We start from the raw sequence: 72,089 nt of genomic DNA, 5'->3' as shown, positions 1-72,089 counted from the left end.
CCATGCCCCCACTTCATTACTAGGCCTCCTTGCCCCTTTTGAAGCATTCGACTCCTTGCCAAGTGTCACAACTGTATGTATGCATACTGTATGTCTGATGCCGTCTTATAAAAATCTCCTTTGACCCAAAGTCTGTGACAATGTTTCAGAGCTGTTATAGACACACAGTTCCTGGTATTAATGGTAGATATGTGTCCTGTGTCAGGAAATTACTTCAGCCTATTGGCCAGGGCAAGTTGTGAACTCGTGTTGATCCCCGAATCGATCTCCCTCTGAAGCAATACTTCATTGGACATTTTCCATTTAGTTAGTCCGTTGTGTCCAAGACTCAAATTAAGAACTATGCATCGATGCAAGAAGCAACATGGTCACGCTCAGGATGCCCCTATTCCCCTGAGAGAGGGGCAGAAGATGAAAAAGGAGCCTTTGTTTAAAAGGAATCACACTGAAATCCTAGGCTTAATAGTACTCCATACAAAAATCTCAACTGTGCTACTGGGAGATCTCATTCCAGAATTAGTAAAAATAATCATTTTATTTATAAATCAGCTTCTCCCAAGCACATGATGAAAGACTGACTAAAGAGTTAACATGCAATAAAATAAAAAGGAAGAATAAAATATTAAGAAGCCAGAGGTATATCACTGAGCAAAGTTTGCTTCCTTATGAAACACATTAATGCAGGGAAAAATCCTCCACTGTTAAGATGATGAACTTGAATGAATAAGAGACCTTTCTATTTCTATGAATCTTACAAGAGAAAACAAAGCAAAAATCAAATGGGTATAATCAGAGAAACTTCCATTTATTTGTCAAGTGAAATGATGGGGTTTTATATACAAATAGCAATAAACAATTATACTTTTGAAGCCATCATTAACAAGGTCAGGGTAATCATAGTGTCATTTTTGCCTGTTACACATCTCTTATTCTCTCATTAGTTTGTTGTTCCACACTATAATACCAGCAAATATTGCCATATATTCTCAGGATGGGGCAGATAACCTCCTGTTTCTTTCACTTTCAATTCCCAAGAAAAATCATGCAGGTAAGCAAGGAAAAGTTCCTACCAAAATTTCCCTCTTAGCTGACACAACAAATTTCAAACACTTGCTTGTCCCCAGAAACCTGCCTTTTATCCTTCATGCCTTCTCATCTAAAAGCTGATTTCCAATTTACAACACATTTTCTAAATCCCAACCACCAGAGCCTCCTATGTTGAATCCCCTGTGCAAACTTAACCCAATAATTACAAATCAAGAAACACAACCTGTTCTCCTGTTGTTAAAAACATCAAGCATGTTTTTCAGCAAATAAATCTATAGCACTAGCTAACACAGAAAAAACAACACAAATCTTTCTATATAGGGTTAAAAGTCTTAATGGAAATGTAAGACTCTTCAGCATTTAGTGGCTTTCAGATGCTCTGATTATTGCAATAATCCACTGAAGGTTCAGACTTGACTTTAAAATTAGCAGTGCAAGCTGAGGGAAATGAAAAGGATTTCAAAGCAGAAATCACAGAGGAAACTGATAGAATACACAGCAGTGTTGAACAGCTACACTTATGTGGCATAAATTTTGATTTAAAATAATCAGCAATTTTTTCTCATGATGCTGCAGAAAGCATTTTAAAAACAGAATTCCTAGGATTGCATTTAAAGGGACTCTTTCAATCTACCTTGAAATCATATGTTGTAAACATAATATTTACTTTTGTACTAAAACCACCTTCAGTTATTAAAAGTCAAACAATTTTAAAAATCCAATTTGCCACTGTTTTGGCTTTTGGGTTTTTTTTGCTAGCCTGAACAATGGGAAACACTGTAGTCAGTTTCACTTTTCTTCAGTTTGGCCCTGATCCTCAATGGTGTTTAGGCACCTAAATAGCTTTGTGGATCTGGACCTTTCACTTTCAGGTTCTTAGTGCTGTAACCCTTAGGTTTCAAATGTTGTAAAGGAATGTTTATTTGTATAAAACAACTCCTTTCTCTGGAAGGTCTTTAAAAAAAATGAACCATTTTTACTGACGTTACGTTTTCCAATAGCTTGTTGTTTTTTTTCCAAAAATTAAATTAGGGGTGAAATTTAAGTATCCCTTAAAAATATTGTAGTTTTACTGAATATGGCTCTTTCATCAATAGAAATATAGTGGGCCAAATTCTGATATAACTTACACTACTGTAAATTAGGAGACACTCCATTGAAATCAAGTTACCCTTGTGTTAGTGAGAAGAGAATCAAGCCTAGTCAGGACCAGATTAGGCATGGACATGATAAAACCATGACTAGGACTCTAGTTCTTGGAGTCATGTGATAACTGCAGAATTTCAGCTTTATTTTTTCAACTCTTCTGGTTACAAAAAAACCTTGAAAATTAGACTTCAGTGTAACAGATACAGTGACAACTGCCTGAGTCTGCAGACAGCCTGAAACAATAGATCTGAAGGCGGGAACTGTCTTGTACATTAATTTCAAGACTAACCCCAACAAAGATCTCTGTGAGTAGGAGGAGAAGAGTGCAGCAGGCCTGCCCCATCTATGTAGCTTGTCATAAATATAAAGGGAAGGGTAACCACCTTTCTGTATACAGTGCTATAAAATCCCTCCTGGCCAGAGGCAAAACCCTTTCACCTGTAAAGGGTTAAGAAGCTAAGGTAACCTCGCTGGCACCTGACCAAAATGACCAATGAGGAGACAAGATACTTTCAAATCAGGATGGGCAGGGGGGGAACAAAGGGTCTGTCTGTCTGTGTGATGCTTTTGCCAGGAACAGATCAGGAATGCAGCCTTACAACTCTTGTTAAATTAGTAAGTAATCTAGCTAGAAATGCGTTAGATTTCCTTTTGTTTAATGGCTGGTAAAATAAGCTGTGCTGGAGGGAATGTATATTCCTGTTTTTGTGTCTTCGTAATTTAAGGTTTTGCCTAGAGGGATTCTCTATGTTTTGAATCTGATTACCCTGTAAGGTATTTATGATCCTGATTTTACAGAGGTGATTCTCTTACCTTTTCTTTTAGGGAAATTCTTCTTTTAAGAACCTGATTGATTTTTCATTGTTCTTAAGATCCAAGGGTTTGGGTCTGTATTCACCTGTACAAATTGGTGAGGATTTTTATCAAGCTTTCCCCAGGAAAGGAGGTGTAGGGCTTGGGGGGATATTTCTGGGGAAGACGTCTCCAAGTGGGCTCTTTCCCTGTTCTTTGTTTAACACGCTTGGTGGTGGCAGCATAGGGTTCAAGGACAAGGTAACGTTTGCACCTTGGGGAAGTTTATAACCTAAGCTGGTAAGAATAAGCTTAGGGGGTCTTTCCTGCAGGTCCCCACCTCTGTACCCTAGAGTTCAGAGTGGGGAAAGAACCTTGACATAGCTATATGACAGTTACTGGTGTGAGTGATAGGCTAATTCCTGGCTGCCATTCCTACCTCTCTGGGGAGCATAGGAGAACCCTGCTACTACTCTGGCATCTACAAGAAAGGATGATGTTGCCTTTCTTCAGGGGAATAAGAGGGCTTAATGCCACTATCCTTGACTCTCTGGGAGGGGAAATCCCTAACAGTGCTACTCAAGATGGGAGTGACAGAGTTGTATGTGTCCGGAGCCCCATATTCCCTTATTCTGGCCCTTCCCCCAGTGAGTTCATTTTCACCACTGTGTGATAAGCCAGTTGCTAAAGTAAATTCTGATTTAAAATATTTAGGCTGCCCCTCTGTTCTGTAGCCCAGTGGGCTAGTTTGCTTTATTATATTCACCGCTACTGTAGTGCAGTGGGCTAGCTTGCCTTCATCATATTTACTGCTTTGCGTTATATTCTGCTTTGCATTATATTCAGCGGTAATGCAAGAAACTTACAGGCCTGTATCCTGTAAGACATTAGCTTCAGCAAATTAGCATAAGGCTTGAGACCTGTGATCTTTGAACAGATAAACGGCCCAACAGAAAACCCCCAATTATTTGGGGGAGCTGAAAATAGTTTTTAAAGGGAAGTTCTGACCACAGGTAAATAATTCAACCAGAGAAGTGCCCGGGCAATGAACTGATGTACATAACATGTACAAATGAGATACATTTAAGGCTAGCCTGCTTGCTTGCCTATACATACATATATATAAGTTTCTTATAGGTTTGATTATTTCTTTTATTATAATAGGTTTATATTAGGGTATATTTTGGCTGTAATACAAGGGACCTGCAGGCCATACCTCCTGTATGGTGAGCTAAGGTAAAGTTAGCATACTTATGTCTGGGACCTTTCACCTAGATAAATAGAGCCAAAGCATAAGGTCCATGTATGACTGCATCCTTTAACATGGAGGATGTATTAAATCAGGTTGGCATAGGGCCTTTAAGTTCATACCCTTTCAAACTTAACAGGTACGCCACAACTTAGAACTTGGAAAGAACCAAAATAACCAGTTAGGACAGAAATAAGAAATGTGATAACTAACCACAAAAGGGCCATGGTAATGAATTGACGTATGTAATAAGTTGAGATAATTGATATACTAACCTATAGGAAAAAGACTCTCCAACATTAGTGAGGTGAGGAAATACAAATAAGAGAAAGGAAAAAATCCCCTACTGAATATGCATCGAACATAACGGTGTCAGCGTAACACATTATAAAAGTGGCATCCCAGCCTAGGGGCAGTAGGAGAGAAAGCTGTAGTCCTTGGGAGGTGCCAGAATGATGGTCACCAGTGATGATGGGGAAGGTGGTGGGGGTGGTGATGAGAAAGATGATAGCTAACATTTCAGGTTGTTCTATGAGGGATGGTGTGTGTAGCTGTACATTCTGTAGTATCTCTATCTTACAAAATTGGGGTGTTTGTGACTGTGCTAAATGTATGAATAAGCTATATTTGTAAATATAAAAGAGTTTCTATATTGTGAGTTTTGCAGCTGTGCACAACAGGGTCCCAACTAGTCACAGGCTGCAATAGTCACAGAGTACCCCCACACCATCCAGCTTCCTTCTCCCAGAGACTTGGCCAATGCCAGGAGGAGGTTGAAGAGGAGGTTCCACAACTTTGCTGACTAGGGATTGGGGTGACAGGTCCTGACACTTGGTGTCAGGGTGGGATATGAGGACAAGGAAGTGGATGGTATGACACACACGCATGTACAGATCAGACATGCCAAACCTGGGGGGGAAAAATGCAGATATTGGGCTTCTTTTTGGCTTAATTGGCTTGTTGGCTAGTTTTTGGCTTGTAGTGTGTTGCTTGTTTGGCTTGTAGCTTGTTGCTTCTCTTTTTGATCAGCTCCTGGCAAGCAGGGAGAAGGGGGGAGAGAGTCAGGGGTGCACAGTGGGCCCACCACAGTCCAAGACTGCACGTTGGAGGGATCTATTCAGAGAGTGTTGGGGTTCTTAGGGATTGGCTTGTTTTGGCCTTGTTTTGAAATGGGATTAGCTTGATTTTGGGCTTATTGTGAAAGTCGGGGTGCTTATTTACCATGTGAAAGTTGGCAACTGTGGTACAAATGTCCTTTAAGTGTGCTTCAGGTGCAGACCAGTTTGATGTCCTGGATGGTGACAGCCAAGGAGGCTCACAGAGCAGAAGTCCGATGACAAGTTCCAGAGGGCCAGTAGTGAGGGGTGGGCAAGGAGCATCATTCCACAGGGCCTGCTTGAGGAAAGTGGAAGAAGCAGGAGGCAAGGCTGCCTTCACCTCCTGGAGCACACAACAGGGGACACCTAGAGTGGGAAGCCACCTGTGCTGGCCAAATGTTGAGGGGTTCCCCAGTCCCTGAGATTAAAGTCCAGGAGGTCTCTAATTCTGGTGGCACCAGCCAGGACCATCCTCCAGTGTGCACAAAAAGATGAGATTGTGTAGCGGGGTTCTGTATGGAGGTTCTCTCCCTCGGCAGCCATTACAGACCTGGTCACTGAGTTTAACTTTCAGGTCCTGAAGAGGTCCTGATAAAAGACCAGCAGCTCAGAGTGTCAGGGAGACCTCTTGGGTGAAGATAAAATAGCTGTAGAGAATTTTGTGTGTGAATGGGAGCCACATTACAGATAACAAAATAGGAGCCCAGGTTTACTCTGTAATGAAGACAAGCCCTATGTCAAGATGGGAAGTTAGGGTCTTATCTAAAGCCTGTTAAAGTCAATGAACAGGTTTGTATTAACTTCAATGGTCTGTGAATGATATCTTTAAAACACTTCATGATGTTGAAAATGTGTTACATGTATGACAGAAAGATGCTTTTCATTCTCCAAATATTGTTGTACTGTAATTTAGTTTTCTCTGGTAATAATTGTCCCTTGATTCTTTGCATGTTTCTCTTCTGAAACATGGAATGACAGATTAAAATGACAGTTTGTTTTTCTTTTGTCCTATTTGAACTACTTTGCAGGTATTTTACAAAGAAAATATTGAGCCTAGTTTAGCCTAGCTACACTGTATAAATTCTATTTGTCTCCATTTTTACATTTCTAGTGTTGATTCTACTTTACAGAATTGTCAGTCATTTCCTGGGTATGTTTTCTCTGTATGACATTCTGATAGGACTGTCTCCTTTTCAAACATTTCCTGTGTACGTTATGAGGTCCTGGGGCTGAGATAAACCATCTGGAGGCTGGACCCATGGACAATGCTGCTGTTCAAAAAGAACCTTGTAGTTATGGGTCTCATCATTACCATCATTGTCAGTGCCTCTCTAGCTTCTAGCCATGCAGCATCTGTTTTTAGGCTTCTATGGGGTTCACCACTAATTAAGAAATATTCCCATTCTCTAGCTGACCTATCTTGTTTCCTTGCTAGCTGCTAGAGAAGTTGGTGGCTGAATTGCTTCAGGCTCATCTCAATCAAATTCATTTATTTAAGGAATTTAAGTGTCAGTATGGAAGCCACAATGATGAAGGTATCATATGGCTTTCCTTTGGCTACACACAATGACTCTACCTTGTTTTTCATTACATTGAATTTGGCAAATGACTTCTGCACTGTTGATTATTGGCTCCTGCCTCTTTATGATCTTAGGGTGCAGCCACATTATTAGCTAATTATAACCCAGCACAAATGATTTCCCCCTAAATACTATTCAGCGTTCATATTTCCTTTTTTTTGTTTTACAACCCTCAAAAATGTAATATTTGGTGGATTATGGCAAAGTCAATGGCTTAGCTGGCAGAGAAACTTGAGGCACCTGCTTACTTAAGAAAGGAGGTTATGGGTGAAGTTGCTGATACCCAAGAATTTTGATTTTTTTTAAAGTTTATTTTTTGTTGAGACATCTGATATCACTTTCGTTGCAATGTGTGTTATACCCATATGAAAAGGATCAAGACCTTGGCTTGCCTGAGGACATTTGTAAGCCCTGATTGTCCTTACTGTTCCAACCAATGATTTTTCTCTCTTGGGACTGTGGGAGTTTCTGAGAGTGAGGCTGTGTTTGGTATGTGCTACGTGCACTAGCTGTGTTTCTGATAGTCTGTGTTTGTTTTGTTTTACTTGCTAGTTCTGTGTTTTTGGGGTGTGTGATGGGGTGTACCAATCCCATACTAGTGACATGAGGGTTAAAGAGCTGCTCTGGGCCCAAAAGGCCACTCCTCCTCAACTCTGCTGGTCATGCTCTGAGTGGAGAGAGCATTTAAAAGGAAGTGACTCAGCTCAGTTTGGGCTGACAGAGGAGAGCAGTCAGGTGTAGCAGTCTCTTGCCACCAAGGTCTGCCAGGACCAAACCTCATATCCAAGTGCCGCTGGAAGCCTGTTGGCCATGTGAGTTAAGGGTGACAACTCTATGTGGCTAGCGAAAGAGACTCTGGAGACTGATCGGAGGGGAACACAGGAGGGACTCTTAGTCTAACCCATATCGACATTAGAGGGACTGGAACAAGCATAGGAAGTGACCCAGGGAGTGCACTTAGAGGCATCAGGCCTTGAGCCCTTTGCAAGGGCAACTGTTTTGAAGGGTCCTGGATTGGAACCTGCTGGAGTAAGGTGGGCCTGGTTTCTCCTATCCACACCCTTCATCAGTGGGCAACACTACCCTGAACTATAGTCACTAGGCAAAGCAACCGTTGGACTTTTACCAGTGGGTGACACTTCCTCAAACTATATCCGCTTGGCAAAATGACCTTTGGATTCTCACCCATAGAGGACATTACCCTGAACTATAGCCACGAGGCAAGGTGGCCTTTGGATTCTTGCCAGTTGGAGACACTACCCTAAACTATAACTGCCAGGTAAATTGACCTTTGGACTCTTGCCATTAGGTGTTGTGCCCTGGAGTATCACGATAAGGCGGTACTGCTGGCCTAGAGCCAACCCGTAACGCATGGTGGAGAATGTGGGCATTGACGAGGTCCTGTTAGAAGGGAAGACCAGGAAGCCCCAGTACTAAAGCCCTGAATTCCAGCAGAGGCTGGGTGAGGCAAGAAGAATGGGGACTGCTGATCTGACCAACCCCCTGGGAGGTATTTCCAACAAGAGGGAAGAACTTGGGTACTGAGGCATTATGAAAGAGAGACTGAGAACCCCAGGGACAGGAAGACACACTACCCAGGGGCCTTATCGTCCCAGAAAGGAGCACACCAATGGGGGCCCTGGAAGGCCAATGCTTCAAGTGCAGATAGGAAGGGTATTTCAGGCAGGAGTAACCCTTTAGGGACTGTATCTATGGTGTGGACCGCAGGCCCCTGAGCTCAGAAGAGGGGCTCACCCAAGCTACTGCTACCAGTGCAGGTCAACAGCACCCAGATAACAGTCCTTGTGGACACTGGGTGGAGCCAGACTATTGTTTGGATCAGTCTAGTGCAATCCCCATAGAGACGTTCAGCCCTACCTGGTGACGAAGTAGAAGGCCATGGGGAAATGTGCTTGCTCAGCCTAGTGACCAACCTCTCCTACCCTGTAATTCTGGCATGGGACTGGATGTGGTTTGGGGAGATCTGGAAGTGAAGGAACAGCAACCGCCCCACAGAAACTAATTCAGGCCTGAAAGTAGAAGGGTCATGGGCTGAGAGGAGATGGAGGACCTGGGCAAGGGGTCCCTCAGAACAGGCAGAGACACTGTTGTTGGGCCCCTAAGATAGGGAGGCATTAGATGAGATAGGCCAAGAATGGCTGACAGACAATGGGGACTTTGTGAGGGAGCAGCGATAAGACCAGACCTTAAGTAGTGCCTGGGTACAGATAGTTACCCGTGAGGGGAGGGGACCCTCAGACACCACAGGGACCCCACTTCAAAATCCACAATGACTGACTGTAGTGGGTGATGAAAAACCCCTAAACCCAGGAGATGCTGCGGCAGCTATTAGTTCCAAGGATGTTCTGGTGGGTGCTATTACATCTGGCCCAGACACTGAGGGACAGAGAAAACGCTGCAATGGGTAGCCCTCAGGTATTTCTGGCCAGGCATCCACAAAGAGGTACACAGTTTCTGTGCCTCATGCCCTGCATGCCAGTTGACAGAGCCCAAAGGGATGTGCAAGGCTCCCTGGTCCCACTTCCCCTGGGGGGATACTATTTGAGTGTGTAGAAACGGACCTGATGGGACCTCTGGAGAAGAGTGTGTCCAGGTTCTGGTATATACTGGTGAATGTAGACTATGTCACCCAGTATCCTGGGGCCACCCCATTGCAATGAAGGCGCCCACAATAGTGGGCGAGCTAATGAAGGTCTTCACCAGGGACAGAATCCTGAGGGAAATCTTGATGGACAGAGGGTCCAAATTCTTGTCTCAGTTGATGAAATAATTTGATCTCAAGGTGAGATACAGTGCTCATATTTGGCTGGTTAACTTTTTGCTGGGTCAGGCAAAACAAGCTATTTTGACATCTCATAGAACAGAATGGCCCAGGGTGGAGTGGTATGATGAACTTGGGCTGTTCTGCACACTGCTTTGTGGCCTAGGTGCAGATTGATTATGCTTTTTATATATTGACTTGAAACCTGGACACTTTTTGGATGACCTGGGGTGTTAACCACATTTTGAGTGAACTTGGTGATGACGATGCTTTAGTGATCCATGTTTGATGTTGTCTTAAGATGTGTGTTGGATCATATTAAAGAAGTTCTGTATTAAAATCACAAATGAGTTTGATTCCCCAGAGTTTAAATTCCAGGGTATTACTAATTAAGAGGTCTCTTGGTTTTTGGTACTGTTTCTCTCCCTCTATGTGTGAAACTTGCAAGCTGCTAATTGTGTTAGTACATTCTAAGACAGAGTCTGTTCTCAAAGCAATTCACAGAGAGAGAGACTCAAAGCAATACTCTAACAACAGAAACAGCACCCAGAGACTCCCCACCCTTTTGTTGTATTAACAATTGTGATTAAAATAGAGATAGAGGATGGATGTGGATGGATGCTTGGTGTGGATAATAACTGAATGATCAGGGAGGTGCCAGCCTAAGAATCCAGTGTCCATCGGCTGAAGAAGGCGTCAAGTGGAAATAACCAGAGGACCCCCCGGAGGGCAGACTGGAATCCACCCAACAGCCTCAAGAATGGGAGAACCAAAGAACAAGATAACATCTTGGAGCCGTCAGGAATGTGCTATCTGCTGATTGATTCAGCAACAGCATGATGAAGCAATTCCCATAGACTGGGATAGGAAGAAATTCCTATAAAAATAGACTCTAAAAAGTGAGAACTTTGGGGGTCTGATTCTGCAAACCAACTTCCAGGAGCATCAGATGAGCATCTGACAAGGCCCTGCTCCCTCCTCATGTCCAGGCCACCTGGCCAGTGGCTTGGCATGAGCAACTCTAAGGCTGGTAACTATGATAACAACCTTGCAGAACCTCTGTGTGTGTGTGTGTGTGTGTGTTTGTATGAATGAATGTGTGAATAAATATGAGATTGAATGGAATGTTATAACTATAACTAACTGCTTACTATGATTCTTTCTGTATTCACAATAAATGTGGTATTTTGCCTTTTTCCCTTTAATAAGATCCTGCTGGTTTTTATTTTATTGGTATAACATGTGTTTTGCTTTATTGTGTGTCTTGTGTATATATTGTAATTTTATAACTTTTGTAATAGTTTTAAATTATTTTTAGCGGTTTTATGTGAATAAAGGTGGTTTTCATGTTGTGTCTCTGGTTCTGATTTGCTCAGACAGATATATAGGCTAAATGATGTAATTATCCACTTAGATTTGCAAAATAACCAAAAGCATCTGATTCCTAAATCCTTGGCATCATACCATTACATAAAATCACAGACATTATACAGTAAGCCTAAATATCTAAAGCAACATGCATGATTTGAATATGTCTGGATAGCAAGCTACTCAGCCTGAGGAACACTGTAAAAACATTGGGCATGTAGGGAAAATGTTCATGTCTCTTCAGAGACTTGTGCATATCATTGCTGTTCTGCCTTCATCTCTCTCACTCAAACTGACTGATTTACTCAGGTGTAGAAACTGCTTACATGCTATACCTACACAAGCAAACAAAACATTACACAAAGCCAAAACACTACAGTGCATTACTGCTGGCACTATTAAATATTTAGGAATAAAACACAAACACACATTCTCTTCAACTACTGCACTTTCCCTTTCTTTGTTTCTGACAAATTTGCATGTTGCTGTCATTGTCCAAAAGGAAAATGAAAAGTTCAGCAAATGTTGGTGAATTTATGAAAATGGGTGACATTTAAAATGATATTTTAAGCACAAAAAGTCTGTTTTATTTTGACAATTAAATATAGTAAATCCCAAAACTTGTAACCTCCTTGAAGGGCTTAGTTAAACAAAAGCTACTGCCTTAACTGCTGATCTATGGGCCTCCTTTGCTCCAGGGCTAATCACAATTCTTCAAGGCATTCAGAAAGGAGTCCCTAATTCCACCCACCATACTCAGAGTGCAATTCAAGTATCTTAATATAAGGAAGGGTTATTCCCTTGCTGGCCTAAGTATTAGGTGTCAGTCATTTTGAAAAGATACCTGGAGGTTTGGGAAGTGGTCTGGAAGTCAGCCAAGAAAATCAGTGAACACTAACATTAACATATATATGTGCCTTTATTTTCTTCTCTACCTCTTTCCTACCTGCCATTTCTCTTGCTTGAGAAGGAAAGTATTTTTCTGTTTGCTTGTTTTTATGCCATTTGTCTCTGCTTCCATGCGAATAATAAAGTGTAGTAAATGCAAATGTTATCATATACTGTTTTTCTTCGCTCATGAACACATCCAAACTCCAGCCTATAGCACTTTAAAGACCTTCCTTAGCTCACTGATATCCACCACATGCTTTGTCAGCTAGAGAAGAGACTACTCTGCCAATAACATCAGTTTAGGGCTTTTCATACCCAGAGGTCCACAGTAATTTTTTTCTATTACAAGAAAGAAAATGACAGGGCCATTCAGTGATGGGTCGCCCGCATCCTACCTGTTTGCTCCCGCATTGTCAAGCTGGCAAATTACTCTAGCCTATGTCTGGAATAATGCTCATTAGCAGCATGGCATGGATACAGGTCATGATGTCAAGACCCTTTATGATCTCTCCATCTCTTAGTCGCTCAGCAACTTTGGGATAAGTAGTCAGTGCTTGAAAAATACCCTGAAAATGATATTTGTATAGTTCCCATGACAAATAGGCATAGGCAGAAAAACATTTACAAAAACAGACAACATTAATTGCTTCTGGGAGTGTCAGGGGACCGTTCCACCTGAAAATGCTTGCGATTTTTGCTGAAAACTCAGACAGTCTGGTGTACAGATGGAAGAATAAATATTTCCCTTGTTTCCTCACTAGATTCCAAAATTAAGCACAAGAGAAAAAAGAATCCTACATGTATTTCCAAAGAAACTTCACATCTGTGCACAAAAGCCCATTTTAAAAATCCCTGTCTAGCGTTTTATTTACTGCATTGGCTTCCACAGCTACACAGCCTTTCTAGTGAGTAAAGTGAGGCAGTATCTCTTGGATCCAGGTTCTATGTCTTCCATATCCAGGCCACTAGATTCTGAGAATAGCCTTGGCAACTCTGTCCAGATGTTCAAAAAATGAAATTGATGTAACTGATATTAAAATGGCACTTTCCAAATTTTTTAAAAAGTGTATTTAAAGTCAGGAATGTATTTATGGAAAAAGTCACCGTTTTACACAAGAGTACTTCTGGGGGCTAGATTTTAAAATAATTTCATGCTCACAATTGTACATGCCTAATTTAGGCAAATATTATGACTTTGTGCATAAATTGTATAACTGACCATCTTGTGAAAAAGCCATCTGGTTGGTGATCATGTTCACATACAAATACACAGAATGCACAAGGTACCATTAGATCTGTGCATAAATTAGGTGTGTAGCTGCACACATCCAGATTTGAAAAATCTAGTCCCATAACATCTTCAAGTCCTGATGCACATACAAAATTATTTGCTATTGTTTGAACTGCAGAGCTAATATGGCTATGAAAAATCAAACTAGATTCCGCACTGTGTTGTGCGTCATTATCAAAACTGTTAGCACTTCTGTGGCATTTTGAATTTTCAGAGCTCGTTACAAATGTCTGTCTTTCTAGCACTAATCCTGAAGTCCTTATTAAGAGCCCCAACACTCCTGGTGGGTTCTCCTCCAAGTTATTCCATCGAGGATGGAATTCTCCCCCTCCCCTCTCAAAAAAACCCAAACAAATAAAGAATTCAGACTGCTTATGTATTATTATAATTCCCAAAAGTCCACATTGGGATTGCAGCCTCATTGTCTCTTTTCTATGCACAATGCCTGCCCAGAAGGGCTTCAAACCTATAGACAAAGGATGGGGGATGGAGATGTGATATACAAGCAAATGAACCTGCTAAAGATTTGGTCTAGCTTTACAAGTTAGATGGATTGTATAATTTTTAATTGGGGGAAGAGGTAGGGAAGGGAATAGGAAAAGAAGAGAAGGGAAAAATCAATTGTTATATGATCATTAAGGATTCTGTAGGTGAGTGGTAAGGAGGGATTTGAAGGAAGATGTATCCTACCAAGAGCCTTGAGTGTCTCAAGGACTTGTTGACGGACAGGGCTCTGTGCCACTGATTCTGCACTCCCTGCCCTTCCTCATGGAATTGTACTGCCAGTTCTTCTCTCACCTGCAGATGCCCCATGGGGATCTGCTCAGGACTTAATACAGTTTGAGTCTGTATTTACTCATAAGTGGATTCTCCATGGGGTGAGAGATGTGCTTTGTGCAAACCCAAAGCGAGAAAACAACAAGTCAGTGCAACATTCAGGCTTCCTTCCCTCCTCCACATATACTGTGCTCCCTCATCAAGCACTTCCTAAATGTAGAGTTCTCAGTTCCAATATACAATCATACTATAGCACCACCTACTGGGGAACTATTTATCATAAATAGAGGGATTCTGTTCCAGCACTGGTTTCAGAGTAACTGTGTTAGTCTGTATTTGCAAAAAGAAAAAGGGATTACTTATGCTCAAATAAATTGGTTAGTCTCTAAGGTGCCACAAGCTTTCATGAGCTACAGCTCACTTCATCAGATGCATACTGTGGAAAGTACAGAAGACTTTTTATACACACAAACCATGAAAAAAAATGGGTGATCACTACAAAAGGTTCTCTCTCCCCCCACCCCACTCTCCTGCTGGTAATAGCTTATCTAAAGTGATCACTCTCCTCACAATGTGTATGATAATGATTGTGTATATATTGTGATATATTGTGATATAATGATTGTGATAATGTATGATAACAATGATTATCATACACATTGTGAGGAGAGTGATCACTTTAGATAAGCTATTACCAGCAGGAGAGTGGGGTGGGGGGAGAGAGAACCTTTTGTAGTGATCACCCATTTTTTTTCATGGTTTGTGTGTATAAAAACATCTTCTGTACATTCCACAGTATGCATCCGATGAAGTGAGCTGTAGCTCATGAAAGCTTATGCTCAAATAAATTGGTTAGTCGCTAAGGTGCCACAAGTACTCCTTTTCTTGTTCCAGCACTGTGGTCTGCCCACATATAGGTACAGACTTGTGGAGATCCCTTCACCTGTTCAGGAATAGGGTTAATGGGGAGTTGCACAATTGCACAGAGATGGTTGACCTTCTTCCTATCTTGGGGGCTTGGTAGGATCCATGAGTGGAGCGACTTCTCCATATACAGATCTCAGAGGGACCACTGGCTACATAATTTATACTCCATCCTATCTTACACAGTGAAATTTACTGTTGGTATAAGTAGGAATTTTACATGAGTCAGGGTGAATGAAAGCTGAGTAAGGGCTTTGGGAGTTTACCCCATGAGTGCAAAATTTGTACTGATGAGGCAGAATGAAAAATCAAGTGATTTTCCACACAATAGGTGTTGGATCATATTAAAGAAGTTCTGTATTAAAATCACAAATGAGTTTGATTCCCCATAGTTTAAATTCCAGGGTATTACTAATTAAGAGGTCTCTTGGTTTTTGGTACTGTTTCTCTCCCTCTATGTGTGAAACTTGCAAGCTGCTAATTGTGTTAGTACATCCAAAGACAGAGTCTATTCTCAAAGCAATTCACAGAGAGAGAGACTCAAAGCAATACTCTAACAACAGAAACAGCACCCAGAGACTCCCTGCCCTTTTGTTGTATTAACAATTGTGATTAAAATAGAGATACAGGATGTATGTGGGGATGCTTGGTGTGGATAATAACAATGATCAGGGAGGTGCCAGCCTAAGAATCCAGTGTCCATCGGCTGAAGAAGGCGTCAAGTGGAAATAACCAGAGGACTCCCTGGAGGGCAGACTGGAATCCACCCAACAGCCTCAAGAATGGGAGAACCAAAGAACAAGATAACATCTAGCAGCAGGGAGCCGTCAGGAATGTGCCATCTGCTGATTGATTCAGCAATAACATGATGAAGCAATTCCCATAGACTGGCCTAGGAAGAAATTCTTATAAAAGGAGACTTTAAAAAGTGAGAACTTTGGGGGTCTGATTCTGCAAACCAACTTCCAGGAGCATCAGATGAGCATCTGACAAGGCCCTGCTCCCTCCTCATGTCCAGGCCACCTGGCCAGTGGCTTGGCATGAGCAACTCTAAGGCTGGTAACTATGATAACAACCTTGCAGAACCTGTGTGAATAAATATGAGATTGAATGGAATGTTATAGCTGTAACTAACTGCTTACTATGATTCTTTCTGTATTCACATTAAATGTGGTATTTTGCCTTTTTCCCTTTAATAAGATCCTGCTGGTTTTTATTTTATTGGTACAACATTTGCTTGACTATGCTTCCATTAAAGTAAATGGAGAAACTCCCATTGACACAAGAGGGAGCAAAATCCGTGTTTAGTCCCAATGTCATTTTTCACAGTCACTTTTCATTTTCTGGAAAGGCCATCTATTTTGTCAATCTCTGAAACAAAGGCCACACATGCAAATGCCACTTTTGTATCGCTGAACTTTAATGCAGATTTAACTGGAGAAAGGCTTGAGGGCCAATGTTATCTGTGTTCCACTTGCAGAAAGAAATCCATTTGAAATACATGGCTTCACAAATTTACACAGGATATGAATCTAAAGAATCTACTTCATTATAAACTGGTAAGGATTTTTCATTGAGGTTCCAGAAGTAAATTGGAAATGAGGAGATGGAGCATTCATATAACAGACAGAGGTTCAAAATAACTATTTAGGATCTTTAATCTTTACATGATATAATGAATACTTCAGGCAGAAAGACAAGGGAATATGGTTACAGAGGAGACTCTAAAGAAATGTGTATTTACATGCACAGAATCCACATTTCTCTCTCTATGCTAGAATCTAATCTCTGCCTAATGCACAAATCTAATACCCATTAAACTTACTGGGAATTATATATATTTGTCTCCTGTGACAGGACCTCAGATGCTGTGGTGATGAGGGCCATGCAAATACCTAGATTGAATCCTGGAAGCTGCTGCGGGCCTCCCAAAAAGTGCCCATCACCCTCAATTCCTAGGTGTATGAATTATGGTGTGACACATGGTAGTGAGTAAGAAAAAGAGTGATCTTTATTGCCTGGTCCTAGTCACATGACAGGGAGCAGGACTGCACAGAGTTTCACTCTTGTCATATGATCATGGTTAAAGGCTGATCTATTCTGACATCAGTGGCTTCTGCAACAGAGTGTGGGAAGTATCTCCCCAGCGGCTTGCTGCACTTCACGGAGGTCAGGTCCTGGGGAAAGCGGCTATCCCATGAGAAAACACAAGAATAGAGTGAGTTTTAAAATATGTAGAATCCACAGTTGGGGGGGGGGATTTTTTGTTTTGTTTTGTTAACCGCATATGTAACCCACTGGCGAGTGTATGTGTTATGGGTCCCTCTCTCTGCCGCTCCACAGAGGACATGAGCTGGTACAGCCCCTCGCTACAGAGGTTTGGCTTTTTACCTCAAGCTGTAGCAGTTCATTCTTTTAGCCCTGGAGCACCTCACTTCAATCTCCAGTGTGTCTGCCAACAGGATGGCCATCGTACATGCATTAACAGCAAGGTCTAAGACCATGTCCAGCTGTTTCAAAGAACAATTATTCTCATATATAGATGAGAGACTCTGATTTTGGACAACATCAGATATTAGACCAAAGTTTGTGGAACCAAAGCATACATTAGCAGAGTAGCTGAATATACTGCAATATGTCCTGTGCATCCAAGATCACAATTATATCGCAAATTTCCCCCATTGCTGCTTTTGTTTCTCCACCTCATTATCTCAGCAAAGGTAATAAAATAAGACTTCTAATTATGTAGCAATAAGGTAATTGTTTGTTATATTTTGGTAATGGGGGATTGTGGCTAAGGCAGACAATACAGGCATAGCACTTCCACAGTACAAAATAGACTCACACAATAGCTTATGAAGGACTAATCTATTCAAATATATAGACATTCAGACATTTTAATCACACCCTCCCCTTTAAAGAGACACCTTTTCTTCTGAATAAATAATGATCGAGTGGGCATTTCTCAAGAAAGTACAAAATGTGTTTTCCATATTTGATTTACAATGATACTTTCCTCCTCCCAGGTTTTCAGTGCAATTATATGTTCAATACTTTAGAAGAGAGTCAGAAAACAAGCAAGCTGCAGCTTCTAATGGCGCTTTCATAGCAGTGAGAAAAACTATGAAAAAGCATTTAAAGCAGCTCATCTCCTCCTCTATTCAGGCTCTTTCATTTCCAGAGGCTGTTGTGATGAGAAATTGGATGCTATCCAGTTTGGATTTATATATGAAGCAGTAAAGGAGATAATGGTGAAAACACACACTTCCACCCAGTATAAAGTCAGATCACCTCTAACATTTGGTCATTTGTTTATTTAGAAAGACATGAGACCAAGAAAAAGCAGGCATTATCAGCCATATTTTCTAATATTCAGTGAAGCATTGCAGAGTCCCTTATATCCAGCTTAGCTATTTAAATTTTCCTTTTATTATTTGGTAAGTCGTAGAAGAAGGCCATTTTCCTTGTTCTGTTATCTGACTATAAAACCTTGACTCAGACCATCTAAATGTGATTCTTACTATACAAGAGCAGAAATACACCCCATTCTTTTTTACTGTCATGTTGCCACTCTAACAAGCTGAAAATATGTATGTGAGAGGAGAAGACATTTCAGGATCATAGGACTAGTTAGTTAACGATTTCTTACTGAGACCTACTTCTTTGACAGTTACAGTTGCCAAGCCTCCAGGATTGTCCTGGAGTCTCTGGGAATTAAGGATTAATCTTCATTTAAAGATTGTCATGTGGAATATGTCCAGCCAAAATTGGCAACCCTATTGACAATCAACAAAAGCTAAATGTGACCCAGTTGGGGATGTATTTACTAGGTAAAAGTAGTTTCCCTTCCCCTTTATGGCACTATCTTTACTGATACTACTATTGCCAATTGTCTAATTAGAGACAACAAACATTTTTTAGTTTGAAATTTGGGCAGGGGTGCTGGAACAATTTGTATAGCGGGGGTGATTAGAGCCATTGAACCAAATTGTAAACCCTGTATACAATGGAATCCAATTCAAGTCAGTTTCTAGTTCCCACACCTATGAATTCAGATGCACAAACACACACACTCACTCTATGAATTGCTTCTGAGCAGGGGTGCTAAAGCTGTGAGATAGAGTAGGGATCGCATTCCCTCCCTGGATTCCCATGCAGCAGACAGCCACAAGGGGCATCCACACACTTTTCTCTCTTAACCTTCTTCTCTTTATGTGCAAATACAAGGACACAGTGTTTATCAGAGACTAAGATCTAAGGAATGTAGCAATTTCTTTTTCTGATTAAACAAAACTGCTCTCTTCTCACCATAAGCAAGATAGTGCACAAGACAACTTGGCAAACAAACTTATATCAAGCTTCTCTTTCAGGAAATATTTACACTTTGTCACTGAAAAATATAAGGGCAAAACCTGATGTAAGTGAATTTTTCAAACTTGAGCATCTGAGTACTTATGTCCATGATTAGGTACCAAGCTAAGTTACCTGATTTTCAGAGGTGTTGTCAAAGGGAATTATCCTGGATAGCTCAGCACCTCCGAAAGTCTGGCCACTTTTATGTGAGTGCCTTAAAATTGATTAAGGGAGACAAGTTTTGAAAATGTTGACCAGGTGGTGGGGTTTTTAACAAGGGGCTCCCAGGAGTGCCCGAGAGCACCCTATAGCACAACCTTCAAACTACACTTGGACAAATCTGAATCTCCGGCTCTTCTCACATTCAAAAAAAGTTTCTTGTGTGAATACCTGCAGTAACTCTAATCGTGACTGTAATATATTGTGAACTCTGACTATAACAATAGATGCAAACTACTCAATCCCCCTAGTCAATACAGAGCCCAGCGAGATAATCTGTTTGAGATAGGTGTGGCTCTGCATTGCTCCTTATTTAAGGCTGCATTTTAAAGGCACAATCCAGCCCTAAATGTCAATTGCCTGGAAATGACTCCTGGTTTTTTTACTTTGAGTATGTATATTTCACAGCTCTGAAATCAATGAAGAGGTTTTATGGAGCTCTCGTAAAATGCAATCTCCAGTTACGACTTAGCTGTAAAATATACAGTAGGGTGTTTGTCGTTGTTTTCCTTACTTCCAGGCAGTGAGTTTTGGCCATATCAATTAAACCTAGCTCAAAAAAAAAAAAAGAACTATTTAGTGAATCCAAGGAGAGATATAAAGGTATACAACCCCAGGAGGATTTCAGACAGTTTTATACAGTCCATCTCAATTCATATTTATACCCTGTGTTTTGGTGACCTGAAATTGGCTTAGCCATGTGGAGAGTAGAGGAAAGAGGCATTATTGCTTTGTTGCATTTAGGGGATCAAGCTGGGACACAATAGAAGCCTGAAAGAGGGAGATGTTCCTATGGTGGCTTCATAGAGAATGAACCCTGCTGTGGTATATTCTTGTAAGCATTTTAAAATAAGAAATGATGGTGCTCGATTAATAAATACAGACAAGAAGAGGGAGACAAATAAGTGTTTAGTATGTGGAACATGCAACTTTTGTTAAAAACTAAGAACTTGCATTGGCTTAATTTAGATCATGTGTGGGATGTTTTGTTCTGGAATCTCCTTCTACACGCAGATACACATTTCCTAATATGGAATATGAAAACCTCCTGAGCTGAGAATGCATGTTACTATCCAGCTGTGGGAATAATTATTGATTGAAGTTGAATTATGTGCAAGAAATCAAGAACCTCCTCCCAGATCCACAATGCCAGAGCAATATTCTAAATACTATGAATTACAACGCTCTGCCGCTGATGTGCAGACAATGAGATAATTGACCTACAGATTTTCCTGATCAGATATTTCATCCTTACTGGGCAATTTACCTTCCCATACTCATAACATACTGTATTGCATTCCCATGTATAGGTAAAGCTGAACTGATTGACTTCAGGCCTCCCGTTGCTAAACTCAGCAAATAAGCTGCTCACAACTCAAGCAAATGTAGATACTTTCTCGAATACTTTGGGATTAATTGAACTGTGAAGGTTTGGCTGGAAATGAAAGAACATGTATCTAAGTTCCCAGAAGAGGAAAGGGGTATACAGCTGCTGTTTAAAAATGTAATTAGCTCAGTAGTGTAACAAAATATGAGACAGTCATTAGGTCTTCAAGATCCTGAGCTGCAGTTTTGTTGGTTCCTTTGCCAGAACAACACAGTTGCTGATATGACACAGTCATCATAAATGTAGGTTGAATACAAGGATAAGTTAGAACCTTGAATCTGAAACCTTTCAAGTTTTGCATGTCTTCATCTTTGAATCTCTACCACCACAATTTTGTTTCAGGGTTGGATCCAATTCTGAAAGGGTACAATTTTCCAGTTCCCATTTGCCTATGGCCAAGATCCCATGAGAGTAATAGTGAAAATCATGATGCTGGGAAAAATGGTGGAAATCTTGTGAAAACAGTTCACCGCATAAGATTTAAATCATATGGCACTTAAGAACAGATTTTGAATTTAAACTCACCCACAAAATCTTTGTCAAAGCTAATCCATTTCTGAACAATATAGGCCAAATACTCTGTTCATGTCTGACAGGGTCAAGACTCACCACCGCTGGCACCTCCCACTTGTTGCTCTGGGAATTAGTTCTGTCTAGTCATGGAGTACCTTTTGCATGTGTTGCCTTGCCCTTTGTCTGCTCTGTTGCTTCGGGGACCCATGTTGCTCCCCGCTCAGCAGCATCCTCTTCAGGACACTGCCCTCTGGCAGTGCCCACTACTGTGGTCTCACCCTCTTTCAGGGGTTTGGTGTTATCAGCAGTCTTCAATCTACACCAGCTCTAGCAGCCGACTGCAGCCTCAAAGTCTAGCCCCTTTGTCGCAGGGGCCAGCCACAGCCTGTATCAGGCCATGCTCCTCCTCAGCCAGGTGTAGTGCAAGTGGGAGGACCCAGGCCCACCCGCTACTCTGGGTCCCGACCCAGGGACCTTCTAGCGGCAACCTCACTGCCCTCCTTCTCTCCCCTTGTCAAACTATTCTCCCTATGCACCTGCTCAGCCCTTTGTAGCAAGGCCTGCAGCTTGGGGCTTTTCTTAGCCAGAGCTCCCCAGCACTGCTCTGTCCACAGTGCTACCTTTCCACTCAGGAGCCAGTCCTCCTCCGTTACCAGTCAGGGAGAGACTGCCCTACTCCCTAACTGGGCAGCCTTTATATAGGACCTTTCCCGGTCCTGATTGGCTCTCCCCAGGCCTTCACTGATTGGCTGCTGGTTTGTGCAGCCTCTCTGGCCTGGTTCAGCCCTTTTCTCAGAGGGTGGGGCTCCACCCCACCAAATCATGTAATTCCATTAAAGTCTGTAAAAGCTGGGACTTTAGGAAAAATACCGCACATTGCAAGATCTGCAAGAAAATCACTAATGTTGGCAACACTGGTATTGTTATTATTAGTTGTAATGAACTCAGTGGCTACTATCTATATGGATACTGTCTATATATCTTTTTATGCCACACCTATTAACATGGTGTCTGAGCATCTGATGGGCCAGAACAAAACACAGAGCAAAAAGAGCTTATAATCTTCTCTTTGGTCTTACTTGAAGTAGACTTCTTTGCCCAAAATGCCCGCTGTTGTCACCATAATTTTAGCCTCACTGGTGGTAACAACATTAGGGCACTAATGTGGTCAAGGCATTGGTAGCTGCCGGCATTTTAACCACTGTTTCATGTAGATCTGCTTTAGCAGCTTTAGATGATATGGTGTTTAAGATACTGGTGATTTCCTGGAACCCTCTCTACACTAACACTTCCTTCATTACTATCACTTGAGGAACTGGAAGAAGCAGCATTGGAAACATTTTTGGGGGGAAAAAATCTGAGGATAGAGTGGTCAAATATTCCATGTCAGTTTTGGCAAGAGAAAGGGTTTCTCCTGATGTTAAATCCATGTAGGAATTGATCCATGTTTGATATGAATGGATCAAACAAGCTCCTTCCTGCTCCTGCCTCTGCTGCTGGCTGCAAAGTGATTGACCAAATTTAGTGGTTGGTATGAACAGAGATAAACTGTATTGAATTCCTAATACAGTATGATCTAACAAGGTGCATTTGGTATTGAACCCTATGCACTAGGATGCTTCACATCAGGAGACAAAAAATGTTCAACAGTGGCTTAAGGTAAAATGAAGGTAGAAGGGCTTGGCTGAGTTTTAAAGCACATCTCAATTTCTAACATGGACAAGGCTTCTGATGTTCATGCAGAAGAAACAGGACCTCTGTTTCAATGTACTGTCTGAAAGATCTATCAGTCATATAAAATAGCTACATTTAAAGGTAATACAAAATGTCTTTTTGACACAGAGAGTTACGTTCATTCCTGATGAAGTTCCGCTGAAGTTATTGGCATTACACCAGAGGTAGATTGGCTACTAGGGTCTACTGAAGAGAAACACAGTCTTAAAGAGAGATTTAACACATTCCCCATTACACTTCACAATGAAAACAGGTTGTAAACTTTTCAGGACAGTAAACATGTCTTCCTAGGTGTTTTTATAACACCTATCTCAACAGAGTCCCAATCCTAATTGTAGCCTTTGGAGTGCTACTATCGTGCAAACAGTATATAATAATGATTACCATATGAACCGCTAGTAGATACCATTGACATTTTTAGGTCACAATTGTGGGAAGAAATATTTTATTGCTAAGATATTAGGTGTGAGTCACTTCACAACTGGACTATTATGCGGATTTTATAAAGGTGCTTTTTATATTAAAAAAATTCTTAAATTATTTGAAATGGAATCAGTTTGCTTACTAAATAGTTTGTGTTCACAGATCGACTTGTTATTGAACTGTTGGATGACAGAGAGGCAGCTGGCATGTTTTGGGGTAGAAGGGTTATTTATTTGTTTTGTTTTTTAACTTTTAAATAAAGAAAGCAGGTGTATCAAGTAAATTGTTGAAAACAAGTAAATGTCAAAAGAAATTACATTGAGGTAGCAATTGTGGGACATAGTCTACTCTGGGCCTGTATCTATATTTATACCTCTATATATAGTACAGGTCAGATTTTGACCCTACCAGTCTGGCAGTGTCCTTTTTAAGAAGTACACAAGGTAGCTAATGTGATACAATATTTGGGACCAATAAGTAATTTATTTGAGCTTTGGGATGTCTGATGTTTCTCTAAAACCAATTTTCTTCATACTTTTAATTATTTTCCCCACTCCATAATGACAGCACTTGCTTCTCTAAAACTGTATATGCAAACTTGTATATGCAGAACTGTGTATGCAAACCTGGAGGCAAAGAGGAAAGGAAGTAGGATATTTATATATTGCAGTTGTGGCTCACTCATCTGTATAGTGAAAACACACACATAGAATCTTTTAAAGAACCATATGGATTTAAAAAGTAAATTTTATAGCCTTCATATTCAGTTGTCCGATGAAAAGGCTTAAGGATCTTATTGGGCAGCATAGTGGATATTAGTATTGCATGGAAAACATCTTTGAGTTTGTCTACATGGGGACATCCAGGAAAATTAATCTGAATTAACTAATGATATGAATTTGAAGTAGATTAGTTAAACCACATTAAACCCCTGTGTGAATACCCTCATTCCAAACTCAGGTGGCAGTTTATCTTAATTCATTTCCAAAGTGGCATGACAGATTCTGTCTATAGTAGTAGTCTTGTGAAAACCATTCATGAGCCTATGAATAATGTATGAATTTTTACTTCAGTTTCACTATATCAGGTTCCATATATTAATTATATTTTTTTCTGAACTATGCTTTGCCTAAAAGGGTGGTTTTTTTTCCCTTACTCCTTAATTTATTACTTTTTGGCAAACATTACATCCAATAAACGTTTTTGTTCAAACATGTAACATTTATTTGGATCAATTTTCTTGTCCTGATGATCTTCAAGTAATCTTTTTAATCCAGTAAAAGTAACTATTTCTTTTGTCAATTAAGGTTTTGAGTCACATTATTTCTGGGGTCTCCCAATGTTCTAAGAAAAATTAATGCATGGTGATCAGCACTGGAATCATACCAGTGTTTTATGTAGCAGTAATGCTGTCTTCTTTGATTCATATTTCTTTTCTCTAACAATCATAATGTAGGTTGTTTATAGTTTCACATCTTTATTGCAATTCTGCATTAATTTAAAGGCTTCAGGGATTTCGACCGTAATAACTCTTTAATCTCTTTGGGCAACACTCTGATGACAGTGTAAGCCTGAGGTAATGTGACTGTAGTCATGGAGTTAGTGCACAGATATACCAGTATAGCTGAGATCAGAATTGGTAGTGACAGAGCACCTGCTCATTTGGATGCCATCTTGTTGAGATGAACTTGCTGGAGCTGGACTTCTGGTACATCTGCTAGTCAAGAATCTACTTAACTGAGACAAAAGACACAGTTTCCAGTTCAATCAATGAAACAGATACAGACAATTCTCCATGAGCAATTGTCACTTCACAACCGGAAAATAAACTTAGTTGTTAACATACAGGGCACCTAGGGCTTCAAGGCTGTCACTATGCTGTACACCATAGTCACTTGTAACTTAACAATACCACTGGGGATGGAACTGTAGATCTTCTTGCTCCAAAAGCACAGTTAAGCAGTTCTAATTCTATCCATTACAGAGAGCTGGTATACACAGCCATGAACAGACATTGAGGAATTTCACCCTCTGGCAGCCAAATCTTAGGCAAGGTTGGGTTAATGAGTGAAGAAATGTCCATAAGAAATTTACCTTCTGGTAGGAGAGGTTAGGGGAAGTCTCAGTTTTGGAGTCCATGCATCCTTCTAAACACAAAGATATTGGGCAACCATAGAGAAGGCTATCCTCTTCCATGTGCAAGGATAGCTCCTGGCTTTGTTGGCCCCTCTTTCCCAATGTGGATCCTGCCTATATATTTACCTTTCTTAACAGGCCTCTATTTTGCATTTGTTGTAATGCCCTGGAGATGTCTTACCAGGCCTTTGGAGTCAATTATCAGAGGGGTAGCCATGTTAGTCTGGGTCTGTAAAAGCGGCAAAGAGTCCTGTGGCACCTTATAGACTAACAGACCTATTGGAGCATAAGCTTTCGTGAGTGAATACCCTCTTCGATGAAGGTGCCACAGGACTCTTTGAAGGCCTTTGGAGCAACCAGAGAAGAGACTGACCTCAGGTAATTGATCCCAGATTTTACATTGAGTCTAGTGAATTCTGGGACAGGACTTTGACAATACAGGCAATGTTGTGTGAATGTTCTCATTTAATTATCAATAAGGCTCAAAGTTATGTATCCCGTTAGTGAGTTTCAGTGACTTGATTTAAGTTGCTCACTAGTAATATAGCCTACTGTATTTACTGAACCAATATGTCCAACTGGTATTATACCAAAAGTATCAATTCACTCTGATAATGACGAGGGTTAGGGAGACAAATGGGAGCTACCTTTAAGGCTTAAGACTCCAGTCCTACAAAAGCTTATTACTGAGCATAGTGCTTACCACCATGAATAGTCCCCTTGCTGCCAAGCCATGTGTACATTATTTTGAGGAAGGTCAGTCACCAAGTTTGGTTTGATGAAGAAAATCTGTTTAGAGTGAAGTGTATTAGGGATGCCAGACAATATTTATAGAAAAAAAAGCATGAGACAGATCATGGTAAAATCCATAAGGAGTAAAATATTACAACATGAATATGTGAAGAGATTTTTTTTTAAATGACTGCATTTACAGATTGAGACCTTTGGAATTTGCAAGTTGCATTTTGAATATTAACTTGCACCATAACTGTCTTTCATAATAAATATTTCTTGAATAAACTTTGCAGCACCTTTAATATTATGTAAAAAAATTCAGATGTAGAGGAAACATTTTCATATGAAGAGTCATTGTTATAGCTAAACAGGAAGCCTGACTTCAGAATGACTTTGGGTGGCTTAAAATGGAAGGGTTTGGAAAAACCTGCCAGTTGAGCTGAGCAAGCTCAGTTAAAAAAAAATAAAAAAATGGCTGCTAAGCTTGAAAGCCTAGGGAGAGCTTTAAAGGAAACTTCAGGGATTAGTTATAATACCTTATGTAACATCTTGGTGTTCATCACTCATGATTAGCAACATACTGTACAAACCACAATCCTCATTGCAACTCTCCGTGATTCCTCCCTAATATCCATAGCTCACGAGGATCTGCTTTTTAAACAGTTCATTGGAAATTAGCCATACCTCTCTTCTCAGGTCCCACGCAGCTTTTTCTTTCCTGCGCTTTTCTACCACTAATCCACACCAGGTACTCAAAATGTGGACAAGGCAAGACAAGAGAAGACAAGACAATTGACCATATAAAAATTTACTGTACAGATCTGATCCCTGATAGACATGCAGTGAGTGCTAGGAGCACTGGTCCACATATCTATGGTTAGTTGTACCTTCGCCAGCCTCACAGCTCTCAGAAGGCTGTTGAATTGCAACGTTTAGTGCAGGACATATATTTGACATAGCCTTTTGGAAATAAAAGGATTTCTTGGCATTTTGAGAAGCCGTTGGCCTTCACATGGGGGAAAGAGAGTAGGTCAAGCACCAGGGCATTTGTCCAGCTAGTATTCAGTAATGGGGGAGTGTATTGTCTTACCTTCTGAATGTGCCCTCAGAAAGAGCGTGCTTGGTGATGATGACCTTTTATGGGTATTTAGCTTTGTATGCTTGTGACACTGTTGGTGCTGCTGCTGTGCCTCACACATAGCTGGATTTGTCAGGCCGTGCTGCATACCTCTCAGAAAAAAACAAAACCAAAAAACCCCAAAAGTCTTCCTGCAGTTGAGCCAATCCGCCCTCTTTGTTCTAGAGAGTTTCAAAACCGCAGTGGATTTAATAAGGCACTGTTAATAAAAATTAGGTTACCCAACAGGGAAGAGAAACACTTCTGTGATACCAGGGTGACCAATCACACAACATGAACAGCAAATTACGAATGAGTAATAATCACATGAATTCTGCCGCAGACTGGCTCACAAGCAGCCCAAAAGCTGGAATAGCTCTGTTGAATAATGGCAAATAAAGAATATGTGCAAAAATCAAGACCTGTTTGCAGACAATTTGCAAACAGGGGAAAAAAAAAAAGATTAAATTCAACGAATTGTTCAACCAGCTCTACTCATGATCGCAAACCTGGGAAAACTGTAGAACTTTTGTTTCTTTAAAAGTAAAGTGAGTTTGGTCAGCTAGGTTATGGTGTTTTGTTTTGTTTTATGGTGTTTCTTTTTTCTTTTCCATTCAGTGGTTCTTCCTAGAGAAATGATGGTCATTATATCTTATAAAACTCAGGCACGAGGCATTGCTTTATTGATCATTATACCTTACTGTAAAGCTATAATTAAAAACAAGTATTAAAGCTCATTACAGTATAACCTAGCACTCCATGGCTGGCTGAGTACAATAAAAATCACATCATCATGTTCCTCTGGTCAGAAAAGCCATCACTGATCCAATTCTAAAGTTCTGCAGTGGTAATTGAAGGCTGCAGGAGGTTGTTCAGCAAAACTTCAGATTAGGATTTAGCTGAGAACATGTCAGCACGAAGCAATAACTCAACCACATCTTTTACAGACTATGAGCTGGAAGTTCTGCAGACTAGGACTTGATATCATTACTAGCTGACTAGTACTAGTCAGCTAGTAATGACTAGTCAACTCGATCCAGGGCGTATGCTAAAGAATCAGGAATTTCTAAATCATATTTCAGAATTGATCCAGTTTTAATTATTATTTTAAATTAATAAAGGATTAATGCTACACCTATATCAGGTTGCCAGCTTTCGTCTTCCAGATTCTAAGGAGTTGACTGAGTTATTGGATGGCACGAGGAGCTCTATCACCATGTGGCTTACACAAGCAGTTACTGTGCATGTGTACTGTATGAATGTATGCCATAAATAAGTTACAGAAGTAGGTCAGGATAATGCGTGCCTGAACATCTAAGGTCAGGTTGAAGCCACTAATGGTAATTTTTTCAATAAATTGATCCCAGAAGTCTTGCAATTGTTTATGGAAGATGCAAGCCTGATTCCTTACATTCCAGTGTATATTTCCCCCTTGGTATTTAGGTTATTCCAGCAACTTGAACTAAGTAATTTTTAAAGGCAAGCAACCCATACGGGGTTTGTGAGCCCTGCCAGTCTTTCCTACAGTGCATGAGGAGGGCCGATGTAAACACTTTATCACCTCACTTGCAACACTGACATAGGACAGAAACTGCCCTAAAGCCTACTACTGGACCTCTTGTTTTTGCTCTGATTGCCATAGCAACAAGAACACATCTGTATCAGCTGGAACTCCTAGGGGAATGGAGGACTCAGCCAGAGTTCTCAGCTTATCCTCAGCACTGTCATTGCTGGTGAGACAAGGGCCCTCAGTCCATGAGTATTTATTGACTGCCCCAAGCTTCAGGGTAAAGACTTCAGGGAAAACACCAGGCAAAAGAAAAAAAGATAGCAAAGATCCTTAGCAGGTACTGCCTGGTCCTGCCCTTCTCAGAAGCACCTTGGTTCCTGCCCCCCAGCTAGAAAGATGGAAACCTTGAGGAACCTTCTGAGGAACCTTCTGTCACAAATCTGAGAAAGTTCCACAACATCACTCCTACACAGAGACTGTGTTCCTGGGAGATCTCCATGCTCGTTCAGCCTCTCTCTTGCCTGATCACTGCTGTCCCTTACCCATAGCAACAGGCCCCTACCACCTAAAGCTGGGCAACTTCTGTGCATATTTTTTAAATAAGTGAGTGCTCAGTAGTCCCAGCTAAATGATAATGTATGCTGGATGTTAGTCTTATCTGCAAGGGATTAGCAGAGGGCATATCCAATGAACATATGAAGTGGGAGAGGTTGGCTTGTGAGATTTTTATTATTACTATATTTGCCATAGGGTTGTTTAACCAGATTTAAATTTTCTATTGCCAGTTTAATCTGCTCGTTAATTTAAATACAGCCATCCAAGCTGGGCTGTCATGGCTACTGTGCTTTTACTGTCCTTGTGTGTGTGTTCTATTGGCTCTTGGATTGCAAGCATCACTTCTATTAGTGTGGATGAGTCATTAAGGATAGCCCTGTAAAGTTGACCGGTCTCTTCTTGTGGGTACTGTTTCCCCAGATGGAGGCACCTTGTGCCTTTTAACCTGGTGCTGGATGTATCCTCCTTTTAATGATTGCTGTTACCATAGCACCTAGATGCCTCAACTGAAATTGCGTCTGTTTTGTCCTAGATGCTATATGAACACATAATAAGAATCACTCCGCGCCCATAAGAGTTCACAGTCTTAACAGACAAGACAGAAATGCATGGAAGAAAAGTATTACTAAAAGTAACCCCTTTATACAGATGGGGAACTGAGGCACAGAAATATTTTCCCAAGGTCACGCAAGAAGTCTGTGGTAGGGCCAGGAATTGAATCCAGATAGCTTGAATCCCAGTCCAGAGCTCTAACTACAAGACCATTCTCTCCTGCATCCCGCCCCTCCCGCCACACCAAATGCAGTAGTTCCATCACCCATGACCCTTGCTTAAAACCTGCAAATAGCTGTGCAGAAGATGGCCCACTTATCCAGAGGCAAATGTGTGGCATCCCCATGAGGGTATTGTTACTGATATATACTTGGAATCTTTTTCAATTCATCTTAATTTCTCCAAATCTAGAAAGCTGTTTTTTATTGATTTGTGATTTAAAAGCTGTCGGGTAAAGATGTAATATTTAAAATTTGGTGTGTTGTTTTTGTTATTTTTAGCATATTTAACCTGAAATCAATAATGATTTCACAACATGCTGGATCATTTCCATATCAGTTACTAGAAAGTTTCTTCCACATCTGCCTTTGTATCCATATTGGAGAAAGCATCCTAAATAAATAATTACAATAATAATAAAAAAATCAGCAGACTGTTAATTTTGCCACTCTCCAGAGAGAGTCACCTTCTCTGAGTACTTATAATATGTCACTTAAAAAAGGATGTTAGATATTTATTCATGAATTGATTTATTACTGTTATCAGTGGCATATATGCTTCTGTAGAAATTACAGTGTAGTTTTTTATATCAGCTATTGGACATTTTTACCCATTCCTAGGATCTGTCATTTGACTAGCCCCTTCATTTTTTCCCATGAGACATTTCATAGTATTCCAAACTCAAGGACCAAATCCTCTGCTGATATAAGCTGGATACCTCAGCTGAACTCAATGGAGCTCCATTGATTTACACCAGTGAGGATCTGGCCCCAAGTCTAACATGTGCTAGAACATGTGTACTATTTAGGTCAGTGACACCAAGACAGTTGCATTTACTTAAGCCACTTCACTGTAGATAAAGCATCATTTAACTTATTTTATTTGCTCTCCAGTTTCCAATACACTCTATTATTTAGGGTAATTTATATAATATAAAATCCATGGATAGAACTGATAGCTTAAATTTTTAAATATAATGATTAAATAAGCTTACTGTAACTGGTTTAATGTGGAGAAAACCGTGTACTGAATTTATGAGTAGAATTCTTAACCATATATCATGGTAGCTAAACTAAGCAACAATACTCTTCATTGTTTTTGAATAAGTTCTGTTATCACAATTTCTGTAAACTTTATGGGGAGACTTATCTGAATAATTAGCAAAGCTAAATCCCCAAGTGTTTTATTGATAAGGTCTTTCTCTGGATTTGACTTCCAGTCAATGGGACCTTTGCCTGAGAAAGAACTTCAGGATTGGACCCTAAATGACAAAAGAAAATAAATTAAGGCAATAGCTTTTCTAAATCTGCAGTATCATCTAGTCATCACATGCACAACCACTTCCTTGTTTCGGGAAGATTTGTACAGTAGGTTGCTCCTTAGACTATATGCCAGAACTCAAGAAATAACGCAGTATCCTCACTGAGAAATAACCGTAGATTTTCAAAACAAAGCAAAACTAATCTGGGTCTTGCTGGATTTATAGGAAAACAGTGCACTTAGCCCAAATACTGCATGACTTGGCAAGTGGGTTTAATAGTTGAGGCTGGCTCTTTCTTTTCCCTGATAAGCTCCAGGTCTAACAGCATCAGCAAGTCTTTTCTTTTATTGGAATTTAAGAACCATTTACCAGCTCTTGCAGAAGATTAGAACTAGACATTTAGAGCAACAGTCATAACGAAGGAAGTATGTTTACTTCTTAAAATACCTCATCATCCTGTTATTGGGTTTTGCATGTGAGGCTGCAGTTTATCCAAAAGGAGAGACGACTGGTAAAGTTATGCAACAGATTATGGCTAGTATCAACCACTGATTTGTTTGTTTGTTTTGCCCAGTTTAATGTATCATTCCTGGGGACTGCAGAATCCTTAGCCTGTCTTTCATTCTCAAACTCAGGGGCTCATCTGCTGAGTGAATGTGTTCTGCCAAATACCATTCTTTGTTTCCTTCAGCATGCTAAGCTGAAGCTCAAGACATTCCTTACCACCAGTAAAGAAATAACCACTGCCAGCTAGAGGAAAAGCAACATGGTCTAGTGGTGGAAGGAGCACAGCACTCACAGCCAAGAACTCCTGAGTTGAAATTCCAGCTTTGACTCTGGGATGCTTTCATTGGCCTTCTCAGAAGAAAATCATATTGCTTTTTACTATTGTGTAAGAGGGCTACAGAAAAAAATCACTTGTGGCCAAATTATGGCATTTACCCACTGGCCTGTGTTTATGCAGGTGCATCTCCATTAGGAAGCAACAGGAGCAATGAACCCTACTCTAGAGGGTTAATGTGTAGGAGGGCTGTCCAGGCTACATCACTTTTTATGGGTGCCCTGAAGATTCAAAAGTGGACAACTGGAAAAAGCAATTTTCCATAGGAAATCATTTTAATGGTTACTTTGGATAAAATATTTACTAGTAAAAATAATCAAGCATGAAACAAATGCTGAAGATGTAATTCTCCATGTGCACCATGTGTCTTTTTAATTTCTTTGCCTTAATGCATGGGTGGATGTATGTGTCGTACCCAGTTAAACTGACACAATGTAATAGAATGTGATGCATCATCTGGCCACTGATGTTCAAAAGGGATCAGTTTGCTGAGAAACTGTGAAAGAGGATCCTTTCACTTCACTTAAACTCAAAAATATTTCCAATGTTTGTTTATTTTTATTTATTTATTTTTGCTAAAGCTCAATAACCTAACATGCAAATGGAGGAAACCTTATTCCAAATTCCTCAGACTTCATACATCTGTATTTACATATAATTTGTGGCTAAGGTCACTCAGTACTTTATATTCTGTCATGAGCAAATAAGGGATTAAAAAAATCACCTTGAAACACAATTTGGATGGAAGGATCAGCTGTGATTCATTGCATCAAGTTCACCAGCCAAAACTATAATATTTTCTAATCATATTCTAACTGGTTCTGAAGTACAATAAGCCACTTGGTGCCTTCTAAGGTGGAGATGAATTTGTCCTTTTGCAGTTGCATAACAGATCATCTAGTGCACTTAGTTGACATTTTAAGACTCAATAACTCATTGTTAGTTGATATATAACGTGACTGGCTAACTACATTTTTCAGCTGTTGTTTAACTTTGCAGTCTGTGACCTTTACAGCAATGCCCACATATAACTGAAAGACATCACAAAAGTTTATAAAATGTCCTTATATCTACTACTTTAGCAACAATTCCTGGAATCATTATACACAATACTTATACACTTGCTAGTATAGCAGAAGCTATGATAATTTATGTCCATTTTTTGCTTTCCTTACTTATCACAAGTATCACATTACTCTTCAAGTCTGCATGTCTGAGTTGTAGCGTAAGGTGCTTCCTCAACATCAGTAAAGGTTGAAGAATTAAGCCATTAACACTTTATACATAATTAGATAATTGTAGTGTATGGGAAACCCAAGAAAAAGTTAATTCCTAAAAGCCAAGGGTGAAATCCAGGGCCCATTGAAGTCAATGGGAGTCTGCCCTTAACTTCAATGGGGCCAGAATTTTCCACAAAGAATGATACAGTGTCTTGACTCCTACATTTGTACAGCCAATGGGCATTTGTTCTAATAGTTACACACTTTTATCTTGTGTTTTACTATTTGAGTGTTTACTTGATATTTTCCCAGAGATTTAATATGGGTGAAATTTATTTAGCATTGTTTGGAAAGTGATTTGAAACTAGCACTTGTCATTGTGGTTTCAATTAAGAGAAGCTGGAAGTGAATATCTAGATCCCATGTTTATCAGCACCATATAGATACATATCAATAGATCTAATTCACATTTTTTAATAAACGCAATTGTTTTATTCTAATGTGCTTCTGGGCTCTCAATTACTATTATTCCAAGCGTAATGACAATGGATATATCTGTTAATGTACAATCTTCATTAAAAAAGTTGATTTTAAACTTACAAAATTTTGGCTTCAAGTGCTTCTCAGATTTTTATCATGGATGTGCTATGTATATATATTAGAGATGCTATGATCTAATATTCCTTGAGGATGTTCATTTGTTCATTAATCAACTTTATCATGGCTGCTCATGCCCAAAGCAAGTTGAAAATCACTAACATGAAAAAATAATGTGCTCTGAATAAAGTACAGAATCAATGCTTCCATTTAAAACAATCACACTTATAGCACATTTCATTGTAGTAAAGACCATTCAGTTAATGTCTCCTCACCAACTTGAGTCAGTCTTGCAGAAAACTATCCACAGCCGACACCAGTAAAGATTGAAGTCCACCGTTGATTTACCTCACTGAGGGGTTTGAATTCACAGATTACTTAGATTTAAGTGCCAGTGTTAATATGCAAGCCATACTGAGAAACAAATGTTCAAGTCGAGTTAAAAATTCCTTTTTGTCAACATTGTTTTCACAGTTGGAATGATATGAGCCAGAGCAACGTATAATGCATGATCTTGCAGTACTTTCGTATATAAGTCTCTCACTGACTTCAGTGGGATTTATGGCTTCCTGATCAGACAAGATGAAGGATTGGAATGATAGAAAGTGCCTTCTATGGAATATTTATACAATTTTTATAACTTAGCAAAAGAATTCAATGTATCTATCCCTTTCCTCCATAGTTTCCTTTTACTCCCACGGGTCTTACACCAGAGAGAAAAGAATGGGAGCAATATCCTAACTAGCAAGAAATTCAAGAAGTCATTTCTTGCTGTTGTAGCAGTCTCTATGTTTAGGCACAAGCACAGATTTTTAAAGGTAGTTAGGCATTGTGATGCTGAGCACAGCAGTGCCTAACTGATATAGGAGTCAAAATATAATTTTCAACAGGGATTTAGGCACTTAGGAGTTTATATTCCATGAACAGTTCATGGGATTTAGACTCCTAAGTACCTAAATCCCTTTTAAACATAAGATTTAATCTCCTAAATCAGTTGGGCATTGTGACACTGAGCACAGCAATGCCTAAATATCTCTCAAAATCTTGGCCAAAGGGTACAGTAGAATCCTTAGACAATGAACTATTTTTATGACAGATGTCCACAGTGCAGGTCATTACTTCAGCTAGCTCTTCAAATGGTTTCTTCTTGATTATTCCAGCATCATCCCTATTTTACCTGGATTGAGTTTACCTGCTTTTCATCCATGAGTTCATTTCATTTAGTCTCTGGGACCTCTGAGTGAAGATGCTGTCTGAGTCTGCTGAGAAGGTGCACAACTCTTTGCCTTTGGCATATTAACACTGGAGCTCATAGTGCCTCACATTGTCTTTTGAGAGTCTTGCATATATGTAGAAGAGTAGAGGGGATAGGGTTATACATGCGGGACTCTACAGGTAAAAGCTCTTGCAGAAGAAGACCAGGACTTTCTGGGATCTATCCAAGAGCCATGAATACATCTTAGTACTGTACCATCCACTTCTCCTAGGTCTTGCACTAGAGATAGCAGCATCTGTGATCAGTGTGGGAATCTGCTGAGAAATCATGAAGTATGAGCACGGATGAGTGGTGTGGCCACAGTGTCATCCTACTCCCTGGGGTTGTTGAGGAAGTGTGCAGATGCAGAAAGGAGAGCTGGCCCTGGAGAACTAGGAGAAAACCCACTGCAAACTTCCTGCTGCCAACCAGCCTCCCCATTGGAGGGGAGGGACATCACTTCAGATCAGGGACAGCGGATTGCCTGCAGGTCATCTCAATAGTCTTGGCCAATTGACTGGCTCTGGGGTAGGGTGAGAAAGAGGACATACATGCTGAGATAAGAGCATGTGTTGGTGCTGCTTGGGAGCAGGCTCAACATAGCTTGGATCCAGGGCAAGGTGATCAACCTAAGGAGCAGGCCAAAGCCACAGCCAGCTGAAGGAGCAGTTTAGAACCATCAGAGGAGTCCTACCATCACAATGACTACAGAGATAGGCTCCAAGCAATGCAGCAAAGAACAGAACTCAGTACTCTGAGTTTGCACTGTGCCTAAGCACCAGTGACCAGCACAAGGCAGATTCTCAAAGGTATTTAGTCTCCTGACTTCCATTGATTTACATGGAACTTAGGAACCTAAATACCTTTGAGGATTTGGGCATAAGAGACTGGGGATGGAGGGGCACTGGCACTAATAAAGGTGACTTACTGCTAAGGGTGATGATGTGCTATTAATAATGATGTTGGAAGATGTTACTAGAGCCTCCTTGGCATTGCATTGCATTCTCAATGACTTTGTCCAGGAGTGGGAGGTTGGAGCTGGGCCAGTAGTTGGCAAGATCATGGAATCAAGTGGTGGCCATCAATGATCTAGTGATGACTGGCCAGACTTTTGCCTTCTGTATAGGCAGTGCTAATGCTCTCATTCAGGTCCGGCTTAGGGGTCTTCCCTGGCTTTTGTCAGCTAAGAGAAGCAGGGGTATGATCCACATGTTAGGGCCTATATGTCTCTGAGAGGTATAGCTATCATGATCTCCACCTCTGTCATGATCCAACAAGCCTATCTTGAATTTGACTGATGATATTCTGTGCACAGAGACACACAAAATCCCCATTGACTTTGGTTTGGCCCAATATATTTATAGTTTAAAGGGCAGCTATTATTGAAAAGCTTAAGATGTTTAATTAAATTAAACCTAGACATGCAGGGAATATTTAAACTTTAGTGCAGAAGGGACAATTTGTAAATAGAAACAATCAAAGCAGACAATGTTTAGACAATAGCAGTGACAGCAACGGACAGCTTGTAAGATAATGTATTAGAATTATAAAGTATTCCTGTCATTGGTGATCCCTCCATGTCTATACAACTTTGGTATAAAAGGTCTAAACCTTTTTTGGAATGGATGTGCTGTTGTTGATAACCTGGGAGTAAAAAGAAATAAGAGTCACTCATTAATTTAAAAATAAATGCAAAAAAGGAAATTAGCTTTGCACTAAATTAAACGATTTAAAAAAATTCACAAAATCAGAACTGTGGGGCAAAATGGATTCACTCTATATGGACATTTGTTATTTCCACTACATTTTTCCTTGAGTGCTTTGAAGAGTGTAATAATTGTTTATAATCTGATATCTCTGAAAATAGCAGAACAAGCCCTCAGCTGTTGTAAATCAGTCTAGCTCCATTATTATCTATGGAGTAACATGCCTTATGCCAGCTTGAAATCTGTTCCAACAATTGATAAATTTCTATATGCTGGATCCATGACCCACCTACTGAAACATTTCCATGGGAACCTGTTGTGAAATGTAGTGGGAGTGGAGGTTCCTTTGGCTTCAGTGTTTCCCAGTAGCAACCCTTGAGAAGAGAGCTATAGGCAGACATTTGGCAATGTAGCTATTATTTGTTATCTGTATTGCATTAAAACCTAGAAGCCAAGGCATGGACCAGGAACCCATTGTGCAAGGTGCCATACAGACAGAACAAAATGATGGTCCCTATTTGTTGTTCATACCCTTCCATAAGCCTGAATTAGTTCTTGCTGAATCACCCACTTTTGCCAGTGATTGTTCTGCATCTCCATTTCTTTCCCTCTTTCTTCCCTAGTCCCTGGACCATTTTCCTCCTAACATCTCTCTTTTCTCCAAATTATTTCTCTCTTATCCCCCTATCTCCCTCTTTTCCTTTGCCCCTCTTTACACTTTCTACAGCATTTCTCATCCTTCCTCTGATTTTCTCTGATTAGTTTATTCTCTTCCCCCGTTCTCTTCCCCTTTCCCACTTGGGCTGCATTGCCCCTACGCATGCTCTGTTGTCTCTCTGCTCCCTTCTTCTCATGTCCCCCTTCCTGTGATGATGACATTAGGAGGAACTACATTTCACTGCCCAGCCAAAGTAGCATTTGCAGGGTGTTTTCACAAAGTCCCAGGCCAGGTTTGAGAGTCCTATTTGTGGCCATTTAAGGATATGATATTTAACAATTTTCCTACTTCTGTACATCTTACATCACATAACAGATTCCATTAACATTGCACATATCGGGCCATATTCTGCTTTCACTGACACTAGAGTAAAACGAAAGTAGCTCCAGAGGCAGCAATGTAATTAGTCCAGATTCTTGGTGGTGTAAGAGGTGCATCAAGCTATTAGTCTTTCAATCCATCGATCACTAACACTTCTCTTTTTGGCCCTAATGTTTATTATTAAATTGTTCTCAGTGCTATTTTTAATGTCTGTCATTCGACAAGTGAAACCCAATTTTAGTTTCACCAGAGCCTCATGAATCAAGGCATCAGTCATCACCCTCCTAATTATTCCTGACTGACTTGTACTTTTAATTTTTTTTTCACCTCATCCCTTTTCCATTTTCCAACTACATAATAATGGCATTTAACTCACAACCAAGATGTGAGCCACAACTAATATTTTCTGTCACTGCAGCTGCTTCATATTATGTCTTTAAATCAGTGGTGCACAAACTTTTCCAGTCGTCCCCTCCCCCCCATTACCATTAACCGGGGCTAAAATTCTTAGATTATTTCCCAGAGCCTCCCACGTGCCATTCAGGACCCTAGGCTTCAGCTGTGGGGCTGGGGCTCTCAGGGCTTTAGCCCCATGCAGGGGGAGGTGCTGGGGCTCCGTGCTTCAGCACCATGGTAGGTACTGGGGCTCAGGGTGTTAGCCCTATATCAGGCGCCGGGGCTCCCACAGGCTTGAAAATATTTTCCGGAACTCTGCTCTGGTGGGCTTTGGATGAATTTAAGCGCTGCCATTAATGGAATCTGTTCATGCCCCCACTCCATTACCACACAGCTCAGCAGCGGAGCTTGGGGTGAAGTGGGGCGGAACTGGGGATTGGAGAGGAGCTGGGCCTGGAGGCAGAGCTGGTCTGGGGGCAGAGAGGAAAGGAGGGCGGAGGTCCGGTGGGGGCAGAGTGGAGCTGGGGCTGGGGACGGAGTGGGACTGTACGTGGATCTGGCCTGGAGGTGGAGCAGGACTGGGAGCTAAATGGGGTTGGCATGGAGCTTGTCTGAGGGTGGATTGGGGCTGGAAAAGCATGGCACTCTCTCCCTGCCTCCTGTGGGGGCTGGTCTAGGCCCCACACATGCCCCCGAACATTCCTCCATGCCCCCATAGGGGGCACGTTACCATTTGGGGACCACCACTTTAAATGCATTATACCATTTCAAGGATCAACAAAATAAAATATCTCTAGCTTTCCAGTTTCTCAGACAATGGCTCTTAGGACGTCCCACAGAGCCATTGGGTTACTTGGAATAAAAGCTACACTAATTCATACTCTCAGTTTAAATCCTGCTCTGACCTAACATTACTATATCTATGTATTTTTTTCTCCATTACAAATAATGAGCCATTTCTTCCGCTGGTGTAAATTGGCATAACTCCACTGACCCCAAGGAAGGCAATGGAGATCATGCAGATATATACCAGCTGAGGATCTTTCCCTTTGTTTATTTTTTAGTTTTTGTAACACCTGTGGAGATTGTATCAGACTTGCATAACAAAGGTCACAATCAAAAATTTGCTTAGCCATTATAGTTGGCCCCAAACGCTTAGAATCTTAATAAAATATTTTGAAATGGCAAATAAATCATACAAAGCATCTCCCACCCATGGTTGGATTGACATCACTACAGAGTAAATGTCATGGTGTATGTATCGAAATAAGTCAAACTGTGGTTGACACCATGTTGTGGCTGCAGCTATTTCAGATGTGTTTGAAATACTCTGATTTATGCACCAGGGGAGACACTTTTACTGAAAACGTATTGTAAGATCAATGGAACAGATGCCACTAACACTGTAACCAGTTCTAAGAAATCACCGGGACATCAAACAGAAGCATATGACTTCCACTGCCATCATATGGAGCCACAAGTCCTTCAGGTGTAATATGACTTTGGAACCAGAAGATTTCTGTAATGTTTTATCAGTTTTACCATTTCTGCTACAGATGACAAGTAGCTATTGTACAGCAGCTCTTCAGAATAAACAACAGCTTCTTTTCATCTTCAAAGAAGCTAACAATTTTACACGTGGGATATAAAAATCCCAGCGAACAAATGCCACCAGTTCATGCTAAGGAGCAGTTTATCCTAAACATTTTTTTAAAGAGCGAATTTATAACCTCTGAAGCTCCTCTCCCTTATATGTATGTAAATCTACTCCAGTTCTTAGAAACACTGATCTCTTGGTAAGCCACTGGTTTAGAACTCAGAAGATCTTGGTTCAATTCCCAGCTTGGCCATAGACTTCCTGGATAACCTCGAGCAAGTCACTCACTGTCTTTGCTGCTCCAGCTCTGTAAAATGGGGAGAATACTTTCTTCATTCCACCCTTTATCTGTCTTGTCAGTTTAGGTTGCAAGTTCTGCAGGGTAGAGACCATCTCTAATTATGGTATGCGCAACACCACGCACAATAAGACCCTGATTTGGATCCCCTGGCCACACACTTATTGTAAGAATAACAATGATGATGAAGTCAGTAGATTTGCACCTATATAAGTGATCCCTTTTGTAACTAGGTTGACGTAGTTTATGCCGTGGTGAAGCTCAACGGTAATTAAAACAACTAAACTATAATTCCAGAAGAGAGTTTATCATAGAAATGTTAGTCTAACCCAGTGCAGAGTTGGGCTAGTGTGTGCTATTATTATTTGGCAGTAGATAAATATCAAATATTAATATTTTTATTAACTGACAGTTTGAAATATAAAAAATCTAATTAGAGCCTTAATAAAGAAAAATCTTTGCCAGAGAATTAATCACACCTTACTGCATTCCACTTCACTAGTTTTGAAGTCTTCATTTTAAAGGACAGCTTTAGCATCCATCTCTGACCATTATTTAATACAACTAATTGTATGGATATAGCTGCTGTAGTGCAGTTTACTGTAGCTGAGATGGAAATTTGGTTGCAAAGTCTTCCATTATAAATAATCCTGGAACAGATTCTGACAATTCTGGAAGTAACAAGGTTCTAACAAGACCACTTAGGGAAATACATTCCTCATTGGTACATCAACCAAGAGGGATTGCTCCACTTACAGTTATCTGCCAGCCTTAAACCGCCCCTTGAGCTTTTTATAGTTCATGGCTTGGTTTCTTCATAATGGCTTTAATTGGGTGTTATGGGATTTGAAAATAGTGGTTACAACAACAACAACAACAGGAAAGATGTTTTCCATGTCACATATCTAGGTTTGAATTGCACACAGGAGTTACTGGGTTCATGTTTCATAGAACCAGAGTCACGGAAACTAAAAAAAAGGGGAAAAGCTTTTATGGTTTTCTAATCCCTCCTTTTGCCAGTGCAGGATTTCCCCCTACAATACATGCACAAATGCATTGTCCAAATTAGCTTTAAAAATCCCAAATGATTAGGTTTCCCTGCAAGATTATTTTATTTTCAAGATTTTCGTTCCAGAATATTCACTCTTCTTTTTCTTTTTTACTTATTTTCATTCTGATACTCCAAGTTATGAAATTAAATATTTGTCAGATATGGATAGACAGTGTGGCCTAAAGGCTAGAGCACTGGGCTGGAACTCAGGGACCTGGATCCTATTCCTGGCTTTATCATTGACCTGCTGAGTGACATTGGGTAAGTCACTGCCATGCTCTGTGCTTCAGTTTCTCCATCTGTAAAATGGGGATAATCATACTTACCTCCCTTTGGTGTAAAGCACTTTGAGATCTACTGATGAAAAATGTTTTATAAAAATAAGCTATTATTATTATGAGTTATTACTTATTTGTTCTTTCTGCTTCACAGTCGAAAAAAAACCCAGTGTAATTAATGATAAGCGTACAGTAATGGAAGAGTGGATTGAAGCAAGCAATGCTGACCAATTAACTGTGTTTTATGAAAAAACTCATCCTCTGGTTATAAATTAAATGTCTTGCAGTCTGTAGATACCGGTAATAGTACTTGGCAATTATACACTGTATTCTATGTGAGAACTGTAACATTCTGGACACTCATTGGTTTGACTTTACAATGCCCTGTGTGTAGGTATCGTATTCCTTATTTTACAGTTGGGGAAACTGAGTCACAGAAACATTATGTGACTTGTCCAAGATCATGTTGGAAGCTAGTGGTAGAGTCAGGAAGAGAACACAAATCTTTTTAGGGTTAAGTGATATGACTGGGAAACAGATCATCTTTTCTCTTTGTTGCTGTATAAAGAGAAATAACTGATGTGTGTATATATATGCACACAGTATAATAAGGCTGCATTACTAGCAATGCCTTCTGGTGTCAACATAAACAAGAGTGAAAGCTGAACGTGTTTAAAGCACATAAAGAGCATGCAATATTTTATAAGAATTGGTTAACATAAAAACAAAATGATCATGAAAGATTAACAGAGAGGATCTGAGGAGTCATTTTTCTAGCCAGTCTATAAAATGAACTGCGAATAAGCAGCCACAAAACACTAAGTAGGAAATACAATATAAAATCTACACCAATTTATGAAGCTTTTAAGTTGCCTCTCTTCTGGATCCCTACACAACATGCACCCTATCAAAGATGGAACATTATTTAATCAACTGGTAAATTCCCAATCCTTTAAATCACATTTATGGGCTGCCAAAATATACATCTAACAATTACCCCATCTCCTCCTGTCTCCTGACTATTCTCAGGTTCTCTTTTGCTGCATACTCTTATGGATGTCCACTCCTGCAGGCTTGCTGCAGAAAAAAACTCCTTATTTACATGTGAATAAAGGCCACTTATTTAAAATTTCAGCCCAGGCAGACAAACAGACTCCACCTTTAAGGTGGAAACAGATGTGCAAGAGATGCTTTAGCTGCACAGATATTAAACAGATATGAAAACCTGTACTCTGAACATCTACATATAAATGTGCTAATGCCCCATCTCACAAAGCAAGCTAAGATTAGCAGTCTAAAACATGGTAGTGTTTTTTGACGCTCCCTGAAGATGCTTTTCCTAGTCACCACAACACAGACTGGAAATTGGGTCTCTCCCACCATCTCATCTGAAAGATTTTCTGGAGCTCAAACCAGAAAGGGGAGAACAGAAATACTATTATAAAGAATTCTCATAAAATCTACTATCCAAATGGTCAGATCAATATGTCACAGTTTCAAGGTAACTGCACCTTTGACTCTCACCCCATGCTTTCCATCGTCCACTCCAGGAGTGCCCCTCAGACTGAGGCCTCTAAGACTTCATCTCTCTTTGGGCATGTGTAGAGTGGGCAGAACAGCTTCCTGTCCCTATGATATGAATTGGAGGTACCTTAACTTATTGCTATAATTGAGCAAAGGGGCCGTAGGCAACAATGAATTGGGACCAAAGGGAGTAGGGGTTGCTCAGAAGCTCTCAGGAGGAGGTCCACAGAATCCATAGCTTTGAAGTGATTCCCACTGCTGGCAAGACCAAAAATCATGTAGTGGTAGGTTCCAAAATACTGATTATTTTCATCTCATGTGCACTTTCCTATACCAAGAACCTTAAATTCAAATTTTCAAAAAGGACCCAACCTAGCCAACAATTTTCTGGGTCCAAGTTGAGAAAGCAATTGCAGACACAAATGCTAACATTCAGATGTAGGAATATTGATTTATAAGCACAGCCAGATACTAAGTCATCAAAATGCAAGTATTGGATCTTGCAGTTAAGATCACCTCCAGTTTTGCATCTATAATTAATTGCAGGTGCACCTGCAAAATTACAGGCCTGGTAAAAAATATCAGGCCCACAAAATGAAAATTAGTGGCTTAGCATATTTTTGTCAGAATGGGATATTTTTTCCCACAGGGCTGAGAACACAATACAAAGACTAGAGAGTGTATTGTGTAAAGTATAAAAAGAGAAGAGGAGATAAAATGAACTGAGTCTTCAAAAATCACCTTAATTGTTTATATGCTGCTTTTGGGATTCTTTTCTCCCTCCTCTATTGGATACTTACATAAAGAACTTATGTCTGATTTCTGAAAGGAGTTCAAGGAACTAAAGTCCTACCTACATCATAGAAATGTGGAAGTGTGTTTGGCTACACCTAAAATGTAATTCAACCTAGCTACATTGCTCAGGAATGTGAAAAATTCACACCCCAAGGAACTGATTAAGCCAACTTAAGCCCCAGTGTAGACATGTCTATGCTGATGGAAGAATTCTTCTGTCAATTTATTTTCTACTTCTCAAGAGGGTGGATTTACTATAGCGACAGAAAAAACCCTTTGGTTGCTGTAGCAAGTGGCTAAAGTACAACTCTACAGTAGCACAACTGCAACGGTATACCGCATAGACTTAAAGGTCAGAAGGGACCATCGTGATCATCTAGTCTGAGTTCTGACACATTGCAGGTCACAGAACCTCACCCACCCATGCCTGTAATAGACCCCTAACCTCTGGCTGAGTTACTGCCTCAAATCATGGTTTAAAGACTTCAAGTTACAGAGGATCCACCACTTACACTAATTTAAACTTTTCCAGTCCTACACTTCTATGATTCCTCTCAGAAGGTAGGTTCCCCATTTGACCATCCTTCTCTGCACCAGTTCCAGTCTGAATTCATCTGAATTCATCTTTCTTAAACATAGGACACCAGAATTGCACACAGTATTTCAGATGAGGTCTCTTGCTTTGTATAACGGTAATAAGACTTCCCTATCTCTACTGGAAATATCTTACCTCTGATGCACCCTAAGACTACATTAGCCTTTTTTATGGCCACATCACATTGGTGGCTCATATTCATCCTGTGATCAACCAAACCACCCAAGTCTTTTTCCTCTTCTGTCACTTCCAACTGATATGTCCCCAGTTTACAGCAAAAAAAAAAAAAAAAGTTTGTTAATCCTTAAATGCATGACCTTGCATTTTGTGCTATTATATTTTCCCCATTTCTATTACTCCAGTTTTCAAGGTCATCCAAATCGTCTTGTATGATATTCTGGTCCTCCTCTGTATTGGCAATACCTCCCAACTTTTTGTCTTCCAGAATTTTTATTAGTATACTCCCACTTTTTGTGCCAAGCTCATTCATGAAAATGTTAAATAAGATTGGTCCCAAGAGAGACCCCTATGGAATTCCAGTAGGAATCTTGCTCCAGCCTGACAGTTTACTTTTCAGCATAACCTGTTGTAGTCTCCCTTTTAATGATTTTCTTACCCCCTTTCAATTCTCATTTTCATCCCAGTCTTCTCCAATTTAATTTATAATTTCCCATGTGAAATTGTGTCTAATGCCTTACTGACCTGTTTTTGTTTATCCTTCCATTTAGTTTAAGCCAAATTAGCTCATGATCACTTGAACCAGGGTTGTTTTCTATAATCAGTTCTTCTATGAGGTCCTTGCTACTTACCAATTATAAATCTAAAATGGCATCACCTCTTGTTGGTTTGGTGAGTATCTGAAGAAGAAAACTTTCAGTTGTCATGTCCAGAACAGAAGCGCACTACTATTATTAATAGCACTTGCCCTCCAATTTATATCTAGGAAATTAGAGCCTCCCATAATCACACAATTCCCAATAGTATTTATTTAATTAATAATATTAAAGATGTCTTTATCCATATCCAAATTGGATCCTTGGGGTCTGTGCATTGTCTCTGTGGAAGCCTCTGTTAGCTTTCTTCTCTAAATGACACTATGACACAAACAGATTTTGTTTTATCCATTCCATCACTTCTAATTTCTTTACAGTCTACCTAGTCATTAATATACAACACTACTCTATCACCTTTACTTTATTTCTCTCTTTCCTGATCAGTACATACCCTTCAGTGTCTATTCTTCAATCATGCCTACTATTCCACCATGTTTCTGTTATCTGGTTTCACTTCCTCCACCAGTAATTCTAGTTCCTACATTTTGTTACCCAGGCTCCTTGCACTGATGTACAGACATCTTAGTTGGTTCTGCTTGACTTTGCCCAGATTCCTCACCTGACTAGGTAGAGTCAATCTACTGCCAATATTGCCTGACTATTAGTGCCAATACTAATGCCAGTCTTTCCTTTTGATGTCCACTTGCCTATCCTTTGTTGTTCCTTTCTCCATTTATGTATCCTGTTACTTGATTTTTCTCCTGCTGAATATTAGAATCAGTGTGGAAATTTCATGAGCATCTCCCAATGATCTCCCCCTATATTCCTAGTTTAAAGTTCTTTTAATAAGTTGTGGTGACTTCCATCCCAGAAATCTGTTTCCCTCCCTACTCAAGATGAGTCCATCCCATGAAGACAGTCCTTGGTCTATGAATGCCTCCCAGTGGTCGAACATCCCAAAGACCTTATAGCACCATTGCATGAGCTATCTGTTCATCATCATAATCTTGTCTAGCCTTCATTATCCTCCTCTAGGGTCATATAGAATCTCACTGAAAGATCACCTGAGCCTCCATTTCTCTAAGTGTCTTCCCTAGCCTGCTATAGTCTCCCTAATGCATCCTAGGGAGAATCTAGCAGTATCATTTGTTCCCATGTGAAGGACAATCAATGGATTCTTTCTGGCTCCCATTAGGATCCTCTTCAGCCTCAGGACGTACATCCCATATCTTAGCTTCCTGTAGACAGAACATCCTTCTGTTCTCTGGATCTGCTCTGGTGACAGGCCTGTCTATTCTTAATAGGGAGTCCCTAAACCCATAGACCTGCCTCTTCCTGGTGTTGGTGCAATTTTCCAGCCTTCCTCCTGTTCTTTCTGTATGCAAATCTTCTTGTATTTTGTTCTCATTTGCAATCTTCTGAGAGTCATCCTCTATTCTCCTGAAGCTCCAAACTCTGGCAATCTACGTTGGTACATCCCCTCTTCTTTTAGGACTAGCCACTCCTCTCTTCTTCTGTGCCTTCCCACCTTCTATTACTGCCTGTCACATCTCTTCATTTTTCAACTCAGCAAACCTGTTCCTCAGCTCTGTTTCTTCTTTGCTAGCCAGTCTTTTCCTCTGGCTTGTTCTTAAAGTCACATGCTTCCATTGGCCACTTTCCTTGTCCAGCAATCGATCCTCACAGTTCTCTGGTACATCATGCATCTACAAATCTTGAGTTTTCTCTTCGGCCTCCTCTCTCCTTCCCTCATTCATCTGTTCAAATCCTCTCTGAATGTCAGCCATATTTTCTCCCTGCATCTCCAAACCTCAGCTCTTCTTTTTCATCAGATCTATCAGGTGGCATTTCATATAAATGAAGCACCTTTCAGGTACCCCCTCCAGGATAATGTACATCCCGCAGCTTTCACATCCAGTCATCTTCATTGTCTCTTTCATTCCTTGGGTCACTACCACTGTTACCTCTGTAGCTGTTGTAGCATTCCCTCCTAAGCAGCTCTCTCTCTCTCTCTCTCTCTCTCTCACACACACACCAGAACACCACAAATTCCCACTCAAATTCTCCAGATTTCAGCTCTGTTTGCTGGCTCCCATGCCTCTGCTTAGCTGCCTTTATAAACTTGCTCATTACAGAACCGTGCCCCCTAATCAGGGCTCCCCTGTGATCAACACAACACAAGGCCTCCTGCCAGCCTCTGCAAACAGAAGACAGAACAGCAAGCCAAACTAACACTCTCAAAGACTCACTCACTGCCCCCAAAGAACGTGGGACTGCCTCCCTTCTCCCCCAACAGCTCTCCACTCACACTCCCCTGTTTTCAGCTCTGTTTGCTGTGTCTCGTGCCACTGCTCCTGAACTCCTAAATAACGTTAAAGAATATGCATTTTTTTCTTTAGGTACGTTACACAAAAAAAAAGAAAAAAAAGAGACATCCAAGGGACTGGGAAAACCTCCAAAGTAGCACTGTAAAATACAGTTTCTGTCACCCAGATTCATCTGAGCGATAAAAGTTGGAGGAATCACGGTGTGAGGAATAAAATATTCACACACAAAAAATGTCAGAGGTACAATTAATTGAATATTTGATATTTTTACTCTTTCAAGCATTGTGATTCCCCAAAAGCATTTTAGGTGCTTGCACTTTTGAATGAACGAACGAATGAATGAAAGAAATTTGCTTTAATATATTTCCTTTCATCCACACAGGATCTCAAGGTTTTTTACCAACATGGCAGAGTGGAATCGCTCATAATTATCAAGTCAAATGAAAGGGAAGTTCCCAACCTTTGCTCTCTTTATGAATCTATCATTTTTCAATGTTCTCTCAGAAACACAGCAGTCCACAGGGGTATGGAAAGACTGTGGGCCTAATTCACTACTGCAGTACCGATACCAAGCTGCTTTGGAGGATAGGATTAAAATTCAAAATCTAGACAAACTGGAGAAATGGTCTTAAGTAAATGGTATGAAATTCAATAAGGAAAAATGCAAAGTACTCCATTTAGGAAGGAACAATCAGTTGCACACATACAAAATGGGAAATGACTGCCTAGGAAGGAGTACTGCAGAAAGGGATCTGGGGGTCATTGTGGACCAGAAGCTAAATATGAGCCAACAGTGTAACACTATTGCAAAAAAAGCAAACATCATTCTAGAATATATTAGCAGGAGTGTTGTAAGAAAAACATGAGAGGCAATTCTTCCCCTCTACTCTGTGCTGATTAGGCCTCAGCTGGAGTATTGTGTCCAGTTTTAGGTGCCATATTTCAGGGAAGAAGTGGATGAAATGGAGAAAGAGCAGAGAAGAGCAACAAAAATGATTAAAGGTCTAGAAAACCTGACCTATGAGGAAAGATTGAAAAAATTGGGCTTATTTAGTCTGGAGAAGAGAAGACGGAGAGGGGACATGATAACAGTTCTCAAGTACATAAAAGGCTGTTATAAGGAAAAGGGATAAAAATTGTTCTCCTTAACTTCTGAGAATAGGATAAGAAGCAATGGGCTTAAATTGCAGCAAGGATGGTTTAGGTTGGATATTAGGAAGTTTTTCCTAACTGTCAGGCTGGCTAAGCACTGGAATAAATTGCCAAGGGAGGTTGAGGAATCTCCATCATTGGAGATTTTTAAAAGCAAGTTAGACAAACAAGGATTTCAGGGGTAGTCCAGATAATACTTAGTCCTGCCATGAGTATAGGGAACAGAACTAGATGACCTCTCTAGGACCCTTCTAGTTCTATGATTCTATGATTACTTCCTTTCTATATGGGGTAACTCCACTGCTTTCTAAGTCCCTGACATTTAATAGAATGACAGCGTTATTCAGAACAATGAAAATCAGTATACTTTCCCCTTCCCCCAACCCAGCTCATGTTAGAATGAAAATAGCAGGCCTGGAATCCACAAGACAAAGAGCCAAGCCAAGGACTCCAGAGTGAAATTAATTCAGCTTGCTGCCTATACCAATGCACATGTAACATGGACTAAAATTATATGCAAAAGAAAGCAACCAGAGGCTACCAGAAAGTGCTGGGTTTTGAGTGAGGATACACAGTGCAAGCAGCAGTCATAAGTAGCACCAGCCAAATGCTGAAATTGTTGGTTGGCTATTTCTTTCTGTGCTGATCTCACTGCCACCAACCGAGGGTGTGTGTCTCTGATACCTAGGCCCTCATTCAGGACAGCATTGAAGCACACGTCTAGGTTCCATTGACTTCCCGTAACTATCCTTTGCTGCAATGCCTATGAAAAAGAAACAAACAAAACCTTGTTTAGGCTGCTGGTATGCTCTTGACACTGTCTGTCATGCTGACCAATATTGTCTCATTGTTTCCTTGCACTCCCCCATCTGTCTGTCTGCCTCCATCCGTTCACTCTTGTCTTATACTTAGATTGTAAGATCTTTGGGGGCAGGGATTATCTATTTGTTCTGTGTTTGTATAGTGCCTCGCACAGTGGGGTCCCAGTTCAGGACCTAGGAGTCCTAGTCATATGGTAATATGAATAAACAAAAATAGTATGCTGAATAGAGATGGTTTCTTGAATCAGGATCTCACAGAGGTGAGAGCTGGGGTGTGGAAGTTAGTCTGGGGCCATAGATCTATGAATCTATTAAGCTAGATTTTTAGTGCAAAGCAGCTCCAGAGCACAGGGGGTTGGATTTCTCCCCTCTTCCCCAAAGAATTCCCATCAAGTCAAGTTACTTGGGCTGTAGGATATTGGTCCCAATAAACAGAGTTTATTCTAGAACTGGTTAAAAAATGAGGAAACACAATGTCAGCAATCTCCTCCTTCATTTTCCTTGTTGAAATTTTGACTAGATCTGCTATCTTCCTTGCTTGGCCCTCAGACTTTGCTAATACTTAATCAATACTATGAGGTTACATAACAATAGCTTGTTTTCCATGCTTCAGTCCTAGGAGTGTTTGGGCCCACAAGTCTCCTGTGCTCTCAATAGTGCCCGGGCTGAGTCCAGGGAGTGTGAAGAGGAAGCTGCTTGATTAAAATACAGAGGAAACAGGAGCCAGACTCACAGGGTGGGGGGTGGGGGGAACATTGGTGAGCAGAAGGGGAGAGGGAAAATAGGACTGGGAGACAGATATGGGGAAACTGGAACTGGCTGGACAATGAGACTGAGACTGGAATCCAGAGACAGAAATGGGAGCCAGTGGGTGGGGGAAGACTGAGATCAGTTAAAGAATTGGGGTGAAGAGAGTGGGAACCAGTGGGGAGGACATCTTGCAAGGCTATTTTGAAAGGTTGTGAACTTCTTTATCAATCTCCTTTCCTTCACCCCAACCTTCTATAGTAATGTAGGTTATGTCTTCCAGTATCAAACATCTGACTTTACATTTGTGATGCATGAAGGAGGTCAGATTAAGAATAAAAATATCTTGTAAAAATTTAGACAGGAAAAGAGTTTCTGTGATCATTCATCTCTACTAAAACTCTCATCTTAGTACCTGGGATCAAAATCCCCTCTGATTTCTATATAACACATGTCAGCTCCAATATACTATGCTTGCCATATTCATTGAATTTCTGTTGGCATCATCTAAGAAATCCAACATACTGGAGTCATCAGCACTGTGCAGGCCTGAGAAGAAACTTTTCTTTTGTATTTCATAAGAATAATCAAGGATTATAGGGTCAGTGGAGAAGACTAAGTCTACTACCTGAAAAGGCAGGAAACAGTCCCTGGAGGACATATATTAAACATCTGTGCATGTGCTGTTCATTTTTACATGCTGCTGACTGCTCTTGCTGCAGTCTCTCTAGAGGTCCCAGCTTTCTCCCTGATCCCCTTCAATTTGACTACAGTTAGATCAGTCCAGATATTCTTAACCTAAATTGAATCTATCAACCCTTAAACTCCAGAGTTTGCAGCCTTCTTTTAGCTCCTTGTCAGTTTCTTTGAGGCATCCTGGCATAGGGCTGTTACCCCACTGCTATTCCAGGCCTTTCTGCCTCTCTTTCTCTGTTCTCCCTCTGTTATGACTGGGTTTGTTTCCTTTATTGGTTAGAGCTGTAGGTGCTTGCCTCCAGTTGTAGCAGCTGTCTGGGGGTGTGGTCAGCCTGATTGCCTGTAAGCAGGGAAGATTCTTCTATCTATTCTGCTATGGTCAGTATGAGGTTTGTAAACCCCATTTCACATGCTTTTCATGTTGCAAACCTTGGAAGCAAGAAATTCATTTTAATTTTTGCATTCTCTGAGATGCAATGACAGGCTTAAGCTGATTCAGCAGAGTAGAAATAATTTTGACATTTGCAGTAACCAGATCAGGTTTAATGCAGGGATACAGGATCACATGGGAAATTTGCAAGTGCTTGCAGATTCATAAGTTTATCCATAAATGTTTAAGAATTGCAAGTATTAGAGGCTCATTTGCAAAAAAAAAAAAAAAAGGATAATAAGGAAACTTGAAAAGATTTCCAAGCATTTCACAATTCATTACCATTAAACTGTTTCATTTTGGAAAAAGTTCATTTGACAAACAGAGTGTATATAAATGTTGTTCTGTGTCATTGTCAAAAATTATAGTTAGTGTGTCTCTGCAAAGCTAGCCATATATATGAATGGTTATGTGTGTGTACACATATTTATAATGATCAAAAAATTGTAGTTGTCAGTGGAGAAGACTATATGTATTCATATGGACATGGAAACAGCACGATTTGAGATCTGCTAAGAGATTACACACTTCCCGTGTGGTGTGGAGCCCACCTCTATTAGGGCACCTGTGCAATCTCACATTGTTGGGCTAGGGCACAATGTGAGCCCTGATAAGGATTTGCTAAGGACTGAGGCTGACAGAGTCACTGCTGTACAGTTCTACCAGCCTCCCACAACCCCCTTGCTTCCCATAGAATGGGGACTAAAGAAACACATGGGCTATCGTAGCTTCAGGGCTGCAGTAGCAGGGAAGGTGCAGCTTGCAGCTGTTCTGCGGCCTATGGGGAGGTTTCCTTCCCCACTTGGCTACCCTTTGGAGATCACCAGCACACAGCCTGGCTTCTGTGTCCAGCATTTGGTATAAAGCAACCAATAAATGAAAGGGAACAAATTAATACTAATATACAAGGAAGAGGAACTAGAAAAATACCCAATCACCAGGATGTGATTCCTAGTTAGAGCAGGTTTCAGAGTAACAGCCGTGTTAGTCTGTATTCGCAAAAAGAAAAGGAGGACTTGTGGCACCTTAGAGACTAACCAATTTATTAGAGCATAAGCTTTCGTGAGCTACAGCTCACTTCAGCTGTAGCTCACGAAAGCTTATGCTCTAATAAATTGGTTAGTCTCTAAGGTGCCACAAGTCCTCCTTTTCTTTCTAGTTAGAGCATTAACACTCTTCACCAATTTCTTGTCATTATGCAAAGGTCTGCAAATGTGAATCTATATAACCTTTAACATTCTCTTTCCTCCCTCTATTTTTATCCCTCTTTTAGCCATCTGGAAATTGTTGTTTTGACAATTCACTTCAGTTTGGATCCTTGGGAGTAGATGCCAACGCGCTGTAGCTCAGCAGGAAGGAATTCTCAGTGATCCACGTGGCTAGTAGCCCCTCTATTGGAAAGTAGCATCTCTCTGCTCCGATATGATTACCATCCGATAGTTCACGAGATGGAATTCAAATTCCCAGACTTGAACTCAAGGCTCCCAATTAGCAGCATAACGTTCTACTTATGTGCCATAGGGATGGCTCAGGTGACATTTTCCCTGACTTGATTCTAGCTGCAGTGTGGCATTTCTAATACTCTCGGCAGTAGGGGTATTATATTTATTTCCTGATTAGCCATTTTCTTGTTTTAATTATGTTCATTCGTGAGTCTAATTTTGGACTCCACGTAATGATCATTAAAAAGTATCAGACTACCAGGGAGTTAAACCTACAAACTTCTCAGTACCACACTTGCCAGTGCATTATAACCCTGTATGATGGGATAATCTTTAGGGGTGAGAGTGTAGCTTAATTGCTGTGTCCATTTAATCTTTGCTTCCTTGATGAGGCTGCCAGTTAGTGTCAATTATGTCAGTGATTTTGAAAAGCAGACAACAGTCCACTAGGATCAAGACTTAGATGTCTAACCTATTCTACAATGATGGATGCTCAGCAGAACAGCTTTCAAGAATCTGGAAGGATTCAAACCTATAGCCTAGAAAGGAAAAGCTCTGTAACAGAACCCCATCCTTGAGTAACATTTCCCTCCTGCCTTGGTTCCCAATCATGTCCTGAGCTCAGTAAATCCCTGTAAAGAGCTCATTGTAGAATCAACATCTTGGTTATGTTCTTGATGATGTCACAATGTCAGCTATACAAAATTACTTCAGATTCCAAAAACTATTCTGAAATAAAAGTAGAGTGTTTTCAAAATTAATAAATGTGGTCATGGTGTTTTAAGTGCATTGATGAAAAGTGCTGTGGACATACAAATGGTTTGCTCTTATTATATTTAAAGAGAAATTTCAATAATTTTGCTATGATTTATATTTTGATTGGCATGCTGCGGCTGACACCTGGTAACACTTTACCGTTCTCATGATTTATTACTGAATATAAGTTATTATTATTTATATTATAGGAGGCTCTGGTGGAATTTAGGTACAGTACAAACACATGAAGACAAACCCTGCCCCACTGAAAGTATTTTAATTCATATAATTTGCTTTAACAATACCTGTCCACAGTATTAATATGACATGAATTACATGTATTTCTTGTTTTGTGAATCACAGTTATACTAGAGCCACTAGTTAAGCCAATAATTTTTATAATAGTTTACTATTTGTGATAGAGCAGTGTTTAGAGGCCCCAGTTGAGATTGGAGCCCACTTGTGCTAGGGGTGGAAGTTTTGTATGAAGAGAACCATGGATGGAAGTTATTGCTTTGAGAACCTTTAATAATAATAATTTATTCTTTGCATGACAACAACAGCTAGAGGCCCCATTGTGCTGGGAATTGTACAAACACATAGTAAGAGACAGTGTCTTCCCCAAAGAGCTTACAATTGAAATAGACAAGAAAGACAAAGGAATCATTATCATCGCCCTTTTTTACAGATGTGGAATTTAGGCTAGAGACATGAGGTGACCTTTCTAAGGTTATACTGGAAGTCTGAACCCAGATCTCCTAGCATCTTCACTGCAAAGTCATTCTTGCTCATGTATAAATATTTGTAAGCAGAATTTTTCTGTTTAACTTGACTACCATCATTGTATGGTAAGAGATTACAATTCCTAGCTGTGATTTTTCACTAAGCTCTGGTCCCAGAGTATAGCATCTGACTATCAGAGTTGGTCAAGAATTTTTTGACTAAACATTTTTTCACCAGAAAATACCAACTAGTCAAAACCAAAACTTTTCTTGGCTATGTGTCACTTTTGAAATTTTTTTCTCAGGTCCAGAATAGAATATCTGCTCACAGACAGAAATTCATCTCAGACTAGCCAATAGCCTTGTGGTTAGACTAGGATGTGGGATATTCAAGTCTCTGATCTTTTTGTGTGAGTGAAAAAATGCAAGAAGTCTAGCTTTATTCCGCTGCAGAACAAAAATTAAATGTCAGAAATTCAAAATATTTCACAAAACAGAATTCTTGTTTTCCAGCCAGTCCTACTTACTGCAACCAAGAAGTAACAAGCAATAAGTCTGAAGCAATTGCTACTTTCAACTTCTGCAAGGTGTTCTCTAGAATGTAGAGGAATGATATCAGGAGGGCCAAATCGCACCTGGAGCTGCAGCTAGCCAGAGATGTCAAGGGTAACAAGAAGGGTTTCTTCAGGTATGTTGGCAACAAGAAGAAAGCCAAGGAATGTGTGGGCCCCTTACTGAATGAGGGAGGCAACCTAGTGACAGAGGATGTGGAAAAAGCTAATGTACTCAATGCTTTTTTTGCCTCTGTTTTCACTAACAAGGTCAGCTCCCAGACTGCTGCGCTGGGCATCACAAAATGGGGAAGAGATGGCCAGCCCTCTGTGGAGATAGAGGTGGTTAGGGACTATTTAGAAAAGCTGGATGTGCACAAGTCCATGGGGCCGGACGAGTTGCATCCGAGAGTGCTGAAGGAATTGGCGGCTGTGATTGCAGAGCCATTGGCCATTATCTTTGAAAACTCGTGGCGAACCGGGGAAGTCCCGGATGACTGGAAAAAGGCTAATGTAGTGCCAATCTTTAAAAAAGGGAAGAAGGAGGATCCTGGGAACTACAGGCCAGTCAGCCTCACCTCAGTCCCTGGAAAAATCATGGAGCAGGTCCTCAAAGAATCAATCCTGATGCACTTGCATGAGAGGAAAGTGATCAGGAACAGCCAGCATGGATTCACCAAGGGAAGGTCATGCCTGACTAATCTAATTGCCTTTTATGATGAGATTACTGGTTCTGTGGATGAAGGGAAAGCAGTGGATGTATTGTTTCTTGACTTTAGCAAAGCTTTTGACACAGTCTCCCACAGTATTCTTGTCAGCAAGTTAAGGAAGTATGGGCTGGATGAATGCACTATAAGGTGGGTAGAAAGCTGGCTAGATTGTCGGGCTCAACGGGTAGTGATCAATGGCTCCATGTCTAGTTGGCAGCCGGTATCAAGTGGAGTACCCCAAGGGTCGGTCCTGGGGCCGGTTTTGTTCAATATCTTCATAAATGATCTGGAGGATGGTGTGGATTGCACTCTCAGCAAATTTGCGGATGATACTAAACTGGGAGGAGTGGTAGATACACTGGAGGGGAGGGATAGGATACAGAAGGACCTAGACAAATTGGAGGATTGGGCCAAAAGAAATCTGATGAGGTTCAATAAGGATATGTGCAGGGTCCTGCACTTAGGACGGAAGAACCCAATGCACAGCTACAGACTAGGGACCGAATGGCTAGGCAGCAGTTCTGCGGAAAAGGACCTAGGGGTGACAGTGGACGAGAAGCTGGATATGAGTCAGCAGTGTGCCCTTGTTGCCAAGAAGGCCAATGGCATTTTGGGATGTATAAGTAGGGGCATAGCGAGCAGATCGAGGGACGTGATCGTTCCCCTCTATTCGACATTGGTGAGGCCTCATCTGGAGTACTGTGTCCAGTTTTGGGCCCCACACTTCAAGAAGGATGTGGATAAATTGGAGAGAGTCCAGCGAAGGGCAACAAAAATGATTAGGGGACTGGAACACATGAGTTATGAGGAGAGGCTGAGGGAGCTGGGATTGTTTAGCCTGCAGAAGAGAAGAATGAGGGGGGATTTGATAGCTGCTTTCAACTACCTGAAAGGGGGTTCCAAAGAGGATGGCTCTAGACTGTTCTCAATGGTAGCAGATGACAGAACGAGGAGTAATGGTCTCAAGTTGCAGTGGGGGAGGTTTAGATTGGATATTAGGAAAAACTTTTTCACTAAGAGGGTGGTGAAACACTGGAATGCGTTACCTAGGGAGGTGGTAGAATCTCCTTCCTTAGAGGTTTTTAAGGTCAGGCTTGACAAAGCCCTGGCTGGGATGATTTAACTGGGAATTGATCCTGCTTCGAGCAGGGGGTTGGACTAGATGACCTTCTGGGGTCCCTTCCAACCCTGATATTCTATGATTCTATGAATCTGTCATCCAGGCATCACTCTATTCCCCAGTGGGAGCAGGTGGCTGTTTCTTGCAAACATACAATACATGATATTAGGAAAAATACATAAATAAAAATAAACCCCACAAGAAATTTCATGACAACATAAAATTCACTGAGGCAGGGAGGAATTTTGGAGATAGAGAGAAGGGCCAATTACAGTTTTAAAATGCATAAATTAAAGGATTAATGCACACATACTGTAGCAAGAACTAAAATAGGTTATCTGCAATGAGAAGAAATAGGCTGCAATATTGTTGTATTTTTCCATAGTCAAAGAGAAAGCGTGTGCTTTTTAGTTCCTTTAAAAGTTTCCCACTCATAAGGCACCCCCATTCCATCCAATAAAATCTTGCTTCTTATTTATGTAACATTCGCAAAAAGAAAAGGAGTACTTGTGGCACCTTAGAGACTAACCAATTTATTTGAGCATAAGCTTTCGTGAGCTACAGCTCACTCCATGAACAAGAGGCTGCTTGGCAGCTCTCCAACACGAGTTTCTACAAGCCATTACCCTATGATCCCACTGAGAGTTACCAAAAGCAACTACAGCATTTGCTCAAGAAACTTCCTGAAAAAGCACAAGATCAAATCCGCACAGACACACCCCTGGAACTCCGACCTGGGATATTCTATCTACTACCCAAGATCCATAAACCTGGAAATCCTGGGTGCCCCATCATCTCAGGCATTGGCACCCTGACAGCAGGATTGTCTGGCTATGTAGACTCCCTCCTCAGGCCCTATGCTACCAGCACTCCCAGCTACCTTTGAGACACCACTGACTTCCTGAGGAAACTTCAATCCATCGGTGATCTTCCTGATAACACCATCCTGGCCACTATGGATGTAGAAGCCCTCTACACCAACATTCCACACAAAGATGGACTACAAGCCGTCAAGAACACTATCCCCGATAATGTCACGGCTAACCTGGTGGCCGAACTTTGTGACTTTGTCCTTACCCATAACTATTTCACATTTGGGGACAATGTATACCTTCAGATCAGCAGCACTGCTATGGGTACCCGCATGGCCCCACAGTATGCCTACATTTTTATGGCTGATTTAGAACAACGCTTCCTCAGCTCTCGTCCCCTAAAGCCCCTACTCTACTTGCGCTATATTGATGACATCTTCATCATCTGGACCCATGGAAAAGAAGCCCTTGAGGAATTCCACCATGATTTCAACAATTTCCATCCCACCACCAACCTCAGCCTGGTCCAGTCCACACAAGAGATCCACTTCCTGGACACTACAGTGCTAATAAACAATGGTCACATAAACACCACCCTATACCGGAAACCTACTGACCGCTATTCCTACCTACATGCCTCCAGCTTTCACCCTGACCACACCACACGATCCATCGTCTACAGCCAAGCTCTGCGATACAACCGCATTTGCTCCAACCCCTCAGACAGAGACAAACACCTACAAGATCTCTGTCAAGCTTTCTTACAACTACAATACCCACCTGCAGAAGTAAAGAAACAGATTGATAGAGCCAGAAGAGTTCCCAGAAGTTACCTACTACAGGACAGGCCTAACAAAGAAAATAACAGAACGCCACTAGCCGTCACCTTCAGCCCTCAACTAAAACCCCTCCAACGCATTATTAAGGATCTACAACCTATCCTAAAGGATGACCCAGCACTCTCACAAATCTTGGGAGACAGGCCAGTCCTTGCCTACAGACAGCCCCACAACCTGAAGCAAATACTCACCAACAACCACATACCACACAACAGAACCACTAACCCAGGAACTTATCCTTGCAACAAAGCCCGTTGCCAACTGTGTCCACATATCTATTCAGGGGACACCATCACAGGGCCTAATAACATCAGCCACACTATCAGAGGCTCGTATACCTGCACATCCACCAATGTGATATATGCCATCATGTGCCAGCAATGCCCCTCTGCCATGTACATTGGTCAAACTGGACAGTCTCTACGTAAAAGAATAAATGGACACAAATCAGATGTCAAGAATTATAACATTCATAAACCAGTCGGAGAACATTTCAATCTCTCTGGTCACGCAATCACAGACATGAAGGTCGCTATCTTAAAACAAAAAAACTTCAAATCCAGACTCCAGCGAGAAACTGCTGAATTGGAATTCATTTGCAAATTGGATACTATTAATTTAGGCTTAAATAGAGACTGGGAGTGGCTAAGTCATTATGCAAGGTAGCCTGTGTCCTCTTGTTTTTTCCTACCCCCCCCCCCCCCAGATGTTCTGGTTTAACTTGGATTTAAACTTGGAGAGTGGTCAGTTTGGATGAGCTATTACCAGCAGGAGAGTGAATTTGTGTGTGTATGGGGGTGGGGGGGATGTGAGAAAACCTGGATTTGTGCAGGAAATAGCCCAACTTGATTGTCATGCACATTGTGTAAAGAGTTGTCACTTTGGATGGGCTATCACCAGCAGGAGAGTGAATTTGTGTGGGGGGGTGGAGGGTGAGAAAACCTGGATTTGTGCTGGAAATGGCCCACCTGATGATCACTTTAGATAAGCTATTACCAGCAGGACAGTGGGGTGGGAGGAGGTATTGTTTCATATTCTCTGTGTATATATAAAGTCTGCTGCAGTTTCCACGGTATGCATCCGATGAAGTGAGCTGTAGCTCACGAAAGCTTATGCTCAAATAAATTGGTTAGTCTCTAAGGTGCCACAAGTACTCCTTTTCTTTTTGCGAATACAGACTAACACGGCTGTTACTCTGAAACTTATGTAACATTGTGACTGCTAACTGGTGACTGGACCCCACCCCCACCCTCACTACAAAAAATGGATTTAAACTACTAATCTTCTCGCTGTGTTTACAGAACATACACCTCTGCACCCTGGAACTAATACCTAGTGGCCCAGAAGCAGTACATAAAATCAGACAAATTAAAAGTTCGTCTTTCACCGCTGGTTGAACCAGAAGGATCTGCACTCCTCTTAGCTTGTTATCAGCTGGAAGTCACTTTTCCCTCCATACATCACAAAGATTATTGTTCTCATTGTAAACTGTGGTGAAATACTAACAAGCATAATCCCTCTCTACTACAATTTATCCACTAAAGTAACTGCAATATTGATGAATGAAACTTAAAGGTTCAGAGTTTTCATTTCAAAAAGCCTCTGAAATTCCAGAGTTTATCCTAATCTCTAGGCCCTGCAAAATTGGGAGGGGTATCTAACAAGAAAAGTTCCTGTCATAAGATTTCTGGACACGGCTTTGCCAGTCAGAGCTGGAATAGCCTTTCTTGATATATTTTATCCCTTCTGGTTCCAATTCTGGATAAACATTAGAAGTGGGGGGGTGGGGGGTTGGGGGAGGGAGAACAAAGGCATTTAAGAATCTTCTCAACCTATGGTTGAGTTTTGTTTCTAAAGAAGTGGATGAAAGTTTTCTCAGTGCAATGGTATTTTTCTGAACTGGTTAACCCATTCCTACTCTACAACTCTTTAAAACAAAGGTGATAATACTATAGTGCTGTGACAACAGCAGTAGAAAACCCAGCTGTCATGCTTCTCAAAGAGATATTTGATTTAAGGTTGTGTCACTAGTATTTCTCAAAGGAAACCTGCACAATGCTTTCAAAAGACAAGCCTGGGAGTTTAAATTTATTACTCCACTCCACACTAAAAATCATGGACTGAACAGAGACATTTATGGCTTATTACAACCATCTTTGTAAACTTCTAACCCCCACTTTGTATCTTATGACTTCAGAGGTGTTAACGGGCCACTCTATCTTGACTAAAAGAAAAGGAGTACTTGTGGCACCTTAGCGACTAACCAATTTATTTGAGCATGAGCTTTTGTGAGCTACAGCTCACTTCATCCGATGAAGTGAGCTGTAGCTCACGAAAGCTCATGCTCAAATAAATTGGTTAGTCTCTAAGGTGCCACAAGTACTCCTTTTCTTTTTGCGAATACAGACTAACACGGCTGCTACTCTGAAATCTATCTTGACTGGTCCCTTACAATATGTGCTAACTACTTGTGCTAAACAATCTGTTCCACCTTGCATTTTGCTGTGACATTGGGAGTTGCTTTCCCAGACCCGGTGAAGAGCTCTGTGTGGCTTCAAAGCTTGTCTCTCTCGCCAACAGAAGTTTGTCCAATAAAAGATACTACCTCAACCACCACAAAATATATTATCTCAACCACCTTGTCTCTCTAGTGTTTGTTTAGTAGTCTATATATCAGCTAATTCTTAGTTTGCATGTATACAGTATAGTATCTTGCACATATGAGCACAGAACATTTATGTTCTTTTTACCAAATATTCATATTCAACAAAAGCCATTGGACATAATTAAAATGTCACTGCACAGCCATATAGTCATACATGTTTTAATGCTCAAGGCTATTTTCTTAAATGACAACCTGGAGTTCTGTTTTCTTCTTTTCATCTCTTAGGCCAGTTTCAGTTCATGATGCCAAATTACTTTGGGGAACTTCAGGAAGAGCAATAAGATACATGAAAACACCCTGCCTCATCAGCCAAAAAAAAAAGGCAACCAGGGAAAGCTGATTAAAAAATGCCAAGAAGCAAATAACTGAAGTTTTGTCTTTCAATTTTAGTAAAACCAGTCTTTTGTGTCATTTGTAAAGTTTTGGGCCTGGTAAAATCTATTAAGCCTCATAGATTCAGAGATAAAATAGAACAGACAGTAAAGGTCAGATTTTCAAAAGAACTCAGCACCCAACAGCTCCCATTTAGGCACCTAAGTAAGCAGCTGGATTTTCAAAAGAGCATTGAGAGCAGTGGGGAGTGGCTGGGAAGTAGGGAAAACAAACAAAGAAACAAACTTTTGAATAATTCAGAACCTTAAATGTTTGGTTCAGTTGTATTAGGATTAACTGTATTATCATCATTTTTAAGTAGCAACAGTGTGTTCTGCACAATACAAAACATAGAAGAAAACATAATCCCTGTCCCTTAGGTGCTTACAATGGACAGTCTCAATCAAATCAGACAGCGAATGCACTTAGAGACCCAAAGGAATGTTTTATATTAGAGCATCTTTGCTTTGCTTTTTAATGAATGGGTTGGTAGAAATATTACTAGTGTTGGTTTGTGAATCTGGGATTTGTGAAAGGAAAGAGTGGGCACTGTGGGCCTAATACAATGTTAGTTGATTACAATGGATGCCTTCACATTGGTTTCAGTGGGCTCTGGATGAGGCTCTCAGGCCAAGTCCTCAAAGGCAATTAGGTTGGAAATTAGACGCTCGGCCTACGTGCGCAGATTTAGGAAGGTAGTTCCAGACACAGGGAAAATCATTTAAGAAAGCACAAAAAGGAGAGCAAGGGAAGGGGATCAAAGGAGAGGCAAAGCTATTTCTCTCTTTCCTAAAGCAGATTTTCCCTCTGAATACCAACCACCAATCTTGAACATACAGCTGCCAAAATGGACATACTTCTACACCAGAAACCAGATACGTTGAACTAGCCGTGCCATTCAGAATGTCAATCCCCAATAACTTATCAGTTCATAGATTTTAAGGTCAGACAGGACCATCATGATCATTTAGTGTGACTACCTGCATAACACAGGCAATAGAATTTGACCACATGATTCCTGCATCAAACCATAATATGTGGTTGAGTTAGATTGTAGCTTTTAGAAAAATATCCAACCTTGATTTAAAGCCTTCAAGTGATGGAGAACTCAACATGGCCCCTAGGTAAGTCATTCCAATGATTAATTACCCTAAAAAATGTGTACCTTATTTCTAGCGTGAATTTGTCTAGCTTCGGTTTCCGGCCATTGACTCTTCTTATGCCTTCTTCTGCTAGATTAAAGAGCCCTCTACTATCAGAAATTGTCTCCCCCTGATACTTACTAGTGAATCATATAAGATATCCACTTGGAATTAGAATACTACAATACTACATTTTGTGCAAGTATATGGGTGCCTATACAGAGTTGTAGGGTGTTCTTTGTGTTTGTATATCTGTTGCTTGTCTAGTATCTAATGCACAAGACATAAGTGTTGCTGTATTTTTGTGCTATTAAGGAAATTGATAGATTAAGTGAATATCAATGCTCCCATCTCCATTGTTCATAGAACAGCAGAAATAAAAGAGATAAAAGATGGACCACTTACATTAACATCTGTTAGAAGAATCAATCTGTTAAAATATAAATATTGAGTGCAATGAGGTCTTAAATCTGGCAGTTTTCTATTTCATAAGCAAAGAAGAACAATTCCATGAAAGGGTAGGTGAGACAGCAGAAAACAGTGAGATTTGTAAGTGCTGGAATTATGTAATACAACTAAAAATAAAACAAAAATGACATATGAGTGACTTGCTTCATGAAGGTATGTACTGATACTAAACTTTATGGTAAATTAAGAAAGTTGAATATGGAAAATGTGGCTGTTTCTTACTGAAAAATTTTAATGCTTCTTGGCAAAGATGTTGGGATAATTCTAGAAAATTCATTGAAGACTTTAAATGAAGAACATTAAACAACATTTCAATTGATCAAATTTGCACACTAAAAATTGGCAGCTTAGTGCTGCAGCTGAAAACTGCAGTTATCCAACTAAGACATTTTCTGTACTTTCCAGTGTATGATTTATGCATGCACCAGTTTTAAGCCTTTGTGTACATAAATGTCATTTGTATAATGGTTGGCTTGTTTGTCAAATTAAGTGTCTGATCCACTGATCAATGCTTGGCTATCGCAATGATAGACACTATGGATGGGATTTTCAAAAGTGTGCAGCATTTGCCTAACTTTGTCTCCATTGCAGTCAATGACTCATTGACTTCAATGGGAGCAGAATTAGGCTAATGGAGCTCTGCCAGTTTTAACCCACCTGAGGGTCTGCCCCTTTGCCTTAACCTGTTTAACCAGAAAACACAGTCTCAGGCACTGATGTGTCAGCTGAACATACGTGTGTGTGAGAGAGCTGCTGCTGACCCATTTTCAGAACACACTGAATGCCAGTTGCCTGAATGGGTTGGGATGGTGAAACCCCTGGAGACAAAGGGATCCACAGTCCACAGGACTGTCCACAGTCCACAGGACAAATCAACCATACATTTGAGAAAGAGTTGTTCTTTTCACTGGTTCTTCTCTTTTCTCTCTTCATATTACACTTTTTTTTTTTTACACTATGGCTCCAGTGCTAAATTCTGGTGCTAGGGTATTGCCCTAGTCTGTAATTTATTGATATTTTGTTTTGGTGCCAAGAACCTTATTTGTAGGAGTAAGGTAAATCAGATTAACTTTGAGAAGTTCTGTGGTACCAGCAATTAGCCAGGTATTTCAATATCCATCTAAGAACTGAGAATTCTACATAAAACCCGAGGATACATAAAACCTATTTGAAATGCCTAGTCCACCCTCAGTTTTTTACTCTTGCTAACCTTAGGGCATGCAGTATTAGCTAATGGATTTTAAACTAGACATAGCTCAGAGGAGGAGGCATTTCCATTTTATCTACAGCTGAAAACCTGAGTTTTTAAATAGTAATGATATTCCTTGTTGAATTGGTGCCCATTTGCTTTTGATCATCATGAAAAGTATAAATCTACTGTAACATTCCTTTGATTATTTACCCTTTTACATATAATCCTTCGGCAAAAGAAGTTTCATGTTTGCACTCAGTGAATTTGCTGTTGTGTATTATTTTTTAAAGTAGGGTGCTAGTAGCTGACATTTTTATGCAACCACATACCGGACAAGTTGCACCAACTCATCTTGTTAGTCTCAATTTTCAGATAAGACATGAGACTACAAGGTTTTAATCACATTAGTGGAGAGCAGGGCATAATAGTAATTTTGTGGAGGAAAAGCTATTTCACACTTTGACTGCAAAAACCTGACTAGTTAAAGTATAAACAGCTACTGCATATGCAGTTAGAGTGGGACTTTCTGTATATTGCATGCACATTATAGTCAGAATTATCTGATAGCAAGCAGTGCCCCTTTGTAAGCCTTTGGACATAAGCAAAAGAATCTTAAAATGCCTTCAGTTTTGGAGAGAGCATACTGGAGCAATTACGGTCTTGTTGATTTATATAAAAAAGACATTTTACCATTCCTGAGCTTAAAGGAAAATGTTTCCATATTAGAAACACACAATATAAGGATGAGAACAACACACATTCTTCAAGACATTATAAAACTAGTTCCACCCACTTTAAATCACAGGAAGATAAGGAATCAAAATGAAGAAGAATGGCAGGATGTTCTAACAATTAAGGTGCAGCAGTAGGAGTCAGGATGCCTGAGTTCTATTGCTCTGGCATAAATTTCATTGGTGACTTCAGGCAGGTCATTTAATTTCAGTGCCTCAGTTTGTTTATTTGTAAATGTATATTACATAATTTTTACAATACTTACGTCACAGCTATGTTGTGAGGTTATAATCTAGTGCTGAATAAATAACACAGTAAATAATGACAGGTTTCAGAGTAACAGCCGTGTTAGTCTGTATTTGCAAAAAGAAAAGGAGTACTTGTGGCACCTTAGAGACTAACCAATTTATTTGAGCATAAGCACCGATGAAGTGAGCTGTAGCTCACGAAATCTTATGCTCAAATAAATTGGTTAGTCTCTAAGGTGCCACAAGTACTCCTTTTCTTTTCACAGTAAATAATGTATTCATCAAAAGTAGACTATTTTTATGTGTGTGCAGATTGTCCATATAAGCAGCTTATAATTCTCTAGAATGTATTCACTATCTTAAATTATTGCTTTCTTTAAATAGTTCTTGGTTTGTAGATTGTTCCTTTCAATTTTTTCATATTCATATCTGAGATATACGAATTAATTCTGATTAGACCTGATCCAGGAAAGCACATAAGCATGTAAATAACTTTAAGCATGTGCATAATTGTACTAACTTCAATGAATGTAAATTTTAAAAAAATATACGCATGTGCTTAAGTGCTTTGGTGGGTCAGGACCATCATTCACAAGGCATTGTTTTTAGTTTCTGGCCGGATGATGCTTACACTCAGATTTCAGGGGTGATGACTCAGGCTTACAAATCCAAAATTGCTCCCTGCAAAAGTTCTCTAACATTTGCTTATAATGTACTGTTTCTCAGGCCATTCTTGAAATTTTTGTTTCTTAGAATGTATGCAACAAGCAAATACTGAACATGGCCCAAGAAAATTCAGTTTTTATCTTAATCAAGCCATCACTAAAACATTAACATTTTGATCCTGAAATTCCTAGTGTTCTGCACAGTGTTTTATACAATGGTGTTGTGCTCCAGCATGAGCACTAGTAGAGGCTACAAGTGACAAAATTACAGGCTTAGTGATGTGCATGGTAACAATGGGTCTGGGTGTAAACGAAGAATGGAAGCATCTAAGAAGACATAAGTTTCTGTGAACTATTTTGCTAGGGGTTCCCATTGTATGCCTCACTACTGCTATCTGCCTGGGGTAACGGGAGGCCATGCAGCACCACTTACTCTCTTGAATGCAGGGCCAGGTTCTCTTGCACAATCTGTGCTGTTCATCACTTTTCACCTTGCACTTACATATTCACCACTCCACTCTTGGGCTGTGCAGGCTCAAACCCGAAATGCTCATAATAAAGTTTAAAAGGCTCTATAAACGGACCTCACTAGGATCCAAAACTTGCTAGATTCAATACAAGTCTTTCCTCAAAGCCTTTTGTTGTCTTTGTTTAGTAAAAATGAAATAAAATATCATTAGTTTTTTCTTGATTTCTAGTAACAGGTAGAACATTTCTAGATTACTTCCTCTGCTATCTTTTCAATCTGAAATAGTCAACAGATGGTAAATGTGCTTCAGATGTGCTGACCACCCTTGCTGAAATACTTGGCAATAGTTGGGACTTTTATATCTCTTTGCCTTTGGCTGAAGAAGAAATAGAGTTGATGGATGGATAGACAGACAGATGTACGGTTTATTTTATTACCACTTTCACTCTGTGAATTTTTTCCACTGAACAGTTTTATATCAGGTTAGCCCATCCGTGCAGTTGGACAAAAAGGAATGAATTCAGAAATGGTTTTCTGCCTTGGAACTTATTTTACAAACTATTTATCCAATAAGGCACTAAGAATATCAGTTCAGATCCTTATGTAGTGGCTCTGTACCTAAGCCCATTTACCCTAACTAGGGGCTTGTCTACATGGGGAGTTATCCTACACTAATTTATGTTATTGCGGACAGCACTGCACTGGCCAAACAGCCTGCACTGGCCAAAAATTCAATATGCAGGATATACATATTCAAAAGCTTTTTATCAAACGAATCTCAAACACAAAAGGCTAACTAGTTTAATTACTGCTCTGGGTATGGAATGGATATTGGTTAAATAAAGATATGCTTTTCTACTAAACATTTCCTAAAACAAAAGAAAAAAGATCCACCACAAATTCCAGTTAAAATATTCCATTTACACATAAGTTTACAGTAGTATATGTGAAATCAATAGCCATACAATCATATATATAAAGTCTGCAAATGGGTTTTTTGCTAGCTATCTGCAAACCTCAAAAATGATGGGCTCTAGAATGGTTTAATCTGGACAAGCATCCAAACATTTGGAGACAGGATTTACTAAACCACTCAGCATGTGCCTAGCTATGCTCTCATTGAAGTCAATGGTAAAAATCTCATTGACTTCAGAAGGAGTGGTGTAGGACTAACAAAAATCATTTTTGAAAATCTTATCCTAAGTGTTTATCCACAGCTTTTTTGAACTACCAGAAACTGTTGGTTTGCAGGATTAGGCTGCAATTTATCATCAGATTCTTTGCATTTTTTTATTTTTATTGGGAAGGAAATACCTCAGAAACAGCCTTTCTTGCAATATTCTACAGCGATGCTTCTGATTCTTTCCTTTCTTTCCAAGGACAATGATAAAGTTTTTACCAGCATTTACAAGTTACCACACAGCCCTTCCAAAGCAAGCACATTTATTCTTAGGGTAAAAGCATCAGAGAAAACATATAAAAAACAACAATAAACAAATTTAAATGCACATTAAATGTACCAGGAATCACCCATCTCCCACACGCAGAGTCTGGTAGGCCAAAGTCTTTCCAACTCTCCTGAAAAGGTTGGGGCCACCCTAGGCCAAAAGTCCTGTTTGCTGAATCAAAAGGAAGATTCTGAGTCTGTTTAAACTCCGCTTTTAGATATCCCAAGTTCTTTCTTTGTCTCTTGGTCTTTAGAAAACCCAGTTTGAACCTGTATATGCAAAGCACTCCGAGGAGTGATACCACTCTGGAATTGTTTACAGTCTCAGAGACTCACCATAATTACTCCCCCCAAAAGAGTAGGAGCTGTAGTAACTGTCCCCCCATGGTATAGAACACAATCAGACATAACATTCATACATTAATACAACGGTCCCCAAAGATACTGTATGTGGCTGCAATATCTGTCAAACCTGGGAACTCTTGTTCTTAAAGCATGAGGTCTACTGAATGAGCTAAAAAACCGAGCTCTGTTAGCCATGGCTGTAGCGTGCTCATCAATTTCTACATGTGGGCCAGACACCAGTAGAAGAGGGACAGACTGGAAAATAATGTGAACAAACAACCTTAATTTTTTTCAGAGCACCAAAATGTTTCATTTACTTTGTGAAATCCTTAATTTCAACTTCTCCTAACCATTTCCCCAACAGCTGCATAGGATTGTTCTCTTTCAATTCACAACAAAGTTTCAAAAACACCTCAAAGCTTGGTGAGATATATGGCTCTGAATACAAACAGGACATCAATGTACAGGTGGGTTCAATTAAAATAGCAGTGCCTAGAAGCCCCAACCAAAATCAGGGCCCCATTGCACTAGGCACTGTAGAAACACAAAGCGAGATATAGTACAGGAAAAGTTTATAAACTAGAGACAAGACAAAGGGTAGGAGAAGAAACTGAGATCAGTAAAGTGGCTTCTACAAGATCACAGAGTAGGGGAACTGGGAATTGAATCCAGGGGTAGGGATCCGAGGGTGCTGGTCCTTGGTTTTGGCAAATCTAGAACCTGGGGTTTGGGGAACCCTCAGTCTCCAGGACTCCCTTGTTGCCACCAAGGGAGACAGATAAAGCACCACATTACTAATCTTGGAAGGTCATACCACAAACAAAGTGCCATTGTGACACCTATTGCCTAGGGCACCTGTTTGGCTCACACACGTTACTTAAGCCAGGAATTGGCTTAGGTGGCTGGTCTGAGCAACTATGCAGACTCCCTGTTGCTACTTCAGCATCAGACTCTGCTCTTCACCTGTCTCCTGTTATCTACATCCAACCCTATTCCCGGTTCAACTCTGCTCCTGTCCTGTTCATCATCCTGCCTTGCTGCTACCACTGCTCCCAGACCCTGGGTTCTCCTTCTCCATACTTGATCATGGCCTCCTCTCTGGTTTCTGTTTCTGTGCCTTGCTCCTGACAATCAACTTTGACTCTGGCTTTGACCCTTTGCTCGACTCCTGGCTCCAACTCCTGCTATAATGATTAGGCTAGACTGCTTACATCCCAGTTCCTTAAGAGTTGCTTGGAGCCTCTTAATCCCCACTCCTCACAGTGCTGGAACGGAGAAGGTGGGCTCGCTGTTACCTCATGGTCCCCTTTGGCATTAGACTTGCATGAACAAGTTAACCAACTCCAGACTGAGAATCTAGTATTGGACCCAAATGCCTCAGCTTGCAATGTAGTTGTGAACAATTTGTTTCTTCCCATGAACAACTTGTTTGCTCCTAGGGAGAAGTGGCTTCACTCCAGACTCAGACTGGGACCTGAACAGGGTCCTGTAGTCCCCCTACTTGATCATTTTGACTGCAATTGCTGGAAGTTTAGAGGATTTTGAACCATTGCCATTTGCTTTTCTTACTCTGTCCATGCACACACCCCAGGTACCAGGTGAAGATGGCACTTGTGGTAAGCTTACTTACAAGGGAAGCACTGTAGTGGGCTTTGCCCCTCTTGGAGCAAGGCAGCCCAGCTTTGACATTTGGGAGACTCTTTTGCAAGCATTCTCTACTATATTCGATGACCTGCATTGAGCTCATTTCATTGAAACAGCACTGAGGAAGCTTCAGCAAAGGCAGGGACCCACCATTATTTATACTGCTCACTTTCAATGACTGACAGGAGATGTGGAATGTAATGAGGCAGCCCAATTGCACCAGTTCTGGTGGGGGTTGAGTGAAGTGATGAAGAACAAGCTGGCTCGCATCAAGAGCTCCTCCCAACTGAATGCTTTCATTGGCCTAGCTCTCCACATTGATTCCCAACTTTGAGAAAGAAAAGAGAAGAAATGCACAGGTCCACCCCTATGACTGCACATTAAACCAAAGCCCCATACACTAGCTCCGAGCCAATGAAGACTGACCTGAGTTGGGAGAAAAGGAGCAACAATGTTGTGAAAATTTGTTTTTCTTTTGCAGGGCATCCAAATACACCCTCACCTCTTGCTCAATCAGAAAACTGCTGGGTAACAACTGGCACAAGCTCAAGTAGTAAGGAGAGCTGGCTTGGGTACCATTAATTTCCCCCACTCAAGTACTGCCTCCCAGCTGACCACCCAGACAGGTACTGAGGGCTGAGGGGCTTCCACGCATCTCCCAGTTCCCATGCAGATGCATATTCTGGTTCTGGCCATGCCTATCCCCTTCCAATGGGCCCTGATTGATGCTGGGACTGCTGAAAAATTCATTGATGTTGAGGTAGCCCATGCCTTGCACCTCCCCCCCTTCAGCCGATGGGCACACCAGATCTTATGGAAATTATTAGTGGATCTTTCTTGTCTTCAGGTCTGGTGACCCATGATCCTGTATCCTTAGAGATTGACCTCCAGGGACACAGAATTCATGAGACTAAGTACAATCTGTTCACTGCACTTTCCTCTGATCCTTGGAATTACTTGGCTGGTGCAGCATGACACCATTATTTCTTGCCAGGAGACAATAATCAATTTTTCTTCCAAATATTGTCAAAGGGTCTTCTGTAACCGACCCTGTCCCATTCCCTAGACCCATGTTTGGAACTCCAGCCCAGGAGTGTGACCGTAGGCGCCTACTGCATGGGTGCTTCAGGGCTGGAACACCCTCAGGGAAAAAATGGTGGGTGCTGATCACCCACCGGCCGCCCCCCCTTATCAGCTCCCTCTATCCTCCCCAGTGCCTCCTGCCCGCTGGTGGGCCCCGCAGATCAGCACCTCCCTCTCCCTCCCCGCACCTCCTGCCTGCCACAAACAGCTGTTTCGTGGCATGCAGGAGGCTGGGGGTGGGGGAGGAGGAGTGAGGACATGGCGCACTTGGGGGAGGGGGTGGAAATGCTGTTAAGCACTATGCTGCAGATATAGAGTTTTATCACTACTACATCTTCCATCACTACAATCTGCTGTTATTTCCTGTAAAACAGAAATAGAATTTGTGTAGAAGGTGTTTCAATATCAGTGAATTTTGTTCCTCTACCAATATTTACATAAATAAAATAATCCATAACAATCCAATTTAGAGCTTACATGATTGCATTCATTTCCCACCTCCTTTGATCCCAGAATATTTGAAATGTGATTCCTTTTCTCAATACAGATACTGTCAAATGAAAACATCTCTGAGCCATATTTTTAAGTTGTTAGTGAATGTAACAAGCCTATCACTTTTAATAACCTTCACATTAAAAAAATAATAATTAATATCCTTGTTCCTAGTAAAATGATGAGTGGAACATTTGTGTGTCTTAAATTATTGATTGCCCTTAAGCAACTCATTTCAGGCATTTTCAAAGGAGAGGAAAATAAAAATGCATTTTCCAAATAAATATCAGTTTAATGAAAAATACCATAAAACAAATTGATTATTATTCTTGCTTGGTTTTGATTAAAAATGTTTTAAAATAGTTTTGGAAGCT

General features: G+C 40.6%; 1 long non-coding RNA gene across 1 annotated transcript; it reads left to right on the top strand.

The window, feature by feature from the left end:
* The first annotated feature begins 17,070 nt into the window (after positions 1 to 17,070).
* On the top strand, positions 17,071 to 63,604 carry LOC140917202 (uncharacterized). The gene is made up of 3 exons (XR_012160741.1): positions 17,071 to 17,165; positions 55,233 to 55,407; positions 61,642 to 63,604. It is a non-coding gene; the product is annotated as an uncharacterized lncRNA (long non-coding RNA).
* Positions 63,605 to 72,089: the final 8,485 nt, after the last annotated feature.

Source organism: Lepidochelys kempii, chromosome 9 (assembly GCF_965140265.1).
Source record: "Lepidochelys kempii isolate rLepKem1 chromosome 9, rLepKem1.hap2, whole genome shotgun sequence".
In the NCBI taxonomy this organism is placed as follows: Eukaryota; Metazoa; Chordata; order Testudines; family Cheloniidae; genus Lepidochelys; species Lepidochelys kempii.
The sequence above is the reverse complement of the archived record's forward strand: the minus strand, read 5'-3'. Positions and strand labels throughout refer to the sequence as shown.